The sequence below is a fragment of the Manis javanica genome, chromosome 12, assembly GCF_040802235.1.
Source record: "Manis javanica isolate MJ-LG chromosome 12, MJ_LKY, whole genome shotgun sequence".
NCBI lineage: Eukaryota > Metazoa > Chordata > Mammalia > Pholidota > Manidae > Manis > Manis javanica.
Window position 1 is genome coordinate 73404189 of NC_133167.1, and position 72089 is coordinate 73476277.

Genomic DNA, 72089 nt, shown 5'->3' on the forward strand with positions numbered 1-72089 from the left:
TTTGTTTGTGGTATATTAGGGTGATGCCAGCATTATCGAATGAGTTTGGAAGTATTCCTTCCTCTTCTACTTTTTGGAAAAGTTTAAGGGGGATGGGAATTAGATCTTCACTAAATGTTTGATAAAATTCAGAGGTGAAGCCATCTGGTTCAGGGATTTTGTTCTTAGGTAGTTTTTTGATTACCAGTTCAATTTTGTTTCTAGTAATTGGTCTGTTCAGATTTTCTGTTCTTTCTGGGATAGCCTTGGATGGTTGTATTTTTCTAGAAAGTTGTTCATTTCTTCTAGGTTATCCAGTTTGTTAGCATATAATTTTTCAAAGTGTTCTCTAATAATTCTTTGTATTTCTGTGATGTCCATAGTGATTTTTTCTTCTCATTTCTGCTTCTGTTTTCTGTGTGCAGACTCTCTTTTTTTCTTGATTAGTCTGGCTAGGGGTTTATCTACTTTGTTTATTTTCTCAAAGAACCAGCTCCTGCTTTCATTGATTCTTTGTGTTGTTTTATTCTTCTCGATTGTATTTATTCCTGCTCTCATCTTTATTATGTTCGTTCCTTCTTCTGCTGACTTTGGGCCTCATTTGTTCTTCTTTTTCTAGATTTGTTAACTGTGAGTTTAGACTGCTCATATGGGATTGTTGTTCTTTCCTCAGGTAGGCCTGTATTGCAATATACCTCCCTCTTAGCACCGGCTTGTCTGTGTCCCACAGATTTTGCGTTGTTGAATTATTGTTGTTATTTGTCTCCATATATTGCTTGATCTCTGTTTTTATTTGCACATTGATCCATTGGTTATTAGGAGCATGTTGTTAAGCCTCCATGTGATGGTAGGCTTTTTCATGTTATTTGCATAATGTATTTCTTGTTTCATACCCTTGTGGTGTGAGAAGCTGCATCATTTTCGGGAGCTCGTCCGGGATAACTTTGGAGGTGAGTATCACCATCCAAGCGTACCTTTTCTTTCACTGTCCTTATAGAAGGAAGCCGTCTAAGGCACACAACATCGGGCACTCGTCAGCCACTTAAATGGGACTAGCCCGGCTGCCGATCTCAAAGTCTCGAGTGACAGGTTCCCCTGCGTCTCCCTCAGTGGATCCCCCATCTCCCTTGGGAGCCAGGAAAGTCACCTGAGTTGAGGCCAGGATTCCCCGTCAGAGGCATCTCCTTGGATGTGAGGGACTGAGGAAGGCTGTGGGCAACTGAGAGAGCCTAGGCTCAGGCTACACTTCAGCAGCTTCACAAAGGTCCGCGTGTCTGGAATCAGACCCTGACAGCCCGACTGGGTATCCATGAGGAGTGTATTACTTTCTGTCTCCCTCTGACTTCCAGCCTGCTATTTCAGGGTGCCCTGCCTCTAATTGAGGCAGGGGGCATTCCTGACTCTCTTCTAATTTCATCAATTTTACGGAACCCGATGCCGACCACCACAAGGTAGGAGATGTATTCTTCACTTTTATTCTTGTCTAAATGCTGTTCTTTTTCTCTCAGAAAAATGTATCTGGGCACCCGTTAGCCACCTAAAAGACAATTATCGTCGGTTACCAGTCTTAACTCTCATATGAAAGGTTTCCTGGTGTCTGCTGCTCCTTGATCTCCCGCCTCTGGATGGATGGAAATGTTGGGGAGTGGCTGAGCTGATCTCCTACTTTCCTGTCCTAATCTGCAGACTGCGAGGGCAGACTGGACTGGTAGATAGTGGTCCTTGGACCTTGGCTCTGACTCATCGATCCAGTGAGCTAGGCTAGGCTGCTGCCTATGTGAGAGTCGCAGATGACTCCTGAAGTCTTTTTTCACAGATCAGATTTCTTACAGTGGTTGAATAGCACGATGATTCCCAGGCAGTGGCAGAAACTGGTGTTTGAAGAGGATAGACCCCCCTGCCCCCATAAATGTCTGTGGCAGCCTGTGAATTTTATCTCTGGCTTTGGAGAAAGTTCCCCTGCCCCTCATTCAAAGCAGTCCTCCTAGGACTAAGCCACTTTCTCCTGTATAATGTAAATGAAGTTTGTGAAATAGTCAAGCTGAAATCTTGAGTCCAACTAGTAAATGGGTCTATTCTATTGATCTCCCTTCCTTAGAGACAGCCATCCTGGGACTATGGCATTTCCTTACCTGCAGCCCCAGGGAAGCGAAACAGGCTTGTGACTCTGACCAAGGCTCTGGCAGCGAGAGGTCACAGGATCCCTGCACTTTTTGGACCGGCAGGGGGCACTCAAGGAATGATCCCGAGTGTACTTGCTAAAGCTTGTGCGGAGAAAACTAGAGTCTAGGTTAAAACTCCCAAAAGTTGTAAAGTAGGATCACACTGGTAAGGTCCCACTAAAAGTCCAGAGCTCTGTGGTGACTCTTACTTAGTGGGAAGGCAAGAGGGAAATCAAGGCAAGGAGCAGGCCACGGTGGTAAGGAGTGGTGAAATCCATTAGGCCTGGCAGAGGAGGTGATTGACTACTGTTACCCAGGCTCCAAGGTGAGGGGACCCCCTTCACAGAGAGAGAGGCTGACCAGGTGCTAGATGTGGGGCCCCACACAGGGAGCATCCTGGCTGGCCTGAGGGGTCGAGGCAGGTGCAGGCCCAATAGGTCTTTGTGCCTGTGCGCTGATGTCACCCCCGTGGCCCTGCCTGGTTTGCCCATCTCCAGAGAGCATGGGTAGTCACAGGTAAGGGAGCCACCTTTTGGGGACACCAGTTGCTGGTGTCGTTTAGTGGCCCTTGGACTTGCTGAGGTGGCAGCCAGTTAGCTTGCTGGGAAACTGCTCCCCTCTCTGCTGTCAAGGTGGAGGTGGTGCTTCACTGAATTTAGGCATTTAGAGGTGAGTGAGGTGTATTTGAAATGGAATAGTAGCCTTTAGAGCTCTGTTTATTTCTGTTTGTATGAAAAAGGTGCTGAGCCTAAAGACGTGAGTGAAGGTGGCAGGAATTCTAAGAATATTTATGTCCTTGCATTGATGTTCAGAGAAGTGATTCTGAAGTAATTTTTTACTCATGTATGAAGTTGTTGAGTAAGTCACATCAGTTGTGTCGAGATGAAGTGACGTAGTAGAAATAAAGACCCTACACCTTGGCCTGATACATAGGAGACACACCATTGGTGCTCCTTGCTCTCCTGTCCTAGTTTATTACCTTAACTACCTCTGTGGTTCAGAGTGGTCCCAACCACATTTCAAGCAAAATCTTTCTAAAACTGCATAGAAACACTTGGCAGGATATCCCCAGAGGCTAGTGGAAAAATTATTCTTTCTGATCACTGCTTGCCAGTTGTCTTCTCTATGCCATGTTCCTTTCCTATTTTTGCACTGCCTGTGATTGTAGACAGATAGGGGCGATGGTGTGCGTCTCTGCTAGATGAGCCTCTGGGGCTGTTTGGGGGCTGTGCTGCTGTGGTGATGGCAGTTTTTTACCTTAGACATAGCTTGTCCTCTGACGTATTCACACGGGGTTACTTCTCTTATGCAGTCAAAATTGTAGGAAACCCCTTAGTTTTTTATGTTCTCGGTTTTACTTGAGATCTAACCCTATTTCTTAGGCATGTTATATATTCCTTTTGCATTGTAAGCATAAGGCGGCAGATCATTTTTCATGTTCACCTACATCATTAGCTATAAAGAATTACATCAACATGTAAGTTTTATCAAATTGTGGAGCATACCAGTGTTGTAGCTTTGAATGATTCTGTGTAATCGCTTAAGAATCACTTACGTCTGGCACACAGTGTACCAACACCTACCATCATTTGCAGGAATGTTTGTCAGTTCTAATTTGATTTTTTTTCACTGTTTGCTCACTTTCACCTACGAGCTGATGTTTGAATATATTTTAGACACTTTGTGATTAGAAAATATCGAGATGAAACATAGAATCTCTTTATGGTCACACATTCTGTTCTCGTTATTGTAATCTGAGTATTTGACTTACAGAGACTCGATGTTGTTTCAATACTGCTGAAATATAGAAGTATTCTTGGAGTTTGTGAGCCTTCACACTAGACCATTTTATTTTATGTTCTTATAAGCAGTCTTTTAAATATGTTCTGCCATGAAGTGAAATACACACCATAGTACCTGAATCTCTACATGTATTTATGAAGACATTTTTTCAGAGGGACCCCAGGGCACAGCCATACCAGTGAAACAATGACTTAGAAAAGACCCTGCCAAATAAAATTATGTATAATAAGTAAATATGTACATGCATTCTCCATTAAATGTGAATACTGTAACATAGTTTGGAAATTATGTATATTCCCGGGTTAAATATTTCTCTGTGACATAAAAAGTATCTTTAAAAAACAAAGCAGTAGAACTTGTTGACAATCAAAATTAATAGTAATTTCTAGCAGATAGTTTGATGATAATAAGTGTTAAGCTATAAAAAGTGTTTTAGTACGTTTTTATTTTAAGATAGTTCTAGATTTACAGAAAATTTGAGTTACAGGGTTGGGTTTTCCAGTTTGCTCATATCACTTCCCCTCTTACTACCGTCATTATAGTTCATTGTTACAGTTACAAGCAGTGATGGCGTACTGTCACCATCCACCATCCATTCTTTCCCTCAGATTTCCATAGTTGGACCCTTTCTCGACGATCCAGTTCAGGATACCTCATTACATTCAGTGATCTCGTCTCCTTAGCGTGTTGTTGTTGTTTGTTTCTGAGACATTTTTTGCTTTGGATGATCTTTTCCATTTTCAAGATTCTTTGACATTAATATTGTAGAGTTTTCCCCAGTTGCATTTAACATGACATTTTCTTGTAATTACTTGGAGTTGTGTTTTATGGGGAGGAAGGTCACAGAGCGCAAGTACAGTGCACAGCACCTCATGTCAAGGGCAAGTGCTCCGAAGGAGAGTTGATATTGCTGATGTTGTCCCAGATGGCAGGATTTTTTTTTCTTTCTTAAAGCTGAGTGATATGCCACTGTGTGTGTGTGTGTGTTTCACTGTTTATCCATTCATGTATCTACGGACATTTAGGCTGCTTCTGTATATTGCCTGTTGTAAATAATGCTGCAGTGAACATAGAGATGCATATGTCTTTTCAAATTAGTGTTTTCACTTTCTTGGGGTAGATACATAAAGCCAAACTGCTGGGATATATGGGAGTTTTATTTTGAATTGTTTGAGGAGCCTCCATAGTGTTCTTCACATTGGATATGCCAATTCCCATTCCCAACAATCAGGGGCTTCTTTTTCTCCACATCCCTGTCTAGTTACTTTTTGTCTCCAATTTGAGCTTCCATTCTAACAGATTTGAATTGAGATCTCATTGTGGTTTTGATTTGCATTTCCCGAATGGTTAGTGATACTGAGATTTTTTCCATGTGTCAGTTGGCCATCTATATGTCTTCCTTGGAAAAATGCCTGTTTAGGTCCTCTGCCCATTTTTTTAATTGGATTGTCTTTTCAATAGTAGTTGGAGGAGTACTTTATATGTTTTGTATGTTAACCCCAAATTGAATATTTCATGGGCGAACATCTTCTATCATCCAGTACATTATTCTTCTGTATGGTTGATGGTGTCCTTCACAGTACAGAGCATTTTAGTTGGATGTAGTCCCATTTGTTTATTTTAGCTTTTATTGTCATCGACTCGGGAGAGAGATTAAAAAAAAATGTTGCTGAGAGCAGAGTCAAAGAGTTTGCTTCCCCTATATTCTTCTTGGAGTTTTGTGGGATCAGGTGTTACAGTTAAGTCTTAAATTCATTTTGAGTTTCTTTTTGGATGTGTTTTAGGAAAGTAGTCCTCCTTTTATGTAGCTGTCCAATATAACCCACACCATTTATTGAAGAGACTTTTACAAAACCATTATATATTCTTACCTCCTTTGTCATAGACTAACTGACCATGTAAGTGTGGATTTAATCTGGCTCTATATTTTGTTCCATTGATGTAAGGATCTGTTTTTGTGCCAGTACCATAATGTTTAGGGAATTTTTTTCTTCAGGATTATTACCTTCTTTATATTCTCTTTTTGTTGGTGAAGGGGATAACTTGGTACATTCTTCAAATTATAAAATAATTTAGTCACAAGAATGGAAATATAGCATAGGTAATGTAGCTCATAGCATTGTAATATCTTCTTGTGCTATGAGTACTTTGACAGAGATTGCATTGAATCTGTAGTTTGTTTTCCATAGTGTGGACGTTTTCACAATACTAATTCTTCCAATCCATGAGCGTGGTTTATCTTTCCACTTATTTTTGTACTTCTGTTTCTTTCATTGGTGCGTTATGGTTTTGAGCATATAGTTATTTTACTTCTGTGGTTAAATAGATTCCTAGATATTTTATTCTTTCTGCTGCATTTGTAAGTAGGAATGATTTTATAATTTCTTTTTCTTGCATTCATTCTTAGTGTATAGAAACACAACAGACTTTTGAATATTGATTTTCTATCCTGCACCTTGATTGAATTCATCTATTACTTCTAATAGATTTTTGATGAATGCTTTGGAGTTTTCTACATATAGCATGAAGCCATCTGCAGACAGTGACAGATTTACTACTTCCTTTCCAAATTGGATATCTTTTATTTTTCTTGGCTAATTGCTATGGGTAGGACTTTGAGTATAATGCTGAACAAAAGTGGCAAGAGAGGGCATCCTTGACTTGTTCCTGTTCTCAGAGAAAAGCCTTCAACTTTGCACTGTCGAGTATGATAGCTCTGGGTTTGTCATATATGTCTGTTTTTATGTTTAGGTGTGTTCTCTTTATACCCACTTTGTTTCAAATTTTGATCATAAATGGATGTTGAATTTTGTCAAAAGTTTTTCTGCATCTGTTGAGATGATCATATTTTCATCCTTCATTTTGTTACTGTGATGTGTCAAATTCATTAGTTGTGGATATTGAACTATCCTTGCATCCCCAGAGTAAATCCTACTTGATCATGACGCATGACCTTTTTATTGTATTGTTGAAATTCCCCTTTCTGGTCCCAGCCTATATGTGACCTCCTGGAAATGACTTCCTTTTGCCTGGTCCTCCTTCCCATCAGGAACTGCTACCTCAGTGCCCTGTTTAGTGACTTAATGAAACTGGTTACAATTGGATCTTTTCTTGTTTGTTTATCTTTTTTCTCACTTTGTTAACTTTGGTCTTCCTTGCATGCTGAAGACTGGGCTTGCGTGATTGTACTCCCAGGGCCTGGCACAGCAGTGAGCATAGCAGAAGTAATGAACATTATTTTGAATATTGTGATATAATGACTTATACAACATACATACTTGGTCATTCAGTAACCCAAATATATAATTGCTGGGTATATTTCTTCCTCTTACACACTTCCTGAAAACACTGCAGAGCCTTAAAGGAGAAGTGGGTGTCTTGTCATGTTAATGAGAGACTTTTGGACCCCATCTGATGGCAGAGGCCGGAGGTTGAATCAGCCAATGATAGAGTCAAACATGACTATACAGTGAAGCCCTCAGCAACATCAGGGAGATGAGTATGTCTCTCTGTCGGAGAGAGCTTCCACTCTGTGGAGCCAACAAGATTCCATGTGTAACAGAGCTAGTCCCGAAGCCACACCCCAGCCTGTCCCTGAGACCATTCGGGTATGTGTGAGAAAAGTGGCCAGGGGGAGGAGTAAAATGGCCCTGGGAGTCCTTGGTTCAGGAGCCCAATGCACTGTAAATCCAAAACCTCTTGGTGAAGTCTTAGCAGGGGCTAAGGTTAGATTGGGAGGATATGGAGATGCAGTGGCTGATGGTATTGAAGTGGAAGTTTGGATGTAAATTGGGTGTTTGAGCAGGTGTTGCTTGAGGTGGCTGCATCCCCTTTACGTGAAAATATTATTGGGGTTGATATTATGTGTGACTGGGTTTGGCTTCCCCTGCCTAATACAGTAAAACAGAAGGTATGTAACCCCATCCTCAGGCCTGTTTAATTGGTCATTCTAAAAGGGGAATGGCTGGAACTGTGCTTACCCACAGAGGCAGATAACTTGACAAACATATCACCGTTCTTAGGAGTGACATGCTGGAAGCTGGAGTGGTGGTATCCACAGATTTGCTGTACAGTAGTCCTGTGTGGCCTGTGCAAAGGTGGATGGGACATAGAAACTCTTCAAGCTCAGGTAATGTGGGTACTGCCCATAGTCCCAGCAGTTCCAGGCATGATATCAGCCATACAAAATGTATAGCAGGTTGAACGTGGCTGGTACTCCTGGATGGACCTTGCAAATGCTCTCTTCTCTGTCTCAATTCCTGAAAAGAGCCAAGCCCAGTTTGCCTTCAGGTGGGAAGGACCCCACTTTGCCTCTGCTGTGCTAGGCGGGGATCTGAGCTCCCTGGCTTATTGTCACTATGTGGTCAGGAAGGATTTGAACTCGGTGCAATGCTTGAGTGTAATAATACATGATGTTGGTGACATTATTAATACCAGAAACAGAGGAGCTGGCCAGGAATGATTTGAATGCAACAAGGACATATGTGACCAACCAGGGCTGGTTAATAAATCTAGTGAAGGTCCAAGGTCCTGCTCAGTGAAATTTGTAGGAATAATGCGGGCAGAAACCACCCGGGATATTCCACAAGTGTGACTATCAGTAAACTGCTGTCACTCTCCCACCAGGTCCAAACAAGAAGCCCTGCACTTTTTTGGTTTATTTCGATTTTGGAGGACTCGTATTCCACACCAGGAACTATTTGTAGCTCCTGTCTGTAAGACTCCATGAAAGAAAGCTGCATCTGAGTGGGGTCCTGAACAGAAGCGGGCCACATCAGAATTACACATGGCAGCTGTGCGCTTGACAGCATCCGGCCCTTGTGACCCCCACTCAGACATGATTTTGGAAGTGTCTGTCCCCCACACCCATGCAGACTGGAGCTTGTGGCAAAAAAAAGAAAATGAGCACCTCCCAGCTGTGACCCTTGGGATTTTGGACCAGAAAATTCCCCCATGCTGCTGCCTGGTACACACCACTTGAAAGAAAATTATTAACATACTTTTGGTAATTATTCAAGACTGCCTCAGTGACCGAAGTACATAAAATAATTTTGAAACCTGAGATACCCATAATGTGTTGGGTGATGTCAGAGAAACACCCTAATAGGGAAGGCAGAGCCCCGAAGAGTCCCCTAATCAAACGGATATGGTTCATACAGTGGCAGGCTGCCAGGGGGTTGCAAGGAGGCCTACACGAATCCCTGAGCAGGCAGCCTCATTTCCTCTGGGACCGATGCTGGAGCCCCTGGGGAGCTGCATGGACAGTGTCCTAGGAACAGCTCTCAGCTGAACAACAAAGAGCTGCTTGGTTACAGGTGACAGTTCCAGGAGGCATGGACAGTATCCTGGTTGGGGAGCTGCTGCAGTAATACCAGAGGATGACAAGACTGGCCTGGAGGAAGGAGAAACAAATGATTTCAGTGGGCTGAATTCCATGCCCTTTTCTGGGCAGTGACGGCAGAATGGAGCAGTGAGGAAAGCCCCTCATGCTGGGTTTCTTATGACCTGGTACTGTGGCCACTGGCCTGGCTGTGTGGTCAGGAAGATGGGAAATGTGAAACTGGACTATGAAAAGAATGCCCGTGTGGGCGACGGCCTTATGGATTTTGATTGCCCTGGGAATTTGAGGGGCACGTTAATGCAGGCCATGTTGGTTTGCATCAGAAGAAGCCTGTCGAGGAATGGGAGGTGATTCAAGCCACCAGGTGGGCCTGCTGGTGCTGCCCTTGGAGATGGCTTCCGGGGTCCATGGGAAACTGCAGCAGCGCACACACAGGCTGAGTCTACACATGCTCCTCTTGCACCCTGTGAGGCACAGAATGCCAGCAAAACCTGTTCTGACTGTCAGCTAAAGAACAGAGACTGCATTTGGCTGTGGGGAAAGTTCTCCAGTGGCCACGCCCTCCACATAGCTGGCCAGTGGGTTACATTGGATCAACACTAGTACCTCTTGGAGGCTGTACGTGGGTCGTTAGCAGAATAGACACTTCTTCTGGACTCCGCTTCGCATACCCAGTGGTACATGCAAATGCTGAAGATACCATTTAAGGTTTGGAACTGAAGACTCTGTACCAGTTAGGACAACCAAGTTACATCTCTGACCAGCGGACACCCTTTACAGACCATGGTGTTCCACGGAAGGCCAAGAAACATCCCATCAGACGGATGTACACGGTTACATGTCACTCTCAGAGCAATGGTTTAATAGAAAATTGGAGTGGGCTGTGGAAACATTGGCTGCCTAAAATGGGAGGTAAAGGTGCGAGGGGCTGGCTTACATGCCTTCGAGAGTGGGTGCTCACACTCAACATGAGGCGGGCAAGGGAGGGTAGATTCCTCTGCTTCTCCAGGGGATCTGGGAAAGGGGGTTTGGGAGAGGTTGCTAGGGCACTATTCCTTTCTTCCCCACATTATCACAACTGTGTTTTTTCCTAACCGATTCACTGGTTCCAGGAACACAGCTGCTTCTGAGGGTGCCAGAAGCAGTGAACTTTACCAAGCAAGAGAATGTAACCACACCCTTAAATCTTTATGCCATAATTCCTAAGCGCCTGCTGAGGTGAATGGTGCCTTGACCCCAGGTATCGAGGTCAGAGCTGACAGCACAGCTGTGCTTCCCAGTGGCCGGAAAAGCCCCCCAGCTCTGCTTGTGGGTAACCCTAACTTCCGTGGGTGGGTGGGGCTGAGGGGAGGCACTTGTGAGACTGGTATTGCTGCCAGCCATCTGGACCAGCACAGAAGCCAGACCTGATGTCCCCTCCACAGGCGGAAAAATCTGGGTAAAGATAAACGGCAAATGAAGAGAGGAAGAAATTACAGTTGTGGGTACAGGGATGAATAAGTCTGTTATGCCTTGAGAGAAATCCAACATTTTACTAATACCTCAATAGAACATCAGACCAAGAAAACTGTACCTGTCAGTCAAAACACACCAGATGTCCCGAAGGGTGAAGCTCTGTGTTTGCCAAGGCCACCACTGTGTTTGCAGCCTGGCAAGGTTGAATGGCAGCCTGCACACGGAGTTGCATCACTCTGGGAGAAACTCTTGTCATGAGATAACATTGACAAACTGAACCAATATAAAATGCTTATAAGGAGTTTATAGGTCATGTGAGTTATCACTGTAAATCTGCCCCAAACCCACACTGGCGTCTCCAAATGTCTGGCCTATTTGCACTGGTACTATTGTTCTATCTGTTGTATGAATGCTGTGCCACATGTAAGGGTTGCGACAGGCATGATCGCTTTGCTGTGAGGAATCCGTGTTTGAGACCAAGGAGCGCGCTGCACAAAAATGCCCTCCTATTACTCTGCTGTGTTCTGCACGTACTGCCATCTGCCCTGAATTCTTGCTTCCCTGGAATCATCCTCACCACTGCAACAACAGCGCAGAAGGTGTTTAGCTCCATCCTGCACCTGAGCTGAGAAGCAGGCGAGGAGGCAGAGGGAGCTGGCATTGCTGTGGGGCTGGGTAGCTGAGGACTGGTCCGGGGAGGGGGTGGCTCATCCTCTGAGGCCAGAAGGTGGGTCAGATTGAAAAGGAACAGCAGGGGCAGGGCCAGAGCCTGGAGGAGTCCCGTGTGACTGCTGCAGAGGGGGCTCGGGCAGTGACCACCTTCACCTGCACCTGTGCCTGCCAGCACACCTCTGGGCCCCATCATGTGGCCTGTCTGACAAGTTGTTTTCAGAGGCTTTAAAAGAAGGAAAGAAAATGCTGTTGTAATTCTCTTCCTGGTTTACTAAATAACCTGCATGTAAACCACAGAGCGTAATAACAAAGCAAACCCATTTCTCCCTCTCCCTGAATTGGGTGGGGACTTGGCCCAGCCCCACTGCTGTGTAGTTACTGCTTGTCTTACGGCTCCCCCGATGCTCCGTGGGAGAGATGGACTTCAGTCTAGGCTGTTCCCTCTCTCCTGCCTGGCTTCTGGGAGGGTGTGTGGCTGCCCTCCTGATCACAGCTGGGTTGGGCTGGGGCTTCTGGATACAGGGACAGGGATGTCTGTCCCCAGTCCTGGCCAGGACCCAGGCACAGCTCTCTTAACTTCACCTGCCAGGCCTGCACAGCCCTGAGGTGACCCAGCTTCCAGTTCCACTGACCAGCTTGAGGTTTCCGTATCATATATTCTTTTGCCCTCTACTTGCCTCCTGGAATAGCTCCACTTAAAACTTGAGGGTATCTGAAAATGCAGCGTTTAATCCATCCAGGTTATAGCAAAGGATCACTGGTATTTTGTGATTTTGTGTGTGTGTGTGTGTGTGTGTGTGTGTGAGAGAGAGAGAGAGAGAGAGAGAGAGAGAGAGGCGGGGGTGGCAGGGAGAGGGAGAGGAGAGCATAAGCTAGCAGGAGAGCTCTTTAACGGGTTTATCCAGTTTTCCAGGCATAATTTGTCAAAGATCCTATCCTTTCCCCATTCCTATTTACACTTGGTTCCTTAGTAGTTGATTGTATATGTTTATTTCTGGGCTCTCTCTCTTCTGTTCCGTTGAGTTACATGTACATCATTATGCCAGTACCATACTGATTTAATTACTGTAACTTGTAATATAGTTTGCAGTCAGGAAGTGTGATTCCCACCATTTTGTTCTTTCTCAAGATTGGTTAGCTTTTTGTTGTTCCATATGAATCTAAGGTTTGTAAAAAATATTTTTGTAAAATAATCATTGTGGTATTTATGGGGACAACATTACATCTGCTGATCACTGTAGGTCAGATGCCCCAAAGCACAAGTCACAAACATAATCAAACAAGAGGGGCTGCATAAAACTTAAAAGCTCTGTACTGCAAAAGAATTAATCAAATGGAAAGGCAACCTACAGATTGGGGGAAATTCTTGAAAATCGTGTATCTGATAAGGGGTTAATATTCAGAATATGTAGGTAATTTCTACAACTCAGGAGGGAAAAGAATTGGAACTTACGTAGATACTTCTTTAAAGACAGAGAAATGGGAAAGATTCACATGAAGAGGTGTTCAACATTACTAATAATCAGAGAAATGTAAATCAAAATCAAAATATAATTACTCCTCATTTAGAATGGCTATTATAAAAAGAAGTGTTGGCAAGGATGTAGAAAAATCGGAATCCTTATACATCCTTGGGCTATGTCTGCATCTGTCTGTGTCTCAACAATTGATGTGGGAGATTCTTCCTCTGTCAGTAATTATTTGTAAATCCTGATTGCTGTGTGGGGTTCCATGGGGTGCAGAGAGCACTGTGTATAACCATTCCCTGTGCATGAGCATTTGGTTAGTTTCTCGAACAGTGATTTTGACTCAGGTTGTTGGGACCAAACAGGTGCACAATATTGGGGATATTTGTATGCAGGGACCACCGTAGGTGTGTATACAGCCTTAGTAGATCCTGGCTGTTTTCCAAAGAGGTTCTACCAATTTAAATTCTCACTAGCCCTACATGAATGATCTGATTGTTCTAGAACCTGGGGAGAATGTATTCCTGGTATTTTTTAATTCATCTCATCTGATATCTGTCCTAAAACAGCTGATTGCAACTTTTATTAGCGTTTCCCTGAAATTAAACAGGGTAAAGCTTTTAAAAAAAAATTTAGTTATTTGCTTATCCTCTTTTATCTAATGTCTTTTCTACCTTTGGCCGTATTTTTTAGTGGGCTTTCTGTACTTTGTTTTATTGGATGGTATATTTACATAATTTGGCTTGATGTCCTTTACCAGATGCAGGTAATCTGAGTCTCTCCCACCCAGGCTTTCCACTGCTCTATCTCACTGGTGAATTTTGATAAAAGCCAGCTCATAATATATCTTAATATGATCCAGGTTGTCATTTTCTTCTCTCTGTGTTTCTCTGAATGAGAAGGAAAATTTTTTTCTCCTCATTGTGAAATGAAAGAGCTCTGCTGTGTTCCAAATTAAGGCTATGGTTTGTGTTTATGTTAGAACTTAAGTTAAGAAATTAAATTAAGAAGTGATTGATTCCAGCAAAGGCTGGATTCCTGAATGGCAAGACAGTTGAAGAACAAGTATCTCAACAAAAGTGCAGTGTGAACAATATTGGAGATGTCAGGACAGAGTGGAAGGAGAAGTGGGATATGATTGAAAGAGGAGCAGAGGGAATGAGGGGTAAGGAATTGATACCACAGGTGAAAATACACAGCACACTCCCCACTGATGAAGGACAGCAATCCACAGATGCAGTTTACATTCAATAAGCACAATATTTACACTCTAAACCATAGGGGGTTACAGTATGATCGAAAAACCAGAAATACATACAGACTGTAGGGAAATCAGAGTTGAAATAAGCAAGAAAAAGGCTGATAGGTGATGTCTAAACATATATACACATGCCAAATAGATATTAACACAGCACCATTTTTAAAATGCTAAAAGAAATTTTCATGTCAAACCAGAATTCTACACCCATCAGCAGTATCAACCACAAAGATGTTCTAAGAAAAAGTTAAAGTGAGACACTTCATAGTTGGCAGCCTTGAATTAGAAGAACTACTAGAGGGAGTTCTCAAGTTCAAAGGAAAGTAATCCCAAGTTGAAAACCGACAATGCAGGGATAAATGAAGAAGAAAGGACCAGGCAATTTATGAACAGAGGTGAATTTTCATCTATGAGTTCTAGAATGAACTCTTGTGGAGATTAAACTATGTAGAATTAAAATGCATGATAACAGTAATAAAATTCAGGAAGGTTAGGAGAATTGAAAGTGTTCTAAGGTATTAGTTAGCATTTGGGAAAATGGTAAAGTAATTTTATTAGACTGTCTTCATTTTTTTAAGTTTATTATTTTTATTTTGGTATCATTAATGTACAATATTTGAACAACAACATGGTTACTAGACTCCCCCTGTCACCAAGTCCCCACCACATACCCCATGACAGTCACTGTCAATCCGCGTAGTAAGATGCCATAGAATCATTACTTGTCTTCTCTGTGTTATACTGCCTTTCCCATGTACCCACCTTCCAACCCGCTACATTATCTGTGCTAATCATAATGCCCTTTTCCCCCTTATCTCTTCCCACCCATCCTCCCCTCCCACCCATCCTCCCCACTCCCTTTCCCTTTGGTAACTGTTAGTCCATTCTTGGGTTCTGTGAGTCTGCTGCTGTTTTGGTCCTTCAGTTTTAGCTTTGTTCTTATATTCCACAGATGAGTGAAATCATTTCACACTGTCTTTCTCTGCCTGGCTTATTTCACTGCCCATAATACCCTCTAGCTCCATCCATGTGGTTGCAAATGTTTGGATTTGTATGATATAATTTTTCATAGTATTTTATAAGAATTATTTGTATCTCTGTGTTGTCTGTAGTGATTTTTCCGTTCTTATTTTTGATTCTATTTATGTGTGTGTACTCCTTTTCCTGATAAGTCTGACTAGGGACTTATCTATTTTGTTCATTTTCTCAAAGAACCAGCTCCTGCTTTCACTGATTCTATTATTTTATTCTTGTCCGTTTCATTTACTTCTGCTCCAATTTTTATTATGTCCCTCCTTCTGCTGACTTTGGGCCTCACTTGTTTTTCTTTTTCTCTTTTTTTAGTTTCATTAATATGGGTTTAGACTGTTCATATGGGATTGTTGTTCTTTCCTAAGGTAGGCCTGTATTGCAATATACTTTCCTGTTAGCATCGCCTTCGCTGCGTCCCACAAATATTGCAGTGTTGAATTATTGTTGTCATTTGTCTCCCTATATTGCTTGATCTCTCTTTTTATTTGGTGTTTGATCCCTTGGTTATTTAGGAGCATGTTATTAAGTCTCCATGTGATGATAGGCTTTTTCATTTTCTTTGTGTATTTTATTTCTAGTTTCATAGCTTTGTGGTCTGAGAAGCTGGTTGGTACAATTTCCATCTTTTTAAATTTACTGAGGCTCTTTTTGTGGCCTAGTGTATGATCTGTTCTTGAAAATGTTCCATGTGCAGTTGAGAAGAATGTGTGTCCTGCTGCTTTAGGGTAGAGAGCTCTGTAGGTGTCTGTAGGCCCATCTGTTCTAATGTGTTGTTCAGTGCCTCTGTGTCCGTATTTTCTGTCTGGTTGATCTGTCCTTTTCGAGTGGGTGGAGTGTTGACATCTACTAGAATGAATGCATTGCATTCTATTTCCCCTTTTAATTCTGTTAGTATTTGTTTCACATATATGTAGGTGCTCCTGTGTTGGGTGCATAGATATTCATAATGGTTATATCCTCTTGTTGGATTGACCCCTTTATCATTATGTAATGTCCGTCTTTGTCTCTTGTGACTTTCTTTGCTTTAAAATCTATTTTGTTTGATACAAGTACTGCAACACCTCCTTTTTTTCTCCCTATTAGTTGCGTGAAATATCTTTTTCCATCCCTTAACTTTTAGTCTGTGTATGTCTTTGGGTTTGAAGTGAATCTCTTGTAGGCAGCATATAATTGGGTCTTGTTTTTTTATCCATTCAGTGACTCCCATGTCTTTTGATTGTGCATTCAGACCATTTACATTAAGGTTGATTTATTGGTATGTATGTACTTATTGCCATTGCAGTCTTTAGATGTGTGGTTACCAAAGGTTCAAGGGTAATAACTTCCTTATTAACTAAGAGTCTAACTTAACTCACTTAGTATGCTATTCCCAACAGAATCTAAAGGGTTTTTTTTCCTCTTCTCCATTCTTTATATATTAGGTATTATATTCTGAACTCTTTGTCTGTCTCTTTTTATTACCTCTGGTGACAGTTATTTAATCTTGGGAACACTTCCATCTATAGCAATCCCTCCATAATATACTGTACAGATGTTTTGTGAGAGGTAAATTCTCTCAGCTTTTGCTTATCTGGAAAGTGTTTAATCCTGCCTTCAAATTTAAATGATAATCTTGGCAGTTAACGTATTCTTGGTTCGAGGCCCTTCTGCTGAGAAGTCTGATGGTAGCCTTTGGTTTTTCCTTTGTATGTGATCCAATTTCTCTCTCTGGCTGCTTTTAATATTCTGTCTTTATCCTTAGTCTTTGCCATTTTAATTATTATATGTCTTGGTGTTGTCCTCTTTGGGTCCCTTGTGTTGGGAGATCTGTGAACTACCATTGCCTGAGAAACCATCCTCTCCATATTGAGGATGTTTTCAGCAATTACTTCTTCAAAGACACTTTCTGTCCCTTATTCTCTCTCCTTCCTCTTCTGGTACCCCTATAACACGAATATTGTTGTGTTTGGATTGGTCCCATATTTCTCTCAGTATTCTTTCATTCCTAGAGATCCATTTTCCTCTCTGTTCATCACCTTCTTTGTATTCCTCTTCCCTAACTCCTATTTCATTTATCATCTCTTCCACTGTAGGTAACCTGATTTTAATACCTTCTGATGTTATGTTCAGCAATTGGATCTCTGTCCTAAATTTGTTCCTGAGTTCTTGAATATTTTTCTGTACCTACATGAGCATGTTTATGATTTTTATTTTGTAATCTCTTTCAGGAAGACTTATTAATTCAGTGTCACTTGATCCTTTCTCTGGCATTGACATTTGGCTTTGTTCCAGGTTCCTTTGACATTTCATATTAGTATGTGGCGTCCTCTAATGCCCTGCAGCTGCTCATCTGCTGGAGTGATGTCGAGCATCAAAGGGGAGTGGTGCTGGTGCCTGGGGGGAGGAAAGGGCAGGTTCCACTTTCCTGGCTGCTGTGCCTTGCTCAACTACCAGAATCAGTGGCCGAACACACAGGTGTGAAGCCTCTATGCTTTGTGTTTGTAGATACTGTAGGTGGGGCTTCCCTCTGACTGGCCTGCTGGTTTGCAAGACAGGTGCAGGCTAGCTGGGAGGAAGACACAGCAGGCTGCATGTCACAGTGGGGGGCCTTGGAGCTGCATCCAGTAGGATGTAGCAGTGAAGATCGTTTAAGTTCCCAACCTGCTGGGCAGAGTGCACCTGCACAATTTTGTCTACCTGTCCTTTGTCCTGAGCAGGAAGCTCTGTGCAATCCTTGCCGCTTTAGCAGCCCTCTCGCTTTTAGGAAATCTTTCAGACTGCCCATCCAGATCAGCCGGATATGAATCCCTGTTTTCCACAAGCAGCTGGACTCTCCATCTCTCCATATATTCCACCTGTCTTAGCTTTCCAACCCCGCTAATCACCAGAGCACCATGCAATGTAGGTTCGTGCTCCCAGACCAGATCTCCAGGGTGATCTCCAGCAGTCCCAGGCCTCCACTCCATCCCTGGTCTGTGTCTCTTCCTCCTGCTGATGGGCTGGGGTGGGGGAAGGGTTGCGTCCCGCCGCATCATAGCTTTGGTACATTACTCTGTTCCGTGAGGGCTGCTCTTATTCTCCAGATGTATTCAGTCTGGTGTGGCCATCTTTCCTGGTACTCTTTCATAATGAGTTATATTAATTATATTTTTGTATCAGATGTGGTTTTAGGAGGAGGTCTCTGTCTTGCCTGTCACACCGCCATGTTTAATCCCTAGCTAGGCAATTTTTCAGGGATGAGGGGAGGAAGTTGCCCAGGGGGCTCCCCTGGGAGCATGCACTGGAAACCTGCAGTGGCCAGCCACCCCTGCATCCTCAGATGCCTCCGCTGGGCACCTAGGTGGCGGTGGTTCCATGCAGCACTGTACTGTGTCCGTATCCGTCCCCGTCCCGAGAAAGGCTGGGCCCGGTGAGGATAGCCCCCGCCTCTTCCTGGAACCCTGTGGCTACAACTCTGTGGCCGACAACACCCAGGCAGCAGGTGGCATCAACAGAGCGGGAGGCCACCTGCAGAAAGGGGAACATCCTCCACATGGAGGGGCAGCTTGCCTCTGTCCAGCAGGCCCCAAGCAGAGGGGTTGACACATTACGAAGGTGGCCACATTGGCTGCAGCTACGTACTGGTCCTTGAGGATGCAGCGCAGCGTGGGGAGCTGCCCATGTCTGCCGACAGATTAGGTGCCACAGCACCTATCCCAACAGAGGCTCAGGATGAGCAGGGGAGGAAGGGGAGCAGGAAGCACACTAGGGTCCTGGGGCGCAGGGTGCCGCCTGCCCGAAGGGGAAGGTCTTGTCCACATGCAGCCAGGATACCAGCAGGGCCACGGGCCCGATGACAGCAGCTACAGGGCCACACAGGTGAACAGAAGAGGCAGGTTATCCCGGGTTCCCCCCATTATCCTGCTTCCACCCCGTCCGCATTGTCCTCTGTCCTCTGGTCCCTGTGCGGAGGGTCCTGTCAGTCACCGGTACCTGGGGTGTCCCTGTCATGGGAAAGCTCATGGGCATCACCTACTCACAAAGGAGGTGGCTGGGTCCCAGAGGGGGAGGGGAACCACCCTTCAGTCTGATACAACTTGTGGACAGTGAACCCTGGGGTCCCCATTCCCCACCCATCTTTAGTACACCCCCACACCCAACACAGCCCGCAGCTTCCCTGAGGCTGAGCAGCTGCCCACCCCTTGGTGATCATGCCAGCCCAGAAACTCACCTGGCCCTGGTCAGTAAGTTTAAACGTGCGACCTGAAGAACTACAGTCCCTTTCCCCCGGGCTCCTGGCCTGGGGGCTCCAGCTGGCAGGACAGGGAATAGCTGCAGGACAGAGGGCCACCTGTGAGCCCCTGGAGCCACACGTCAGGGGGCCCTTCTCCCAGAGCCTGCTGGCAGCTGCAGCCCACACCTGACTCCTGCCGGCCTCACCTCTGCTCCTCATGCAGGGGCTCCCCAGCGTGGAGAAAGGATATGAAGCTCTCCTCAGGCTCCAGGTCATACAGCACAGCCAGCTCCCTCTGCATCATGATCTCACTTTGGATGATAGCGACCTGGGGCAGAGCAAGGACAGGGTACAGAGAAGGAGGGGTGTGAGGAGTGGGGCCCTAGGATGGTCCCTGATCTTTGCTCACGGGAACCCGCCTTCCTTCCGATATCATCCAGCCCTGCCAGTTCCCACTGTTGTGTCTCCAGCTCCTCCTCCAGGAAGGGGGCCTTGATGCCACACCCCATCCCCCACCTGACAAAGCCTTGAGTGTCCTCAGCTCTACATGTCTTAACTCTCTCAAGACACGTTTGACGCAGGGGATGGGCTGGACAGAGTCCTGCCCAGGGGGTCTTGACGGTAGGAAGAAACCTACTTTTCAGAAAAGTGCATCAGAAACAGCCCCCTGATCTCAGAACAAGGCCAGAACATCCCCACCCTTTCTTAAGTTGAGGCCTCAGGTGGAAAGGCACTGCCAGCACCCTGATGTGCTTTCTGCCCTGAAGGAGTAACATCCCTCCCCCTGGGCAGGTCCTGAGGGGGAGGCCAGTCCTGCTCAGAAGCTGGCTCCTGTAGCCCTCAGCCCCACCTGCCCTGGGGCCAGGACCGGGGCATAAGTGGGTCCTTCTGGCACTCCTCTCCAAGAAGCGCAGCTACTGGGGTGGAGGGGAGACTCTCAGGAATTGGGGGCCAGCCTGGTGCTGGAAGGTCCGGGCTCACTGGGGGCTCTCTCCTCTGTAAAGCTCACCATCCTGCCCCCCTGTGCCCCTCTGGGCTCACTCACGTCCTCATGGTGTTCCAGGAGTTTGTCTACAGGCACATCGTCCGGAAACATTCCGAGGAAGGGGACCATGTCCTGTGCCACCAGGGTGGGGAAGTGATGAGTCCCCGCCTGCCTCAGGATCGCCCACAGCACCTCCCCTGAACCCCACACCTGCTGCCCCCAGCTCCCTTGGACCACCCTGTGCTGTGTTCCTCTCCTCCCTTCGCTCTGTGCTCCTCTTTCCAGGGCTTGCTTTTGGCCAGTCTCAGGACCTGTGGTCCCTGCACCTGTCCTCCATCTTCTCCCTGTACCCAGCTGCTCTCGCCCTCCTCCTGGTCACCCCAGTGCTGGCAGCTCAGGGCTCGTGGCACCAGGAGCAGGTGGAGCGTCACCCCCACTGCCCCGACCCTATCCGCGCCACTCTCAACTTCCTCTTCCTCTCCTGGGGTCCCATCCCACGCGGCCTCCCACAGCCAGACCTTGCTTGATGGATGCCTTGCTTGAGTCCCCTGGCCCCTGTGCTGTCCCCACCTCCACCAGGTTCTCAGCCTAGAGCAACCCCAGCTCCAGCACACACAAACCCATTGGTGTCCTTGGGCTGTGGCCCACCGCCCTGAGAGGGTCAGGGGAGATTCCTCTACCTCCCGGGGTGCCGTGAGGTCTCACTGTCATCTGGCTATCAACACGGCTCCCCTCACATGACCAGGTGGGGTGGGCAGAAAGTTGAAGCCCATCTTGTGCTGCCTTGACCCTGCTCACCAGGGAGGCCCATACCCCAGGGTGAGAACAACCCTCCATGTCCAGATGAGGAGCCCGAGGCCACAGACGGGGCAGTGACAGGCTGAGGGTATTCAGGGGAGAGGCTGAGCTTGCTCAGTGACAGGCCTCACCCCTGCTGCCGACCCCATGCCAGCGCCAGTCCCATCTGGGGTCTGTCCTCTGGGTCCTCACTGGATGCCCGGCCCCCAGTCAAGTGAAGCCAGGGAGGGAGACAGACAAGGCCCTCAGCGGCCTGGGCGAATCTACTTCCCCCATCAGCTTCCCCCTCTCACCCCGCAAACCTCGAGTCTGCCCCAAGGCTGGGCCACAGCGCGTCAGAGGTCTTGCCCCACGGACTGCCTCCCTTGCAGACCTCTAGCCTCCACTTACCTCGAAGAGCTGCTTCCTATGAACCCACTTGTCCTCCATTTGCAGGTTTTCATATAAAATCAAGCTGGTGCTAAGGGGGGAGGGGACAGGAGGAGGGAGACATGTGGCCAGCAGGTGGAGAGTTTGGGGGTAGACCCCTTTTCCTGTAGATCCTAGAAGGTCCACTAGCCTGCATGAGGCTTTCCACCACGGCCCTGAGCCCTGGGGAATCCATGGCCTGCGGAGGGCACTCCCATGTTTCCGCCCTGGGCCTCCATTTCCCAGTTCTCCCAGGGCCGAATCTGCTTTGGGCCAGGTCGCTGTCCCTGTGGCAGAGACCACCTGCTGCAGAGCACATGCTCAAAATCTCCAATTAGCTTCAACCCACACCTGACATTGTAGGGAACTGATTCCTGCAGGGGAACCCGTGGCCTAACCCACAGGGGCTCAAGAGCCCGCCATCCCTGTCCTTAGGCTCTGCCGCCTCCCAGGGAAGTCCCAGCGGACTGAAGAGACACTGCCAGATGTAGGTGTGTCCCTGTCCACTCAGGTGCCCTGGTCCCAAGGACAGGACTACCCACCAGGCAATATGTCCCCAGGTGCTTTCCAGGCAACATACAGCAGGACTCTGCAGGGCCGAGAGAATGGCATGGAGGGCAGCATAGTTCTTGAGGGGCCGACACTCCTGGGAGGGAAGACAGAGCTGAGAGTGTGGCCTGCTTCTCTGCTCTGTCCCCCTATGAACTCCTGTTCTTGACACAGAAACCCAGAGAGCCCAGCACACCTGGTACCTGGTGAGCATCCCTCTTTGGTAGAGGATTGTAGCTCAATACAAGGAAGGGGCCGGGGGTGGCTGTCCCACCCCTGGGGCCTGCGAGTCCAGGTGCGCACTCCCCTGGCAGGAGGGGCCCAGGGACCGTGCAGGGCAGACTGCAGCACCCATCCTGAGAGCTGGCCAAGGAGAGGAGCAGGTCCCAAGATGGCAGGATGGACCCAGGGGGCCGTCCCATGACATACCATGGCCACCTGGATCCAGAACTCCATGACTCGGGCCCTGTCCTGGGCCATCATGCTCGGGGTCCCGAGGCAGGTGGTGGTGACCAACTTAAGCAAGGTGTCAAATTCCCCGAGGAACCCATGCATGGTGGGAGCCAGGCGCTCAGTGTCCATCCTGACATACAGCCCCTGGGGATCACAAGGGAGGGTCATGCAGCCTTGCCCCTGGTGCCCCTGTGCCCAGGCAGAGTCACCGGTCAGAGCTGGAGCCCAGGCAGCTGAGGATATGCTGTGAGCCTTGTGGCCATCCGGGATTCAGACCCCGTCCACTGAGGTGCCCAGGACCGAATGCACAGGACCCCACAGTGGTGGGGAACAGAGGGGCTCTGCTTGTAGGTAACCTCACTCACCTCCTCCCTGCCACACAAGGCAGCTCACTCTACCCATCCTGGGGCATCTGCCTCCCATTCTGCTATCCCGTGGATCCCACTACCCACTCAGTCACAGTTTCTCCTGAAATAAGTCCACCCAGGGCCTTTGTTGGTGTCTGTGTCTCCCACACAGTCAGGTACATGGCAGGGGCTTCTGACGTGTGGAGGCTGTGGAGGCCTGTCGGGCCAATGATGACCCAAGAACCTAAGGCCCTGGCATCATCTCCCTGAGCACCTCTCCCCTCCTCCCCTTCCCCTCCAAGCCCGTCCAGGCCCTGCCCACTTTCCCTCCGCTCTACCTCATTGATCTGCAAGGATCCCTAAGTGCCAGCTCTACTGTCCTGTGCGTCAGTGAAGGTTTGGGGTGTGAGGAGAATCAGGGCACATGGTGAGTCCGTGGGGAAGCTGGGATGTGGGCCCAGATCACAGGAGTCCACGTCAGGGATGGCAGATCTGGGGCAGCCCATGACACAGGGAAGGCCCACCCCTGACCCCCAGAGCCCGCTCCGCTCACCGCAAAGACAAGGGTCAGCTGCTCGGCCACCAGGCAGGGGCAAAATGTCAGGATGGCTGGCTCCTCCTTGCTCGTCACATTCTGTGTGCTCACACCGGGGTGGGCAGGCTCCAGTCCTGGCTCTGGCTCTGCTAGGCCTGGTGCCATTCCTGCAGGTGTCACGGGCCCCGGGCCCAAGGGCTCATGGGGCTTCAGCTCAGGGCCTGGCACCAGGGCTGAGGCCACTGCTGGGACATCCCCTGGGTCTGCAGGGACTGAAGCAGGTGACGCCGGCTGTAGCTCCAACACAGGGGGCTCAGGGAGCTCCTGAATTGGCTCTAGATGTAGCTGGTATGAGAGATACCGGTTGTGCCATTTCTGCTTCTTGCGACCTAGTGCTGGAGGGGGACACAGAGACAGGGTCACCCCGGGGCTGATTCCCCATGCCTTACCAAGGACAGAAAAGACCTCACGTCCTTGAAGTGAACCCCAGTCCAGGAAGCCTACCCTAGACGGTCCCCCTGGCTGCAGCTCCTCACCTTCCAGCTTTGCTTCCAATTGCCTCAGGTTCTCCTTCTGGGCCAAGTGGTGGAGGATTTGGCCCCTCAGGGTGGATGAAGTCTGGCTTCCATGGAGGACACTGGGCACACGCTTGGGCTTCCAGGCGTGGTGCCTAGCCCGTCCCGTCCTTGGGCTTGGGGATGACCTTGGGGTGGCAGAGTGAGAAGCCTGTTCTTTCCAGCCACACTGCCCTCCCGTCACACCCTTGTGTGGGCCTGGCCGCTTTGCATTCCCCTGCCTGTCCAGGCATCTTCCCCTCGCCCTTCCTGACCCTGTTTGTCTGTCCTGGGACCCCATCCTCTCCCTTACTCCCAGATAGGATGTCCCCAGTCATCAGCCCTCTGTTTGGACCCCACCCACCACCAAACATGGGTTTCCTGCTGGGTTCTGCTGTGCGCTCGCTGCCCCTAGCCCCAAACTCCGCCTCCCCCCATTCTGTAAGATGGGCAGCACACCCTCTGGGCCCAGTGAGAACTCATATTATCTGATCCTCCTCAGGCCCCTCGTCATGCCCCCTGTTCCTTGAAGAGGCTGTGAGGGCATCGCCCGTGATGCTCCCTGGCCGTGTCCTGCGGATGACGCCTGAAGTGACTGCCCGACTCCACCCGGGATGGGGTCTTAGTATTGTGTCTGCTTCCTTCACTCACTTATGCTGCACAAAGTCTCTGTTGCCCCCAGAGGTCCATCATGTGACCTCAGTGAGTACAAGGACCGGGCCCAGCCTCAGGGATCGCATTCCTCTGTTCCAAAGGCTGCTTTCCATGTGCTTTTCCAAATTGAGGCCCCTGTCACGTTTTTCATCGGGTACAGAGAAGTAATATCCCCAAGGTGGCCCAGCATGGACGGCAGGCCTTTCTGTAGCACCCAGTGCCAGGGGAGCCCCTGTAAGGCTCCTCCCATATTCCCCATGGGCACCCTAACGGGATGATCCCCAGCAACCCTGCCTATCACAGGAGCACACTGTGGCTCATACACATGTGGGGACACTCAAGACACACAGCGGGCTGTGGGCAGAGACCCGACTGTGTCAAGGTGAGGGTGGATGCTTACCTGGGGAGCCGCTGGCTCTTGTCTGGCTGGTCAGCGTCCATTGCAGGGAGTAGGGATGAAGAATCGTTCAGGCTGAGAGATGCACCTGAAGATGACCTTCTTGCCCTGAACCGTCCCTGCTTCTCCTTCGCACCTCCCAACTGGTGAGCATCCTCGGGAGGGAGTGTGGACTCAGGAGTGCTCCGGCTGATGTTTCTAGCTGCCTCCACTCGTAAGGTGCACTTTCTCCCCTTCCTCATCACGCCTGTCCGGGGAGCCCTGTGCTGGGGAACCTTAGTCCCATGGGTTGTTGACTCATGTTCAGGCTGAGGGGGCAGCGAGGATATAGTCAGTGGGAAAACCAGGAACCACCAGGACGAGGGAGGTTTGCAACTCCCCTGAGCACCTTCAGCCCCCTGGGGTGCGAGCAAGGAGAGGGACGGGGTGCCCCCAGGGAATGAGGTTCCAGGCCCCCTGGAGTGGGACTGTCGGCCACTCTCGTGGGGAAGCCCTGGGAAGGCCCTGGCAGGTTGCCAGGTATGGAACGGGTGGGTCCTGGGTGTAGACAACCTGCCCCAGGTCCAGGAGCTGGTGAATCTATCCACCAGGTCCTGCACGCTCTCCAGAGTGGAGCTGTGCAAAGCCAGATCCTAGTAGCTGAGTAGGAGGCACCCAGGGCTTCCTGGACCTCCCCGCAGGGGGCAGTGTGGACCCCAAACCCTGCCCCCAAGATCAGGCACATAGGGCCATCTGCATAGACATCCAGTCCCTCTGGGAAGGAGAGGACACCCCCCGGGCTCAGGATCACCATGTGGGTGGAAGTACTTGGTCCCAATACTCACCTCCACATCCTGAATGATGAGACCAGAGCTGTAACACTCATCGTGCCAGGGGACCACCACCTCACAACATGCTACCACCCAGAAATGGTCCCCCTCCTCCCCAGCCTTCAGTCCTACCCATGACCCACACCCACCACGCACACACAGCAGGGTCCAGCGGGAGGGTCAGCCCGAGATGGGTCACCCTTGTGGTCTGGCCCTGCTGTGGCCCGCTCTGGGCCGCCGTGTATTACCTCGGGCCTCCTCAGGCAACACAGACAGAGGCGTTGGAGGTGGTCTCTGAGCCAACGCCCACAGCGAGCAGGAAGACTGTCCCTCTCCGCTTCCGTGACTCTCACACCCTCAGAAGGCTCCACACAACAAGACCACATGTTGCTCTGTCGAGCGTCTCTGGTCAAGTGAGCAGGACTGGGGTCTGCGACCAGAAACTCGGCGCCGGGTCACAATTCAGGTTCTACTGGGTGTGTCGTCAGTGACATCACTTCCTGAAGGGTCCATTTCTTGGGCCCCTCCCTGCATTCAGACACACTCCCAGGCCCCTCTGGGCTGCTGACTGCCCACCCTCCTGTCCCTTCCCATGCGTGACTACACACATCCCCACCAGAGCCCTCCCCTCAGCCGTGTCACCAAGGTCCCAGCTCTGAGGAGACAAGAGGTAAGCTCAGCCATCTTTTTCTCACCAGTTCCCTGTCCTGCTGAGGCCATGGCACCTCCCAGGAGCTGCCCAACGTCCCAACCTGCACAGGCAGGGTCATGTTAGACATTCCTCCCTAGGGACGTCCTCAGGGATATATGGATGACACCTCCAGCTCCTGGGGGCTGGTGTCATGTGTGTCTGATGCAGAGACTCAGAGATGGAAGAGTGCCAACCAGGCTTGGCACGGAGCATGGAAGAGCATGCAACTCAGGCCCAGGTTTGGGCCTTGTGATCTTGGGCAAGTCACACCCCCTCTAGGCCATTTTCAGGTGTGCAGCTTGAAGGAGCAGCAATGAGATTAGATCCAGGTGGTGTCATCTACTGGCATCCACCTTCCAAAGGTCCAGGCTGCTCTCAGACTAGGTCCTTTTCAGACCAGTCAGTGAATGGATCAGAGTAGCACACTGGAAATGAAGTCTATGCTGCCTCTGAAATCGGAGGTGGTCCACCAGGCTGCTGAACTCGTGTGTGTGTGTGAGGAGGGGCCAGATACAGGGCTTATTCTTCACCTTGGAAGGTAGAGATTGGCGTGGCCACATGATAGACTTGTAGAAACTTCTCTAAGGCGAAATGCCCCTGAATTTTTGTTGGGTTTATTTCCCGCCTCTGACATGTGTCTGTGCTATCAGTATGCCTACATGAGTTGTACTTCTTGATCACTGGGTCCAATCAGCATAATACCATCAATGGGATGGGCCAGTGTGATGTCTTCTGGAAGGAAAAGGAGATGAAGGTACCTTCTGACTAAATGACAACCTGAGTCTGGAGATTTGATATACCTCTGAGATAGTTTTCTCTCCTTTCCGGCTGAAAGCTAACTCTCTGCTGGTCTTTACTCACAGGAAGAAAACAAAGGGCATTTTCCTGATGAGTAGTTACACAGTGGGTGCTTGGGGATCAAGTGATGAAGCCCCTTGTGCAGCAGTAACTGCAATTTGAGACACTGTTTACATTGACAATCACGCCACTGTCATCTCCAAGATTCAAGCGTTTTCTGAATAGGCCAAATGAGTGACTTCAATAAGGGTATGTGGAAATGACCACCCCTACATCTTTCAAATCCTTGGTGGTGACACCAGTTTCTGTAACCTCTCCTGGAAGTCATTAGTGCTTTCAATGTATACTTTAGAGGGAGTCCTAGAGGCTTGTACTTGACCTGCCACACAGCATGACTTCCTTGCCGGTACAGGTACAGTCCCCTGTGGCTACCAAGGAGGAAGCCGGGAGCTCTGTGTCCCTGACAGCTCAGCCCTGTGGGCTGTGACACTGGACACTGCGGGAACTTTCTCGGGTTGTGGGCATGCTGCTTCTGATACCAAACCAGGTCCTGTCCTTGAGGTCAAATTACAAAACACAATGACAAGGTTTTGGGGGAAGGAAAGAATAGTTTATTGACTTGCTAGCAAATGAGGGAGTGAAAGGCTCCTGCCTTAAAGAACCACCATCCTCCTGACACGAGCGGTCAGGGCTTTTCGAGGGGAAATGGTGGGAGAGAGGCTTGGGTGTAGACATGATTTAAAATGGCAGTGACAGTTAAAACCACTACTTCATTTAAAATGTGATAATCCACTTCTATTTTCCAAGACGTCCTTCAAAACAGGCATGTTTTAAGTACACATTACATACATAGGCGTGTTCGTCACTCCACCCAGAAAATAATTGCCCCATTTTTTGAAACTTGAAGCCTTTTTATTCTAAGTTACACATTTCCATATTTGTTAGAAGCTTAGACATGGAAAAGTATTTCTTCATTGCAAAGAAAATCCATTACATTTTAGCAAACGTCCGGACTGAATGATGGAAATGCAGGTGACCTGGAAATACAAGGACATCTCAAGGGGACAGAAGCTCCTTAGTGCCAGCTGATGCTGGCCATGAGAAATACCCTCCCACAATCCCCAGATTTAATTATATCATGTGAAATCTCCCAGTTTTTAAATACATCTCAATTTTCAGAAAGTATTGAATCAAATCATGTACTTCTTCTGGCTAGGTATGCAAAGGCTGACAATTTGCCTTTTCTGATTTGTAAAATCAAGTTATGCCCATTCAGTGAAGGCATGGCATTGACCCTGAAGCACAGGGTGGTTGAGTTATAGTAGAAGCAGCAGGTGCCAGGAGACATCCTGCTCTCCCAGCTTTTATTTTCCAGGAGCTGCAGCTCTTTGAGAATGCTACGCCAAGGGGAAGGTGGGGGTATTAGGAGAGGCACGTGGCCTTTGATGATCAGAAGGGATTTCTAAACTCTCAAAGAGGAAGAGAGGTCTGGCATTCCATGAATAGTAAGGACCAGCAGCCTATGAACCCACGGCATCCTGGCAAAGTGGCCAGCATCTCACTGGGAGGGAGGATGGGTGCAGTAGACTTTGCATAGGGCTTTTTGTGAGGCTGGACCTTAGGTTTATGGTTCCAACTCCAAAATACAGAACTTAGTACTTTAAGGGGCTCTGTATGCATAGAAAACAGAACCCTGTGATTCTCAGGTGAACTGAACACTGGCAAAGATCTTATATAGTCTGCACAACAGTTCTAGGCCTTTTCATGACCCATTGCAGGAAAGCATTTTCCACGACCTTTCATGAGTCAGCCCTTCATATCCAAAAGGAGTCCTGGGCACACAGTTTCACAGAAGTAAAAACAGATATGGATTTGATTTCATTTAATGAACACGAAGAAATGCACCCACATTTGCAGAATAAATTTTATACAAATTCTAATGCATGCATAAAGTAAAATTCAGTGGCAGAGCACTGAGGTTTGGGCATCCAGCAGATCTATATTTAAATCCAAATTAAATCCAAATGATTACATGTACCTTCATCTCTCTGAGCTTCATTTATAAAAGATGGATGAAAATGGTACCTACCTCATAAATAGTATTGAGAATTAAATGAGATAACACATTAACATACTTAGTGTGGTGTCTGGAACACAGTGATTATGAAATAAATACCAGATGGATGAAAATGGTACCTACCTCATCAATAATATTGAGAATTAAATGAGATAACATATTAACACACTTAATGTGGTGTCTGGAACACAGTGATTATTAAATAAATACCAATCATAATTAGGATTCCAGATACCTTCACGGATATCTTTGCAACAGAGCCAGGCGAGCCTCTGGTCTGGGGCAAGGTAGGCATTTGAGCAGGCCTTGAACGGAGCAGGATGTAGACAGAGGAGGTAGGAAGAGAGATGCGCTTCAAAGGAACCATGGGTTGTTTTGCTGGGGCCGGTGAGAGCTCTGGCTCTCACATGGCGCTGAGGACACCCACACCCCGAACTATGGTTCATAAGACACTTGGAGCCCTAATTTGTATTCTAGTCATATAATTTAAGACTGGGAAGACCACAAATGTTTTAGGGCATGAGCTGAACGCCTATAGTGGATAACTGGGAAGGATGGGGGCCGTTTAAGCAGCAGAAAACTGGAATTTAGGAAAGGGAACTGCAAGGGAATCTAAGAGTGTAGTCTTTGAATAGTGGTGAATTTTTACCAGTTGATTTATAAGGAAGATGCTTTGCTCTTGAAAATTCTGAAACATGTTTGCTGTACTTTACTTGGTAATGCTGGAGTCACTGGCTAGCTTTGCTGATAAACCTCCTGGAAGCTCTAACTCAATAACATTCATGATTCAGTCCTTCATACTCCAGAAGAGTCCCATGCGCACAAACCTAGAGAAGTGAAAAACAGGTAGCAGTGTAGCTGGGCAGCAGGACTGGGAACTGAGGTACAGTATTTATGACAACAATTCCTGGCAAACCATAATAAATCCATGTAGTTTTCTCCCCTGGACCCCAGTCTCGCCACTTTCCTTTTCTGTGCTAGCAACTCATGCTCTGCAACAATGTTAATAAATTAATATTTCGGTGCTAATGACTTGAGGAAATTACATAATATACTATGCTCTGATTTCTCTATCTTTACAGAAAAGATAAAAGATATGGCATGACATAGGTCTTTATGAGGATTAAATGTAAAAATGCATACAAATGCCTAGTATAAAGTTGGCTTATAATAGTAGACCAAAGTTTATTCTGTTAGCATTCTATTTTACTCCAAAAGTGTCTGATTATTTTTTTCTAGGACCAAGACTGAAGCATTTCCTTTGGAAAGCTCTGCTCATTCCAAAGATAATGTTTTCTTCAGCTACACGTAATCTGACTGGCCATAGGACTACTATTCATGCAACAGCCTGTGCTTTGTTTATTTGTGCATTTTCCAGTCCAGATTTTAGGACAGTGTGATGACCATTTCTGGATCCCTTTGAGTTTGCATTTATTAAATTTCTAGAAAGGGGCAGATGCAGGGTTTAAGACTTGGTTGCTGCATTATACAAAGTTATCAAAAAGTAATCTTAATCTCTCACAGTGTTTCTGTTCTGTTTGGTAGCAAGAATGGGATTTCAAGTCATGTTGGCAAGGATGTGGAAATCACATGAAAATTTGATATCTGCAAATGTGTGCATTTTCCTTAATAATACTCAACTTAATCCTCAGCGATCCATTTATTCATTCATTCATTCATTCCCTCTGTGTTTATTTTCTAAGAAATATTTATTCAGCATCTACTCTGTGCTATGCAGGGGCTAGGCAGGGGGTGCAGGTGTGCAAGGTAAATATGGTCAGCTGCACCCTGTACTCTCAGAACACCTAGTCTAGCAAGGAAGACAGGGACAAAAATACAGATTCTTATAAATGTTATGGAGGGAAAATACTTGATTCATTTTCTGGCTAAAAGGAAGGCATTTCAGGCAAGTTTCCTAAAGAAAGTGGTATTTAATTTGAGACTAGCATGACACACTGGAGCTCGGCAAGGAAGAGGGGATTGAGTGTTCCCTGCAGCTCACTTATTGAGGTGTGGATGAAAAACGATTTATTTTCGTTGGTGTTAAATGTTTTAATATGCTACATGATTCCCGACTTATTTCCTCTTCTCTTTCCTCCATTTCTTCATGTGGCCTGGCAGTTTTGGGATCCTATGTGGCAGTAACTGTCCCAGTTAGTGCCCTCTCCCCATACTTACCCCCTTTGCAATGTGCTTTTTGTAGCTCGTTATCAAGAGAAAGGCCTATTTCCTGCCCCTTGAACCTGGGTTGGCCTTGTGTCTTGCACTGACCAATAGAATGAGATGCAAGTGACTTTGGGCCAATTCTGAGCCCCAGACTCAAGAGGCCGTGAGGGCTGGCTCTTCTCCAACCCTTGGGAGGGTGTGCATCATGTAAACCAACTTGAGCTAGCCAGTTGGCGAATGAGATGTGGAAGAAAGCCAACAGCCCTCAGCCAGCCAACCCCCAAACATATAAGAAAGCGCAGCATGACATAGCAGGATCAACTAGTTAGCCCACAGCTGACTACAGATAGACGAGTGAGCTCAGCCCAAGACCAGAAGCACCACCAGCTGATCCATAGATTCGTGAACAAAAGTAAAATGAGCGTCATTTTAAGTCACTGAGTTGGGGCGTCATGTGAAATAAGTAACTGAGAAGTACCCTGGTCTATTTGAATTTTGCTGGCTTTCCCTCAAATAGAAATGCCTTGTTATTATGACCTTATGAGTAGAGCATGCTCACTCAGAAACGAACAGTCAAAACAAAACCGGAACATCCACCCTCCCGTCTTTTGCCTCACCATCTCACTTTTCAAAGCATCACTTTTAACAGTCATGGTTGCGTCATTTAGGGCCTGTGTATTGCTAAGCACCATGAGGTCTCTTATATTTATTTTTACTATGCAACAGGAACAAGAAGTCACTCTGGAAGAGTTCAGGCCTCTACTGTAGTTGGGGCTTCGCTGTAGAAGACTGACTAACTTCCTGCTCGGCTCCACATCAGCCCCAGGCAGCTGGGGGCTTCAGTGTCTGTGACCCTCCAGGCTGTCATTCTGTACCGTCAGCTCAGGCAGCAGAAGAGTTTTCCACATCTGCTCTCCTTCCCAGTCATAATTGGGTGCTTGCTTATTTCCTCAGGGAACACTGGCCAGATCCCAGATGCTAGGTTCTGCTTAGCATTTTACACACTAGAGTTGGACTCTCCCTTTCTGAATTCTAGTAGTGAACACATAACAGAATTCTCATTTGGACAGTCCTTAGAGAGTGATGCAAGCCATATCCCCAGTAGCCCCACTTTTATGTGTCTGTGGAAAACTAACTTGTGCCTGCTAGAATTTGCATTCATCAGAGAAATAGTTTTGTTTGTATTCCTCCTGATACTGGTGATACAGCTTGGAGAAACAACCAGAAAAGGAGAACTTGGAATGAGTTAACCATTTTAAATAACCAAAGTCTATCTTTATAGAGTTTGAATGTAAATAAACAGGGTATAAAATGTGGAAGGCTAATTTAAAAACTGATAGTAGGCCATGACTGTCACGTTCCAAGGCAAAAAACTGGACTATGGAAGCAGAATTTGTAAAAAGGAAGTGATCAAAATGAATTTTTCGGTCCTTAACTGAACTCTCATCTTTAGTCTCAGAAAATGGTTACAAGCTAAGAGGCTAGACACCAGGTATTAGACTTTGTGATAGAGTTTGTACATGTGTGTGTGTGTATGTGTGTGTTTGATGAACCTCCATCCAGACAGAGGAGGGATGAGAAGTGAGAAGCGTCTCCCCCAGTGGAAAATAGAGTGAGAGACGTTAGTGGGACCTGGAAATCTTATTATTTTAATCATCGGAGGCATATAGTAAAAAAACGTATCAGCAGTTAGGTAAATGACCTATGAGCACAGAGCAGAAAGTTGCTTGGCAAGTTACTCCAGCCACTGATGATGGGTTAAAGATGTGGGCCAAGTGTGCCTCCTATGGGCCCAATTAGGCCATGGAGAGCAACCCTGGAGGTGGCTACGTCATGTGACTGTCCAGAGCGACAAGGACTCATGGTGCAAGGTCAGCGTGCACTACAGGATGCCCAGTAGACAAACAGTAAGGAGATCTGCAGGTGGAGATCACGGGAGGCTTTCAGGGTCACGTGAAAGCAGCCCTAGAGTGAGAGGTGTTCACCTCTCTTTCTGTCTCTGCTAAATACCTGCTATAGCCAGAGAGCGAGATGCGAGTACATGCTAGTGCTGGTCAAGACCTTTCCCGTTCCCTCTCCCCTGCCGTTCATCCTACCTCTGCCCCTGTGGGGGCAAACACAGGAGGGACCTAACGGGCAGCCATCTCCTCTGTGTGCTAATTAGCAGGGCTAAATAGGCCAGGAGAGAAGTCTTTTCTTGAAATAAAGTTCCAATTGCAGTTAATGCAAGGAGCCAGGCATTTAAATTACTTCCAAAAGACATTGTGGGACTTCAAGAAACTGAAGGATTTTTAATTATCAAAATGCAAAGGAAAAGCTCTGGAACATGGCATAGGGTTCATCCAAAGGGCAAGAAAGAACTGCCCACCCCACCACCAGGTAGTTGAAACTGTTTGTGGGGAGCAAAGAATGACTGTTTTCTGGTTGTTTCTAAGGTGTTCCATGTTCAGACTGTGTGTAAGGTCTTCCATGTTCAAATTAACAGCTAAATGAACAAGTTTAAGGAAAATAGGACCTTATATAATTACAAAATTTGCTGTAATATTATTGCAAATTATATTTACCCTGAATTATGAAATTTAAGTTTATCCCCTTTGTGGATCATCTTTGAGCCATTGAAAATTATGTGACCAAATTGAAGCTCATGAGAAATTAAATATATTACATAGACTTTTGATAAATAGCAGATTCTAGTGGATTTCACGTTCCTGATCCGTACTGCTGCATTTTCCCCATGATTTAATTAGGTTGGGGTTCCCTATTCCCACCTCCATGATCATGAATTCATTCATTTATTCAGCCATTCATTTATCCACTTCTTTTATTTTTTTCAATATAAAGTACTAAACATTGAGCACGTGTCAATGGGTGTGGCAGCTACTAATCACAAAGGTTAAAAATGTATTTACAATCTGTGACAAAAGCCCTGAACCAAGAAAAGTGACACCATACTATAGTCCCTGTGGACTCTGTTACATGACTTCCTGACAGCATGGGAACTGAGATGCCACGTGAATTAGGAGAAAGAGTGATTAAAGGAGAGGAGCAGGAGGTCAGTGACCCTGTGACGCTAGCATGTGTGTGGAAGAGTGGCTGTGAAGAGGAGAGCAGGGTAGCATGGCTAGTGGGGAATGCTAGTGCCTGGCAAGGGCTGGCCGAGCTGGCCACATTGGTGATGCGGATCTGACCTAAAAAATGACAGGAAACCATTTATGGATTTTAAACTCAGGGTTTGTGTGAAGTGATTTACAAAGTCAAGTAATGTATTGTCATCTTAAACCAAGGGAAGCAGAATTACAAAGATAAATATGTGGCCCCAAATAACCCACCTCATAAATCCAACGTAGAAATGTTTTCTCTGTTCTCCATCCCATGAAATGTCTGTTTCTGTAACTAATGGAGAGATACTTATAACTGATTGTTTTGATATAGCTAAAAATTAATTCTAGGGAATCTGAGTGCTCAGTTGTCTTTTCCCCTAAAAAATAGCACTGATGGTGTCTCCCTTCAAGGAGCTTCTGTACCTCTGATGGGGATGTTTTTTTACAGCAAGAAGGCATTTTTGCCCCCTGATTCAGTAAGACAGAACACTAGACTGTGTTTCTGTAGTACACGGGACTTTTTTTGAAACTGCTTATTTTTCTTTTCCTATTTTGTTTTCCCTATCAAGATTGTTTGTTAAAGTTACAGGAGCAGTTGAGAATCAAGGGATTTGGTGACATTAACTGATATATATGTGTGTTTAAAGCCATGTATGGGTTTTAAGTTTGAGTCTTATTTGGTTTAGTTTGCAAAGTCTGATAACTTATTTCATATGCTATATATAACTATATGTGTGACACATGTACACTCACACACACACACACACACACACACACACAGTCCCTTAAACTTAATTTCTTCTAAACATGGGCATAGCACCTGAGATTATATGATTATATCCTATACTACTCCATAAAACTGTTGGAAAAATACAACTGGTTAGTAATTTCATTCTTGTTGAAGAAATTCTAAATATCCAACTACTCTCTGAGTCTCTTGGGGAAAACTTATTAACCAGGAATAAGCAGTTCAGAAATGTAGAAGGTGACTTCATCTTACTTATTCCTCAATAGATTAATCCTGGTTAAGAACCATGATCACAATGCGCAGGCTCAAAATCTGCAGTAGTGTCAGCTCCTTGTGTCTTTCATGGCAGGGAACCTGGCCCCACCCTGTGCCCTCTGTGCCAGGAGTTCTCCCTGACATTGGTCCTAGTTGGCAGCTGTTGACTTTCTTTGGAAAGGCCCTGCAGGTACGATGCACCAACAGTATTCACAAAGAATGCCTGTCTCAGTGAAAAGCCATAAAAGACATTATAAAGAAGAACGATCAGACTTCATGCTGGATATTTACAGGGACACGTTCTGGAATCTTTGTAAACCGAGGAGGATCTATGTCAAATAATATTTGCACTGCCATCTACTGTCCCACACAGGCACTGCAATTTCCTCTTTTTTTAAACATTAAAATCAACAGAAGTCTGTTCTGTATTTTGGAAACTTGGGGGGAAAGTTTTCTTTTTTTAAGAGAAATGTATAAATACCTCATCTTACGCTGGCTTCATTCTTTAAAATGTGGTTTAAAACAATTCATTCAATAAGCACTTCATGTATCCTTGCCAGGGATCGATTAATTATGTTACTCAGGAGAAATACAGTGTGGAATGAGATAGACAGGAGCATACAGGTTAGTATAGGAGGAAAGGGGAGGAAGGGGGAAGGAATAAGTACACCAGAGAGAGTGGAGTGGCATGATTAAGCTCCTAGAATGAAAGAAGAGGTGTGGAACTTTCAGAGAACTCAATGCGCTATGGTGGGGGCAAGACTGGAGATGACCTGATTATGTCAGCTGAGCCATGTGTCCCACTGTGAGGAAGCAGTTTAGATTCTATGATATTATAAGAAGAGGAGATGAAAGATCAGATTCACCTTTTAATAGTAAAACCAACTAACATTTCTTGAGCTCTTATTACATGCACATCACTGAGGTGAAATCTACATTTATTATCTTATTTTATTCTTACAATAATTTTATGAGTGAGGCCAAAGGGTTAGAATGATGGACTGGATGGACCTGAGTCACGTGGCCACTTCTGCAGCTGGAGTTCAGGCAGCCCCTGCATCAGAACCATAAAAACTGAGATTATTGATGATATTATTTCGAAAGAAAATTCAAACTACTGTGTCAGGAAAAAAAAAGAGTCAATGGATTCTGGACAGATGAAAATGACAGGTGACCATTATCCCCCAGCCCAATAAATTTAATTTTTTAAAATATAGTTTTGCTGTGTTTTAACCATTTATTACCAAAACTTTTGCCAACAATTTCATAAAATTGTAGCAAATAGCAAACTTGAGTTGTGTATAATCCTACCAACATTGTTACAGAAAATGCACACAAAGCAGGCCAGAAAGGAGTTTTAAAAGTAGTGTGACCTTTTTCAACTAGTTCATGATAAATCAAAAATATTTTTGAAGTCATGGCAATTATCCCAACAGATTTCATTTGTGAATATTAAAAAATCAATGAATGAATCCTGGCGTTTGCTTCTAATTATAAGTGTTGAAAAAATGGCCTTAGAATGTGGATGTCTTCTCTCAGGTCTCATGGGCAGGCGATAGCTTTTCTTGGACATCGCTATGGAGATTTTTCTAGGGCAGCAATTTAAAATTGGTGGTTCCCAAATCTCCTGGCGTTTCAAAGTTTTTCCCACATTTCGTGGTATTTTCTTTGGTTTCAAGTTTTGTGTTTTAAATCACACTGGCAAATCGGTGGCAACATAGTCTGGCAAACATAGTCTGAAAGAACTAATATATACAAATTCTTAGATCAGAAATATGCTGTGAAACAGCTAGTTAAAAATGGACAATTTTACTGGGAACATCAATCCACCGTTATCAAAATCTAGAAAAAGTTTTCAAATGTCATTCAAGAAGATACAGGCAAATCTATTACTTTAACATGTTTGCAAACACCAGTATTAAGCCACTCATCCACATGGAAAGATTTTTGTCTCCGAAGGATGGGACTGCCAATATTTTTAAAAGTTATTTCTATTTTTAAACATACCCCCAAGTGAAGTTGTGTCAGTTAGTGATGTTATAACTGTTATCACTTAGGCACTTAAAAACAAAATAATTTCTATGGCTGATATCAGGTAAGATTTTCAGATAACAATGGCTTAGACTCTACAATTTTAAATTCACCATCATGGAGATTGCAGGGTTTTTGTTTCACCCAAAATGAAAACAATTAATTGAAATATAAGCAATCATATTTTATTAAACCCATGACATTTTTGTATGTAAAATGGTTCAGTACCAACATCCCAGGTGACAGCACATGAGCAACATGCAGATACATACCAAGGTTCTTGGCTGTTCACTCTAGTAGTAAATGTTTGCTTCAGGTGACAGTATGAAACCACAGTAAGTTTGTATATTAACATTATTTTAATTTAAATATATATAAAACTTTTTGCAAAATCTGAGTGCCCATTACTATTGTTGGTCTAAAGTCATAGAGTTTATTTTGCATTTAACTTTATTTCTGTATCTTGTGTAGAAGGAGGAGTGAAAGAGAAACCAGGCCTGCTTTTAAAAACATTGTATTGTTGAAAATATCAAATACATACAAAAGTAAAGAAAAAAGTGTTATGATCTTTTAGGGACTCCATCAACCAAGTCCAAAAGTTTTCAAGTCATAGCTACCTACCCCGGCACTAGGGTGTTTTAAGCAAACTCTATTATATAACTGCATCCATGAGTTTTTAACATATATCTGTATATATATATGTATGTATATGTATATATGTAAATATAAACTACAATGCTATTATTACATCTGAAATTTAATAGTAATTTCTTAATATCATTAAATACATAGTCTCAACTTAAATTTTCTTGATAATGTTACAGATGCTTTCTATGGTTCATTGTTTGATTTAGGATCTAAATAAAGTTCACCCATTGCATTTCTTTGAATTCCCTCTTAAATACATTTTATTCTGTAGTTTATCCCCTTGATTTTTTTCAGTTTATTTGCTGAAAATACTAATTTTTCCTAAAAATCTTACCTGGAGTTTGCTTTTCTGCATTCATGTAGTATCATTTAACATTCTTTTTGCCATTTCTATGTTTTATAACCTGACACTTAAATGATAAAGTATTGATAAGACTCAGATTCAATTGTTCTTAAGTAAGATTTTTATGGAATATTCACTGCTACTAGTTTGAACATGGTTTCTTCAACATTTCAGTCGATAGAATTTAAACATGAATTTTTAAGAAAAAATATATCACATATTCATATTGATATTTCCAGTTCAAATTTAGGATAGCAGAGTTTGTAACTTAGTATCTTTGACTTTATATTTGTATCCAATGATGCTAAAAAGCCAGGTTTCTAATGACTTTAGCATATTTATCTCCATTATCTGAACCAAAAAGAGTTAAAGATTTTTCAGTAGCTCTTTTATCCTTAGTATATATCACTCTAAATCTGTACAATCCAAGCATTGCCTTTCAAGGCATCCTGAAAGAATTCCTCTGTGTGATTATGCCACCAGCGTGGTATGTAGTAGGTTCATTTGTTTCATTTCATTTTGAGGTTTTAGGGAATGTTTTTGCTTTTACATAAATATGTAAAATGTTGACAATTTTCCTGTTACGGGTTGAATTTTGTCCCCTCCAAAAGAAGAACTAACCCCTAGTGCCTTAGAATGTGACCTTACTTGGAAACAGAGTTGTTGCAGACGTAATTAGTTAAGTAGGATGATGTTATACTGGGGCAGGATGGGCCCTTAATCCAAAAGGACTCCTGTCCTTAGAAGGAGAGGAGAGAGACACACAGGGAAATGATGGCCAGGTGACATCAGAGGCTGAAATTGCTGGTGAGCACCTGAAGCTAGAAGAGGCAGAGGATTCTCCCCTAGTTTTCAGAGAAGTCTGGTTTCTATCGCTATGCCCTTCTTCCTTTCATCTTCCTCTACTTAAAAGTTACTATTCTAAAAATACCTTTAAGTTTATTCTTGATTTTTACTATGGAAGGTAATACTTTTATACCTCTTCCTCTATTGGATAAATGGTCATACACTATATATAATTTCTCCCTCTTCCTTTTTGTTAACAACATATCCTTGAGATCATTTCACACAGTCTATTAATATATGGCTTCACTTTTCTTTACACACAGTACTCCATTGTCTGTATGTACCACAGTTTCAGTCAGCTATGGATGGGCATTAGGGTTGTTTCCAGTTTTTGTTATTACAAATAGTGCTGCAAGAAAACCTCGTGTATATATTGATTTTTGCTTTTTGTTTGTGCCAACACATATATTTAGCCCAGGACATACTGGGGTAACATCTGAGATGGCAGATTGCTGTGGCATGTGAGAAATAAATACATAATTTTTCTAGGTTGCTAAATTGCCTCCAAAGAATAGTAACATTTTTCATTCCCCCAAAAATGTGTGAGAGAGACTATTTCCTACAGTCATTCCACCAGCATATGTGGTCAAAATTTTATCCTTGACTCAATTTGTTTGAGAAAAAATGGCCTCACTGTATAGTTTTAATTTATAAAGTTATAAGTGTAAGCAATATTAGGCATCTTTTTATATCTTTAATCACTCCTGCAACTTTGACTTCATGAAAGCTACACTTATTAGAAATACATGCACTTACCTTACTACCCTGATGGACAGTGACTGCATTGGGGTATGGGTGGGGACTTGATAATATGGTTAATGTAGTAACCACATCACTTTTTCATGTGAAACCGTCGTAAGAGTGTATATCAATAATATCTTAATAAAAAATAAAAAAAGAAATACATGCAATTAGAAAATGGGAATTTCAAAAAAATGTAAATTTAATATTGTATTATAGTGATTTAAGTAATTTTCACAAATTACTTATTTTTTTGTTTTGGGAAAAGAGCTGGTTCTACCTACTGTGCGTTATTACATTGGGCTTATGGAAATAATTTTCTACTTGATAAAGTCCAAGGCATGACTTTATTTTCCTCTGATTCTTTTTGTATTTGTTGTAAGCCTACAAACTTATAACTACAATGCAGAAAACAGGTTAAAACAACATAAGATGACCTTACCAGAGATGTTTAAAGCAGCCAGCCCCATTTGTCCTTAGTAAATAAAAATGAATTTATGGAAACCTCAATGAAAATGTAGAAAATCTATTTTAAAAAGATGACTTTTTCACAATAATCATGAAATGATTGTTTTCCTGAAAATGGATGCAATCAGTAACAAATGAATCACAGATGTGCTGTAAAAGAAGATACTACAATTTTAAAATTTATCTTTGCTTATAAAATAGAATTTGTGTCAAGGTTTGTGTTTCACTGTCTAAATATCCATGGAGAATGACTAGCCAGCAGACATCAGTGTACTAAAGTTCATGTAACTTATATACTTCATAAACTTGAAATATCTAAATTAGTATGCATTCTTTAAGAAGCTTCATTAAAATTTTAAATTAATTTTCTTTTTGCTTACTTCCTTCAAAGTTTTGGCTTTTATGAAATTGGTGTTAAAGTCAGTCTTTTAAGAATGCCCAGAAAGTTTAAAATAAGATATTATTTTCCTTAACACAAAGTAGAGCTCATTAAAATTATCCCAGAGGACATACCCTTAAAATAATCTATCAAAACATCTAAATAATTAAAAACATAACTAGGTAGTTTAATTCTAAGTGTATGTGGAGCATACAGGCAAATTATTTATTGCCTTTCTCTTCCCCACTCCTCAACTATATGAGCTGGTTTTAGGGAAAAGTTTTGAGACAACCATATTCCTTTCCCTGAGTGCTGGGGTGGGTCTTCACCGCATGATTTTAGCCCACATAATGTCGGATGATCTTATCTGGCATCCCTCTGCTTCTCCCACTCTTTCTGGTTCTCTTCTCCAACCTGCAAATGTAAAATCCTGCTCCTGAAATTATCACCAAGGGGTTAAAATCATAAGGGGTGAAGCATTAGGCATCATTTTACATTGTTAAAAGGACAGAGAAGTGAAAAATAATCCCTTAATGTTTTTTAATTACTTGGGTATTTTTTTCATTTAGGGAATAAAAATCTCACTTATTATATATTATAAGTAATCTGATTTCACTTATATTTGCAGTCTAAGAAAACAAACAGAGACCCACAAATATGGCCAACAGATTACTGGTTATCATAGGGAAATGTGTGACATAGATGAAGGGGAGAAAGAGGTACAAACTGCGAATTGTAAAGTCAGTCAGTCATAGGAATCCAAGTACGACACAGTAATATTGTAGTATCTTGGTAGGGTAATAGAGTAACTACACTTAGTATGGCAAGCATCTAGTAATGTATATAATTATCAAGTCACTATGTTGCATATCTGAAACAATATGATATTGTATATCACCTTTGTTCCAGTACAAATATTATAAATATTCAAATAAACCCAAGCCACCTGCTTTAAACTGTAGTATTAGTTCACCATAGGTTAAATAAGAGAAACATAGTCTGCTATTCCATATTGAATGTCTAACCAATTCATTGTAGCCCAAATTCTATTGATAATGGGAACATTTTTAGCAGTTGATTTTGACAGACTTGATAATGTAAAAGTTTTTTCTAGAATACACATTACAAAATGGTTAAATGGGTTAAAGAGGAAAGGCATGCAAAAATAAGGGTTCTATCTTACCCAAATATTCCTAAAAAATTATTCTTCTGGAAGCCAAAAAAGCTGTAGAGACCCCTAAGGCATATTCAGCATGGAGTTAATGAAACTGAAGAAGTGTCCATGTGGTCATACATTTCTGTAAGAATTTTTCACATTTTTTTTGTGTGTGTGCAATTAGTTAGAACCTTATGTTAAGGGGATGAAGTAGTCATGCCTGCTAAAGGGAAAGAAGTCATGTGATTCCATTTGATTTGGATTAGGCGGAATATTGTATGTGTTTGTTCCTTTCATATATTAGTGGAGTTAATGCTGGCAGTCCAAAAACAGAAAAGGCTTCTGGGAAAATCCCTACAGCATCTGTGCTAGCTCATCTGGGGACATGAAGGTGAGAGCCACACATCATCTTACAACACGAGTATGTCCTATGGTACCCAGCCCTGGAAGTATGTGAGTGATGGAGAAGAAGCAAGGTTGGTCGGGAATGAGTGAGTCAGAGCCGCTACATTAAAGGTACACGTCTCTTCCTCCTTCTCCACTGGAAAACAATAATGTGAAATCATTGGCATATTAAGAAACTAGTTCATCTTGTATCTGATTCTGTACTTGTGATTTTAGATTCTTTATCTTAAAGAAGTTTCCCCAAAAGTGGATAATCTTCTAAACCCACAAAACCTGGATCTATCCCTCAACAGAGTGCATGAACTTTCCCTTTTAGGGAACTACATGGCCAGCTGACATGGGAGAGGATGTGTGAGTCAGAGAACAAATCCACTGTTTCCTGACACCACATATTAGAGTACTGCTAGAGTCTGGACATATCACCACCTTCCCACAGACCTCTTGGTGTTGCTAAGGCATTTCATTAGCAGAATTCCCTCTTTCCAGGTGGTAGATTTCTAACCTGTGCAGGATCTCTGTTGCAGTGGAAATTTGCTGTGGGCAAACAATACGTTCTCATTCAAACGTGAGAGAATGATAACTTGGGGAATTTTCCAGAACGTACTGAACTACTAAGAACTAAAATCTATTCACAATATACTAGTGAAGTGCTTTCCTGTCTTTAGATCAGTCTTTTGGGATAATGCTGCCTTTTCTTTGCTAGAAGGCAAAGTTCTGACATAACTAAGAATATGCTCTTTCTTAAGCTAGAAAGCCCTCTGAATCCTGAGGTCAGAACTCTGGTACCTAAACAGATGGTCTGCCATTTTCCTTATTCATTTCAAAATGTTAACATCTCAGGAGAGCAAATATAGTAGCTGGTCTTGGTTGAAGAATTAAAGGAGTATGCATGCTTAGCATATCTTTACATGGTTGTTAGACATATTTTCATAGACACTAGTCAGAGTAAATTATCATGGATTGACTTTATAAGAGATCATTTCTGACTGGCATTCTGGAACTGGGAAGAGTTTGTTCATCTGAAATGGATTATTATTTCCTCATAGAAGAAAAAATAAATTTATCGATATTTGGTCTGACCCTTTGGGTGAATAATTTCTTGCTTGTACACTAAGGGCAGTAGCAAACATTTTCTGAAATCAAGTTTGTTAAGAGTTTATTTAGACTGTTGTATAATAAAATGAGTATCTATCTGATTTTCCTTTAAAAAAAAAGGCAGTAACCAATTAGCAAGAAAAAATAGCTTGTGCCTCCATCACCATACTGAATGCAGACAGCATCTGATCATGTCACCATTTCCATATACGGTTATCTTTCCAGCTGATGGGAGGTCTCACTTCCCTAATAAGCCGTCTCCCACAACAGAGGCCATTAGTCTAGCCATAAGCAAAGTGAAAAAAAGAAACAAGGAAATCCTTTCTGAGTTCAGCTGAACATTGCCATTTTCTATATTGTTTTTGCTACTCTTTGAATGCCCTCTTCAAGTTTGAATATCCTCTTGTCATTATTGCAAATTCAGGTATTGCCTGAGTCCTTTTTTTTTTTTTTTTTTTTTTTTTTTGCTTGACAAATCTAGGACACAACCAGAAAACCTCTTTTTGTTATAAAAGATTTTAAAGTTGTTTCCTATTCATTTATTATTGTCCAGACCTACAATTTGAAGACCTTTTAAAAAACACAAAATTAAGTCCATCAGTAACATCCTGAAGCACTTTATGAATGTCTGCTTTTAACTTGTGTGCTGAAAACACTGACTAGTAATACAATAAATCAATTTCAAATCTGCTGTTATACCTGCAATTTTACCCACAGTAATTTTTTTGAAGAACACTTAACAGAAATAGGTTATATCAACAGTGATTACACTTACGTAGTTTTTACAATGTACTTTTTACATCAATAACATATCCTGCCTAGTATATCTTTCCCTTAATAGTTCATACAAGGCTATTGCATTCTTAAAACAGAATCTACCAAATACCATAAGCTGAGATATTATTTTTAACTTTCAGCCAACTGTACAGCAAACCTCCCATACTGTGTAAATGTTCTAATACTCATTTGTTCAAATCTTTAGCAATGGTTTCTATGAATCTTCAAACACTAATTAACAACCAAAGAAATTTTTCATTATTTTACTTTCTGCTTATCTCAATCATTTTTTTTTTTGAGAGGGCATCTCTCATATTTATTGATCAAATGGTTGTTAACAACAATAAAATTCAGTATAGGGGGGTCAACGCTCAATGTACAGTCATTAATCCATCTCAAGCCTAATTCTCGTCAGTCTCCAATCTTCTGAAGCATAACGAACAAGTTCTTACATGGTGAACAAATTCTTACATAGTGAATAAATTCTTACATGGTGAACAGTACAAGGGCAGTCATCACAGAAACTTTCGGTTTTGATCATGCAATATGACCTATAAACCATCAGGCCAAATATGAATATTCGTTTGATTTTTGTACTTGATTTATATGTTGATCCCACATTTCTCCTATTATTATTATTATTTTTATTTTTAATAAAATGCTGAAGTGGTAGGTAGATGCAAGATAAAGGTAGAAAACATAGTTTAGTGCTGTAAGAAGGCAAATGTAGATGATCAGATGATCAGGTGTGTGCCTGTGGACTAAGTATTAATCCAGGCTAGACAAGGGCAGCAAGACATCCACGGATGCAGAAGATTTCTCTCAAAGCAGGGGGGGTGAGGTTCTGAGCCTCACCTCTGTTGATCCCCAAATTCTCACCTGATGGCCCCCCTGCGACTGTGCCTGCTTAGGTTGTTCTCCCTTGAGGAATCTTACCCGTCTCTGGCTAACCAGTCATCTTCCGGGGCCATACAGGGAAATATAAAGTTGGTAAGTGAGAGAGAAGCCATATTGTTTGCAAAGGTTAGCTTTTTACTTCTTTGCAGATTTATGCCCTGTGGTTTCTATGCCCAGCACTTGTCTCGAGGTATCTTTACCACCTGGAGGAATTATGATACTCGGTAAATTCGATATGAGGCACGAATTCTATTTAAGGTTTGTAATTAGGAAGGAAGAAGAAAAGCTATAGATGTAGCATATGAAGGAAACTTGGGAGGATTGATTATTTCTTTGACATATCTTCTTGTATAGTACCTTAAGTATGTATAGGTTTTAAACTACTAACTAATTTGCACACACATATTAACATAATAGGAATACGGTGACATAAACAAAGCAAATCTATAATTACCAGCCATCTCCAGTGAAGCCAAGAAAACCATTTAGGCACCCTAGGCATTTGTGAAAATTTATCTATGATATGATGGATATTGTCCAACTGTACTTGAACCATCAGACAAATTAAAGCAGCCCATTTCTGGGATCTGTTCACATCCCATATGTTCTTTTAACCATAGATAGTCTATAGTCATGAGATTTTGGGGTGCTACAACTTGCACCCCTCCCAACTCCTGGTTGAGTTCCAACAGTACAGATCCGGTCAAATTCGTTGTCTCACTGTATGCACATGCCAGCCTAGACATCTCCCTCCTCCTTCTTATGGCAAGTCCAGGAGACGGTGGGCTGGATGCAGCCACAACCGCAGCATCGTCCGGATCCCTGTGGAGGCTTTTTGATGATCATCCCCCGGCACAAGTCCTCCAGAGAGTGCTGATGCCGGAAGCTCCTCCTCATATCGTATCTTAGTTCATTTTCTGGGTATCCAAGCTAGGCCTTGATCTTCTGCGTAGAAACAAACAGACCCTTTGCCCACACTTTGACATGCCCTCTATACCACTGTGCGGAACTCATTGGAGGTCAGCACACAGTAACTGCTTTTTTTTTTTTTTTTAATTAAGAGAAAGGAATATTATCAGAAAAGAGTACCTCCATAGCTGATCATCTGACACCCTTTAAGTGATCAACATTAAGGATATTTAAAGCATGCGTTGATCTTTGATTTACCAATAGTTTTATCCTGTTAAGGAGTAATCCCCCTTTTCTTTCTTTCTTTCTTTTTTTTTTTAAATTTTTAATCTACACTTACCTGAAGAATACTATGTTTACTATGCTCTCCCCTATATCAGGTCCCCCCTAACAACCACATTACGGTTACTGTCCATCAGCTTAGCAAAATGTGGTAGATTCACTACTTTTCCTCTCTGTTTTGTGCAGCCCACCCTCCCCTTTCTCCCTCCCCCCCATGCATGCTAATCTTAATACCCCCCTTCTTCTCCCCCAACCTTATCCCTCCCTGCTCACCCATCCTCCCCAGTTCCTTTCCCTTTGGTACCTGTTAGTCCATTTTTGGGTTCTGTAATTCTGCTGCTGTTTTGTTCCTTCAGTTTTTCCTTTGTTCCTATACTCCTCAGATGAGTGAAATCATTTGGTATTTCTCTTTCTCCGCTTGGCTTATTTCACTGAGCATAATACTCTCCAGCTCCATCCATGTTGCTGCAAATGGTTGGATTTTTCCACTTCTTATGGCTGAGTAGTATTCCATTGTGTATATGTACCACATCTTCTTTATCCATTCATCTACAGATGGACATTTAGGTTGCTTCCAATTCTTGGCTATTGTAAATAGTGCCGCAATAAACATAGGAGTGCATCTGTCTTTCTCAAACTTGATTGCTGCGTTCTTAGGGTAAATTCCTAGGAGTGGAATTCCTGGGTCAAATGGTAGGTCTGTTTTGAGCATTTTGATGCACCTCCATACTGCTTTCCACAATGGTTGAACTAATTTACATTCCCACCAGCAGTGTAGGAGGGTTCCCCGTTCTCCACAGCCTCGCCAACATTTGTTGTTGTTTGTCTTTTGGATGGCAGCTATCCTTACTGGTGTGAGGTGATACCTCATTGTAGTTTTAATTTGCATTTCTCTGATAATTAGCGATGTGGAGCATCTTTTCATGTGTCTCTTGGCCATCTGTATTTCTTTTTTGGAGAACTGTCTGTTCAGTTCCTCTGCCCATTTTTTAATTGGGTTATTTGTTTTTTGTTTGTTGAGGCGTGTGAGCTCTTTATATATTCTGGACGTCAAGCCTTTATCGGATCTGTCATTTTCAAATATATTCTCCCATACTGTAGGGTTCCTTTTTGTTCTATTGATGGTGTCTTTCGCTGTACAGAAGCTTTTCAGCTTAATGTAGTCCCACTTGCTCATTTTTGCTGTTGTTTTCCTTGCCCGGGGAGATATGTTCAAGAAGAGATCACTCATGTTTATGTCTAAGAGGTTTTTGCCTATGTTTTTTTCCAAGAGTTTAATGGTTTCGTGACTTACATTCAGGTCTTTGATCCATTTTGAGTTTACCTTTGTATATGGGGTTAGACAATGTTCCAGTTTCATTCTCCTACATGTAGCTGTCCAGTTTTGCCAGCACCATCTGTTGAAGAGACTGTCATTTTGCCATTGTATGTCCATGGCTCCTTTATCAAATATTAATTGACCATATATGTTTGGGTTAATTTCTGGGGTCTCTAATCTGTTCCACTGGTCTGTGGCTCTGTTCTTGTGCCAGTACCAAATTGTCTTGATTACTATGGCTTTGTAGTAGAGCTTGAAGTTGGGGAGTGAGATTCCCCCTACTTTATTCTTCTTTTTCAGGATTGCTTTGGCTATTCAGGGTCTTTGGTGTTTCCATATGAATTTTTGAATTATTTGTTCCAATTCATTGAAGAATGTTGCTGGTAATTTGAGAGGGATTGCATCAAATTTGTATATTGCTTTTGGCAGGATGGCCATTTTGACGATATTAATTCTTCCTAGCCATGAGCATGGGATGAGTTTCCATTTATAAGTGTCCCCTTTAATTTCTCTTAAGAGTGACTTGTAGTTTTCAGAGTATAAGTCTTTCACTTCTTTGGTTAGGTTTATTCCTAGGTATTTTATTCTTTTTGATGCAATGGTGAATGGAATTGTTTTCCTGATTTCTCTTTCTATTGATTCGTTGTTAGTGTATAGGAAAACTACAGATTTCTGTGTGTTAATTTTGTGTCCTGCAACTTTGCTGTATTCCGATAGCAGTTCTAGTAGTTTTGGAGTGGAGTCTTTAGGGTTTTTTATGTACAGTATCATATCATCTGCAAATAGTGACAGTTTAACTTCTTCTTTACCAATATGAATTCCTTGTATTTCTTTGTTTTGTCTGATTGCCGTGGCTAGGACCTCCAGTACTATGTTAAATAACAGTGGGGAGAGTGGGCATCCCTGTCTGGTTCCCGATCTCAGTGGAAATGCTTTCAGCTTCTCGCTGTTCAGTATAATGCTGGCTGTGGGTTTATCATATATGGCCTTTATTATGTTGAGGTACTTGCCCTCTATTCCCATTTTGCTGAGAGTTTTTATCATGAATGGATGTTGAATTTTGTCAAATGCTTTTTCAGCATCTATGGAGATGATCATGTGGTTTTTGTCTTTCTTTTTGTTTATGTGGTGGATGATGTTGATGGATTTTCGAATGTTGTACCATCCTTGCATCCCTGGGATGAACCCCACTTGGTCATGGTGTGTGATCCTTTTGATATACTGTTGAATTCTGTTTGCTAATATTTTATTGAGTATTTTTGCATCTACATTCATCAGGGATATTGGTCTGTAATTTTCTTTTTTGGTGGGGTCTTTTCCTGGTTTTGGTATTAGGGTGATGTTGGCCTCATAGAATGAGTTTGGGAGTATTCCCTCTTCTTCTATTTTGTGGAACACTTTAAGGAGAATGGGTATTATGTCTTCTCTGTGTGTCTGATAAAATTCCGAGGTAAATCCGTCTGGCCCCGGGGTTTTGTTCTTCGGTAGTTTTTTGATTACTGTTTCAATTTCTTTGCTTGTAATTGGTTTGTTTAACTTTTGTGTTTCTTCCTTGGTCAGTCTTGGGAGGTTGTATTTTTCTAGGAAGTTGTCCATTTCTTCTAGGTTTTCCAGCTTGTTGGCATATAGGTTTTCATAGTAGTGTTTAATAATTCTTTGTATTTCTGTGTAGTCTGTCGTGATTTTTCCATTCTCATTTCTGATTATGTTGATTTGTGTTGACTCTCTTTTTCTCTTAATAAGTTGGGCTAGAGGCTTATCTATTTTGTTTATTTTCCCAAAGAACCAGCTCTTGGTTTCGTTCATTTTTGCTATTGTTTTATTCTTCTCAATTTTGTTTATTTCTTCTCTGATCTTTATTTTGTCCCTCCTTCTGCTGACTTTAGGCCTCCTTTGTTCTTCTTTTTCAAGTTTTAATAATTGTGATGTTAGACTATTCATTTGGGATTGTTCTTCCTTCTTCAAGTGTGCCTGGATTGCTATATACTTTCCTCTTAAGACTACTTTCGCTGCATCCCACAGAAGTTGGGGCTTAGTGTTGTTGTTGTCATTTGTTTCTATATATTCCTTGATCTCTATTTTGATTTGTTCATTGATCCATTGATTATTTAGTAGCATGTTGTTAAGCCTCCATGTGTTTGTGAGCCTTTTTGTTTTCTTTGTAGAATTTATTTCTACTTTCATACCTTTGTGGTCTGAAAAATTGGTTGGTAGAATTTCAATATTTTGGAATTTACTGAGGCTCTTTTTGTGAGCTAGTATGTGGTCTATTCTGGAGAATGTTCCATGTGCACTTGAGAGGAATGTATATCCTGTTGCTTTTGGATGTAGAGTTCTATAGATGTCTATTAGGTCCATCTGTTCTAGTGTGTTGTTCAGTGCCTGTGTGTCTTTACTTATTTTCTGCCCGGTGGATCTATCCTTGGGGGTGAGTGGTGTGTTGAAGTCTCCTACAATGAATGCATTGCAGTCTATTTCCGTCTTTAGTTCTGTTAGTATTTGCTTCACATATGCTGGTGCTCCTGTATTGGGTGCATATATATTTAGAATGGTTATATCCTCTTGTTGGACTGAGCCCTTTATCATTATGTAGTATCCTTCTTTATCTCTTGTTACTTTCTTTGTTTTGAAGTCTATTTTGTCTGATATTAGTACTGCAACCCCTGCTTTCTTCTCACTGTTGTTTGCCTGAAATATGTTTTTCCTTCCCTTGACTTTTAGTCTATGCTTATCTTTGGGTTTAAGGTGAGTTTCTTGTAAGCAGCATATAGATGGGTCTTGCTTTTTTATCCATTCTATTACTCTATGTCTTTTGATTGGTGCATTAAGTCCATTTACATTTAGGGTGACTATTGAGAGATATGTACTTATTGCCATTGCAGGCTTTAGATTCGTGGTTACCAAAGGTTCAAGGTTAGCTTCTTTAGTATCTTACTGCCTAACTTAGCTTGCTTATTGAGCTGTTATATACACTGTCTGGAGATTCTTTTCTTCACTCCCTTCTTATTCCTCCTCCTCCATTCTTCATATGTTGTGTGTTTTGTTCTGTGCTCTTTTTAGGGGTGCTCCCATCTAGAGCAGTCCCTGTAGGATGCCCTGTAGAGGTGGTTTGTGGGAAGCAAATTCCCTCAGCTTTTGCTTGTCTGGGAATTGTTTAATCCCACCATCATATTTAAATGATAGTCGTGCTGGATATAGTATCCTTGGTTCAAGGCCCTTCTGTTTCATTGCATTAAGTATATCATGCCATTCTCTTCTGGCCTGTAGGGTTTCTGTTGAGAAGTCTGATGTTAGCCTGATTGGTTTTCCTTTATAGGTGACCTTTTTCTCTCTAGCTGCCTTTAAAACTCTTTCCTTGTCCTTGATCCTTGCCATTTTCATTACTATGTGTCTTGGTGTTGTCCTCCTTGGATCCTTTCTGTTGGGGGTTCTGTGTATTTCCGTGGTCTGTTTGATTATTTCCTCCCCCAGTTTGGGGAAGTTTTCAGCAATTATTTCTTCAAAGACACTTTCTATCCCTTTTCCTCTTTCTTCTTCTTCTGGTACCCCTATAATACGAATATTATTCCTTTTGTATTGGTCACATAGTTCTCTTAGTGTTGTTTCATTCCTGGAGATCCTTTTATCTCTGTCTATGTCAGCTTCTATAGGTTCCTGCTCTCTGGCTTCTATTCCTTCAATGGCCTCTTGCATCTTATCCATTCTGCTTATAAATCCTTCCAGGGATTGTTTTACTTCTGTGATCTCCTTCCTGACATCTGTGATCTCCTTCCGGACTTCATCCCACTGCTCTTGCATTTTTCTCTGCATCTCATCCCACTGTCTTGCATTTTTCTCTGCATTTCATCCCATTGCTCTTGCATTTTTCTCTGCATCTCTGTCAGCATGTTCATGATTTTTATTTTGAATTCTTTTTCAGGAGGACTAGTTAGGTCTGTCTCCTTCTCAGGATTGTCTCTGTGATCTTTGTCTGCCTGTAGTTTTGCCTTTTCATGGTGATAGAGATAGTTTGCAGAGCTGGTACAAGTGACCGCTGGAAGAGCCTCCCTTCTTGTTGGTTTGTAGCCTTTTCCTGGGAGAATAGCGACCTCTAGTGGCTTGTGCTGGGCAGCTGTGCGCAGACAGGGCTTCTGCTTCCTGCCCAGTTGCTTTGGGGTTTATCTCTGCTGTTGCTGTGGGCTTGGCCTGGCTGGGGCTGTTCCTCCAAAATGGTGGAGCCCCGTTGGAGGGGAAGTGGCCAGGGGGCTATTTATCTCCGTAAGGGGCCTCTGTGCTCCCTGCTGCCCAGGGGGTTAGAGTGCCCAGAGATCCCCAGATTCCCTGCCTCTGGTCTAAGTGACCTGTCCTGCCCCTTTAAGACTTCCAAAAAGCACTCTCCAAACCAAAACAACAACAGCAACAATGAGAGAGGGAACAGAAAGAAAAAAAAAAGGAAAAAGCACGCGATTTTTTTTTTTTTTTTTTCCTGAGGTGCCGGTCCCAGGCACCCGCTCACTGGTCCTGCTGCCCTGTCTCCCTAGCATCAGGGTCCCTGTCCTTTCAAGGCTTCCAAAAAGCACCCACCCTCCGGTCCCGCAGGGAAGGAACGCTCAGTATTCTTTGTTCTCAGGCACCGGTCCCAGGCACCCGCTCACCAGTCCCGCCGCCCTGCCTCCCTAGCACCGGGGTCCCTGTCCCTTTTAGGCTTCCAAAAAGCACTCGCGGATAAGAGAAAAAAAAAAGGGGGAAAATGCGCGATTTCCTCTGTCCTCAAGTGCCGGACCCAGGCACCCGCTCACCAGTCCCGCCACCCTGCCTCCCTAGCACCGGGGTCCCTGTCCCTTTAAGGCTTCCAAAAAGCGCTCGCCAAAAAGAGAAAAAAAAAGGGGAAGAACGCGCGATTTCCTCCGTCCTCAGGCGCCGGTCTCAGGCACCCGCCTGCCGGTCCCGCAGGGAGATACGCGGGATATTCTTTGTCCTCAGGCGCCGGTCCCAGTCACCTGCTCACCGGTCCCGCCACCCTGCCTCCCTAGCAACGGGGGCCCGTCCCTTTAAGGCTTCCAAAAAGCACTCGCCAAAAAAAAAAAAAACCGCTACGGTTTCTTTCCACCCGCCGGGAGCCGGGGGAGGGGCGCTCGGGTCCCGCCGGGCCAGGGCTTGTATCTTACCCCCTTCGCAAGGCGCTGGGTTCTTGCAGGTGTGGATGTGGTCTGGATGTTGTCCTGTGTCCTGTGGTCTCCCTTTCACCAGGCGCTGGGCTCTCGCACGTGTCGATGTAGTCAGGCTGTTGTCCTGTGTCTTCTGGTCTCTCTTTTAGGATTAGTTGTATTTGTTGTATTTTCAAAAATATATATGTTTTTAGGAGGAGATTCCCACTGTCCTACTCACGCCGCCATGTTGGCTCCGCCTCTCGCCTGAGTCCTTTCTTGCCGGCACCAGGCAAGCAGTGGATCTGATGAAGGCAAGGCTCTAGGTTGCAGAGAAAACAAGAACAAATAAGCCTGCCTTGGCTTAGTGTAAGTGAGTGAAACCTACAACCCTCTGTGTTAGCACTATGTCAGAGATCAGAGTACCACCCAGGAAATGTCATGTGTAGCACTAATGGAATTATTTAGAAATTTGGAGTCTTTTCTTTGCCATAGCATTGCACGTAGGGGCATAGCACTCATGGTTCCAAAGAAATAAGAGTGTCTGATTTCTTGAATCCATAAGAGACTGCCTAGCAGTCTGTACATTTTCCATGAAATGTGTTAGGCCTGAGAGTGTTACAGCCTAATCTCAATCCAGCTCTGGATTCCTTACTAACATGGCATCTGAACTAAAATATCAAATATAAAAATAGCATTTGCTAAAAATACCACAGAATGTGATGTATTTGAGAAGAATTTGTTTGACTTTTGTGACTTGTTATACTTTATGTAACAGATAAGTGTACACTTTTCAGATCCATCACAGGTAATTTAGTTCAGGCTAAAATAGACAAGTCTCTTCTTGCAATTTGAATATGAACTGCTATTGAAACTGTGACTACCAAAAAAAATGTTGAATTCCTAAAACAAATTGAATAGCCATTTTAAGTACTGTACAACCCAGAAGGTTGTTTCTAAAAATAAGGTCTCACTGAATTCCCTGGAATACTGATTATCAAAGATCCCACTTTTAAGAAACTGCGAAGCTATTACCCAAAAGCTGCACGATTTTATATTCCCACCGACAGTGCACAAGAGTTCCGATTACTCTATATCCTCATCAACACTTATTATTTTGTTTTGTTGATATAGCCATCTTCATGGGTGTGATGTCGTATGTCACTGTAGTTTTGATTTCTATTTCTCTAATGACCAGTGATTTAGAGCATCTTTTTAGATGTTTATTGGTCATTTGCATATCTTCTTTGGAGAAACATCTATGCAAGTCCTTTGCCCATTTTTTACTGCTTGTTTTGACTGAGAAACTTAAGTTTCTAAAATCCATTTAAAGTGGTGGCAAATCCACCTGAATGGAAGTTGGGTGTTTTATCCTTGCTGCACCTTGAATAAGTTACTTAACTTCTGTCATCATCTTCTTCTCTTTTCTCAGAAGCTTGGTTTTCCAATATGCAATTAGTAGGCAGTTACACCAAACTTTATGAAATCTAAAACAACACACATGAAAGGCTTAATTTTTTTGTACATGGCTTCAAAATTTAGACCTTATAACAGGAAGAAAGTATTTAAAAGCCTATGCCTCATTTTCAGCGAATGCAGTTGTGACTTTCACTCTATTTGAGCGTTGGTTCCCAAAGTAGTTTTTTGCTTAGACGAACCTTTCTTCTCCAGGGCAGAGTCATTTAATAACTTTTTTTAGCATCTGCCTCCTCATTTCCAACAGTGACTCCACACTTTTATTATTTTATCCCATTTATTATGGATAGTAATTTTCTGAAGTGTGCCCTTTCCCCGTGTTCAGTTTGAAATTGTGCAAACCTGCCACGTCTATGTCCCATTGTTAATATTACAAAACAAAGCCCTAAAATTAACAACAGAATACTTTGTATATGGGATTGAAATCACTTTCTGTATGTCACTTTCTGCTTAAAACTGACACAAATAAAAGTATTCACAAATGAAATGAAGGATTTTAGCGGCTTTATGATGGTTCATGAATATGAATTCTGCCCTTTCATTGTTATCACAGATACTGGTGTTTTGGGTCAAATATACAACTTGTTCTTGCATAATCATCCCATATTTGAAGCTTATGTTTTGCATAAAGGAGTTGATTAAGTTTTACGGAATTTTGTAAAGTTTAGTTCTGCATCAGCTGAGCATGACTTAAAGAAGCAAATCTGTCAACAGCATTATAGGAGGTTAAAACACTGCAATTTACATTAAAAAGCCACAAAGGGAACTTATGTGTCAAAGGGTCTATAATGCGTGGCAAAAAGAAATAAAGATAATCTAATATACACATTTTTGTGCCTCATTTCCCTCAGCAGTAAAAGGGAATAAAAATGTTAACTAACCATTACTAGTGCTTTCTATGCACCAGGCATGACTCTCAGTGTTTTACATGCATTACTCCATATAACCCTCCCCGAAGCCAGTGACTATTTTATAATTTACCCAAGTTCACAGCCTTGTCTCTCTCTACTGCCTCTTCTTAAATGTACAACATCCTGTCTGCTCCTGGAGTTTAGTTCACACAGGCCACATCCTGGGGACTGTTTCTGTCAAAAGGCCTGTTTGGATCAAGTTATTCTCATTGCTACATCTAGGCACATGGAATCATATACCCTCTGGCCTAAGACCTTGAAATGTAGTGAGGGTGTCTCAGTTCCATGTGCTACTAAGGACAATAAGGACGGTTAAGAGGATAGTCCTGAAAGCAGTGCCATGGACTTTAACTTATTTGAGAAGGAGAATGGATTGCAGGAGAATATCAGAGGGGCCAAAGTAGGGAGCCCACCATAGCTGAATTATTTCAGATATAAAGAGATTATTGTGAGATTAAGGAAAAAAAAGGTTAAGTCTGTATGATTACCAACAAAGAATCATGACATACCAACAAACCTGAAGCAAAAGAAAGAGTTCAAGAAAAAGAAAAATCAAAGTTAAGTACAAGTTCTTGAGTCTAGGGTCCCAGAAAAGCAGTTTTGGAGAAGGGAGACAGTTTGGAAGAGCCAAGTGTGCTATTGGCAGATATGGTATACATACACCATAAATGAAATGAAAGTGGTCACTTTATATAAACCAGAATATTTGATTAATCAAAGTATCCCATTCCCCAATATACTAAATAGCAAGCCAAAACAAAACAAACATGATTCAGTTTTCAGGAACAAATTCTTGATACTGCCAGTTTTCTGAAAAAATATATATAGTGCTTCCAAGATAAGAAATTATTTTAACTTTGTAAAATGTAAATACACCATGGCTGTGTAGTTTTAAACTAGTTTGAATTAGTTTCTATTAAATTCCACCATACCATTTCCAACATGATACAAAATGTGGGGTTTCTGAGATTGGAGCCTCTGAATTGCCATTTTCTTAATACCTTCCCCAGCAAAGATAATTTCACAAGGAGGCACTCCAGGCTAGACAAGGGCAGCAAGACATCCACGGATGCAGAAGATTTCTCTCAAAGCAGGGGGAGTGAGGTTCTGAGCCTCACCTCTGTTGATCCCCAAATTCTCACCTGATGGCCCCCCTGCGACTGTGCCTGTCTTAGGTTGTACCTCCCTTGAGGAATCTTACCCGTCTCTGGCTAACCAGTCATCTTCCGGGGCCATACAGGGAAATGTAAAGTTGGTAAGTGAGAGAGAAGCCATATTGTTTGCAAAGGTTAGCTTTTTACTTCTTTGCAGATTTATGCCCTGTGGCTTCTATGCCCAGCACTTGTCTCGAGGTATCTTTACCACCTGGAGGAATTATGATACTCGGTAAATTCTATATGAGGCACGAATTCTATTTAAGGGTTGTAATTAGGAAGGAAGAAGAAAAGCTATAGAAGAAGAAAAGCCTACATCTTTTAAAAAGAATCAGAAGACATATTTTTAGAGGACAAAGCAAGATACACTCAATAGGAACTCTGATACACTTTAGAACACAAGTTAGATCAGTATCTAGTAAAACTGAAGATGCACCTACTTACTCTGTGACTAGATTAGTTCAGTCTTAGGCAAAAATACTAGAGATTTTTCTTGCACATAAACACTAGGTATAAAAATATCAATAGCCTATTTCTTTGTAATGCAAAGAAAGAAACAATTCAAATGATCATATTTGGATGATTAGATCAATAAACTGTATTACAGTCACACAAAGGGATCCTATGGAGCTTCAAAAATTGATAAACAAGAGCTGTATGCATTAACATCAGTGAATCTTGAGGAAACAAGATAACTTAGAATACATGTAGCATTATGCCATTTATATGCAGATGAAGCCAGACAAAATTTTAAAACCTATGGTTTTAGTATAGTATACTATAAAAATAGTAAAAATAAAAGGAAATATAAAGAAAAGCAAAGACATACTTGAATTTAAGACAGTGAGGAAAGAGAAGTATAATTTGGAAGAACATACATACAGCTTCAAGAATATTGATGATGTTCTATTTCTTAAGATTTTTTTTTACCACTCTTTAAAATGGACATTTATGCATTACCTATATTTTTGTATGCATGCTTTCTATCCTGCTAAAATATTTTTATTAAAAACAAGTTACATATTCTGAAATTCCTAAGTAAAGGCACAGAACTTAGAATAGCTAAAATAATTTTGAAAAACAACAAAGTAGGAGAAATCACTCCCCAGATGTTAACATTTACTTAAGTATGTAATAAGGAGAGTGGGGTATTGGACATCTGTAGGCCAAAGAAAATGAGCCTTAGTCTAAATTCCACATCATACAAAATATTAACTCAAAATGAATCATGCACTTCAATGTAAAACATAAAATATAAAACTTAAAAAAAGCATAGGAGAAAATATTCCTTATCTAATTGCTAGACAGAATCCTATGACACCAAAAACATGCATGACCTATAAAAACAAGAACTGAAAAACTGTATTTCATCAAAATTTAAAACTTTTGCTCTGTAAGAGTCCCTGTAAAAAGGATAAAAAGACAAATTTCAGACTGGGAATCATTTTGCAGTTCACTTATCCAACACCAACAAGGGACTTGTATCTAGAATATATGAAGAACTCGCAAAACTCAACAGTTAAAACAAAAAAATCTAATTAGAAAATGGGTAAGACATAAAGAGACATTCCCACTGCATTAGTACCACTGCATTAGTACCACTGCCATAAAGAAATATTGCAGATGGGGTATGACTTGAACAACAGAAAGTTATTTCCTCAGAGCTCCGGGGCCGAGCAGTCCCAGATCACAAAGTTAGCAGGCTTGGTTTCTTCTGAAGCCTCTCTCTTTGGCTCGCAGATGGCGGCTTTCTCACTGTCCTCACGTGATCTTTTCATTGTGTGCTCGCATCTCTGTGTGTGCCCAAATTTCCCTTCTTATAAGGACACCAGTCTGAGTGGATTAGGGCCCACCCTAGAGGCTTTGTTTTCCCTTAATCATGTCTGTAAAGGCCCTATACAACAGTCACATTCTGAGGTGCTGGGGGCTAGGACTCAATATGTGAATTAGGAGGGGACATACTTCAGTCCATAAATAACGTATACAGATGGCAAATAAGCACATGAACAGAATTTCAACATCATTAGTTATTGGGTAAGTGCAAATGGAAATCATGATATACCACTGCACACGTATCAGAATGGCTAAAGTGAAAAGTAATAACACTAAATGATGGACAGTATCCAGAGAAACTGAATCTCTCATACATTGTTGATGGGGTTGTAAAATAACACGGCAGCTCCTGAAAACAGTGTATTAGTAACTTACCAAGTTAAACACAAACTTGCCAAGTGACATGTCAAAACCACACCTAGTTGCTTATTCAGGAGAAATGAAATCTTAGTCAATGCAAAGATTTGTACGTGAAAGTTCACAGCAGTCTTATTCACAATAGCCAAAACCTTGAAGCAATCCAAATGCCCATTTATTGGTGAATGGATAAATAAATAATGGTATAACTATAATAGAGAATACAAATTATCAATGGAAAAGAATATTAACAGCAATGTAAGGACATGGATGATCCTCAAAAACTGTGCAAAGTGAAAGTCAAACACAAAAGACTATATAATATATAATTGCATTCATATGAAGTTTTAAAAAGACAAAACTATAGGGACAGAAAGACCAGTGATTGCCTGGGCCAGTAATCAGGGAGGAAGGGCACTAAAAAGATTCTAGGGTATTAGAACTGTTTAATGATGGTAGTGGTAATTTTTACGTGACTGAATATATTCTAGGCTGAATTGCATCCCCCTACAAGTGCATTGGTTGAAGTCCTAACCTTCAGTTATCTCCAAATATGACCACATTTGGACCCTGCATCTTCAAAAGAGGTAACAATTTACATGAGGCCATTGGGATCTGCCCTAAATCCAATATAACTGGTGTCCTTAGAAGAGGAAATTTGGACCTAGACACAACAGAGCAAAGACAGCATGAAGATACAATGGGAAGATGGCCATGTACAAACCAAGGAGATGAACAGAATCTTCCCTTGGGGCCTTAGAAGGACCCAGCTCTGCCAACACCCGGGTCTTGGGCTTCCAGCCTCCAGAGCTGCGAGACAATAAGTTTCTGTTGTTTAAGTCACCCAGTCTGTGGTGCTTTGTATGACAGCCCTAAAAAACTAACAAGCATACAATTACTAAAATTCATTAAACTGCAACTTTAAAGTGGGTAGTCTATTATATGTAAAGTATACCAAATAAAGCTCGGGGTCGGGGGGAAAGTCCCACAAACATTAAAAATTATAATAAGCAAATTGTATTTCTGAAGGCTTTGGTTTTATTTGTTCCTTCATGCATATATGACTCAACTCCTCACACTGAACTACCCTGAAAGCAGTGACCACTGTTTTCTATCTGTCTCAAGGAGGAAATAAATAATGTGAAGAAATAATGCTGAAGAACAAGGCGAGAGCCAGATTTGGCTGGGAATCACTCAGCAAGGCCTTCTGTTCTGTAGGCTCCAAGTACTGTCAATTTCATGACCCAAATCAATGTAAGGGAACTGATAAACATTGACTTCATTGTGATAAGTGAGGTAGTTTGTTTGCTAAAACTGAAAAAACAGGAGATATAATGAGCAAGCTCTTTATGATAAGCCTTTCCATAGCCTGGAACTTTAAAATGAGCCAATTTCTAATACATGTTAGGCAATGTCATTTTAAATTAAATTGTTACTCTTTGTGCCTACCTTTCAGTGAAAAAAGACACTGATTCCTAATGCATAGTTTTTATGAGAGAAGCAAAGCAATTCCAAGAAAGTCCTCGGGAGCTTTCTCGAAACAACACACTAAACGCACAAAACAAAACACTAATCAATCAACTTCTATAAGGATTTGCTATTTTATTTGCTCTTCTTAGAGATTTACTGGTAATTGCACTCTTTCTTTTAGGAAAAAAAAAAGTTCGTGTCATTTTTATTTCATGGTAGATAGAGAGTTGAAAAACAGATCATTGATTTTGTACAATATATCCTAGCAATGCCCTACATTTAAACAATGAGATGGCCCAACAGCACATGACCTTTGTAGCTGGAAGTTCAGATGAGGGTAAATGTAAGCAATTCTCCTTCTAGACTTATAAAGATGCAATGAGCAGCACTGCAGGCAGGATGGGGGAATCACAATAACTGGGTTGCATTCCTTTGTTTTATTATTTTACTCTTTTGAAAACAACAAAAGACCTTTCGGGGATTCTAACCCATCTAGCATCCATCAAACCAATGGGGACAAATCACCCCAGTAAACGGAAGAAGGATAACATTTTGTGTAAATCACAATGAGAAATTTCTTAAGTGCCTACAGCATTACATAGATATTGATGAGAAATAACCAAGAAACTGGGAGAAACCTAGAAAACCTCGCTCCGAAAATCACAGAATCAGAAGCCTGGGAAGCTTATCTTGGCCTCGAAGTTCAGTGGATCAGAGAGAGACTGGACTGCCCAGAAAGAAGAGAGAAAAGCCTAGAAGCCACAAGTTTCAGGTTAGAGTTTTTAAAGCTCAGTTTATGGATCTAACTTTATGTCCAAAACTACCCAGGCATTTTATGAAACGCAAAATCAGAAATGATAAAGGTTTTCCTTTCTGTGTCACTTTAATTTTATGATTTTTATAATTTACGGGTAAGCAAAAACAAATCAATAGGATGATTTCTTTTTCTGTCAGGCAAGATGTGATCTTGAGAAAACTTCCCATATGCCAGACAGATTGTTGGAATTAATTACAGACATAGTAGTTTGAAGCAGCAAATCCCTGTATGCCTTTCACCTCCTTCGTCGATGAGAACAGTTATCATCTTTACCTATAGGAATTAATAAGGAACAGAATTAAAATTATTCTTTGGAGAATGCCACTATTATTACACCAATGGATCCCAAAGAGTTTCTAAGGAATTGCAAGGTGTGGTGAAAATTTTCTTGGACCTATAGCGAAAAAAAAAGGATTTGTCACAAATATATTAAATTTATCTCAGCCTGCATGACCTCTAGATATTGACTCACCACATAGAAGTGCCCATAAAACAATTTTGAAGAGGTTCAGTGCCTCAGAAGAAAAATAAATGGACATCTTTTATATCATTTGGACCTTTATCAAAGAAAATTGAGATATTGTTCCTCTAACATTGTTTACATTGTCATCTTTAGGTCAGAATGCAATTAATGTGTGAAAGTGGAAAAAAGAGTGAATGAATTAGGGAGAAAGACAAATTTTGGTGACTAAAATATAGAAGAGGGGCCTGACATTTTCATCTGATCGAAGTGTTCCTTTTTTTCTGCTGACTTTTCTGTCCTTCAGAACATGAAATTTCAACATTAACAACTTTATCTATTTTCTCAGTTAACCTACTGAAGATAAAATAGGTTTCCTTTAAAGAGTGTCTCATGTGGCGGGGGAAGCAAGTGTGCAGGACAGTTTTGTCCCCCTGCCCTTTCTGTTGAGCAGTGAGCACTGTATAATCCTTGCCCCTTTAGTGCCCCTTTCGCTGTTGGGAAGTCTTTCAAAGTGCCCACCTTTTTTTGTCCTTGGGAGCCAGTTGTGCATACTTGTTCTGCACAAGCAGCTGGAATCTCAGTCTCTTAAGACTATTCTGCCTGTCTTTGCTTTACAGTCCCACTAATCTTCAGAGCTCCATGTAATGTGGGTTTGTGCTCTCAGAGCAGATCTCCAGGACTGGGTGTTCAGCAGTCCTGGGCTTCCACCCCCTCTCTGCTCCGTTTCTCTTCCTCCCACCTGGGGTGGGGAAAAGGCTTGGCTCCTGCCCAATCATGGCTTTACTAGTTTACCCTTTTCTGTTTTCCCCCAGTGTAGGCAGTCTGTTCTGCCATCTTCTGGTTGCTTCTTCAGGATTTGTTGTATTTGCTATATTTTTGTGTTATATGTGATTTTGGGAGAAGGTTTCTCCCTAATTTCTCATGCTGCCATCTTTTTTCCCTCCACCTACCTCCATTCTTTATTCGTTTATCTCCTTCTTAACTTCTTGGAGTCTGGGTTCTACCCAGCACACCTTATACAGCTTCCTTCCTGCACATTGCTTTCTTTTTAAGATCTTGTATGACCTCCTACTTGAAACAAATTCAGGAGATCTGTTTTTATCTTCATTTGTGTACACCTCCTGACAATTCTGGTTACTATTGACTTTCTAATCCTTGAAACTCTTCACCTAGTCATTTATGTAATACATGTATTATTTTCTTTTGCTAATTTTTTTCCTTACATTTGATCCTCTTTCCTTTGTAGATATTTCCAAATACTTCACTGTGGGATCTTCCCTAAATAGTTTCACCTTCTCCGAATGTTTTGCTTCAATTATTGAGAGAAATAAGCCCAGGAGAAAGAGCAAGTAGATAAAATTGTCCTGGCACACTAAGTCCCTCAGGATGGCAACTCTCAGGATCTTCAGATGCTCTATCCTCCTGGCTGCCAACTCAGCTCGGAGGCCTCCACTTAGCCTGGTACTTCTTCCTCCTTGGCAAATGCTGGTCCTGCACACCTGCTGCCCCCACCATCGCTCAAGGTCAAACAGAGGGTGGCCCCACCTATGGCAGCTACAGGGGCGTAGCACAGAGGATCCATCCTGCACATTTGGCCACAGGACCTGGCAGTGGAGGCAGGCACTACAGCCAGGCAGCAGGAAAGAACTCTTTCCTCACAGCAGATACAGCTGCCACTCAGCTGCAACCCCTGCTATTGCTGCAGGTGCACGCAGCTCCAGAGAGGAGAGATTTTGGGCATTACAGGGCGCCACCTACACTGAGTTTTTATTCCATAGGAATCAGTAAAAATATGAAATGGCAAAAGATTTTGTACAAACAAAAACACAGAAGATGCCAGAAAGAGGGCTTAGTGAAACTGAGTTCACCCATCTTCTTTATACAGATTTCAAAATAAAAATCATAAACATGCTCACATAGTTACAGAAAAATATTCAAGATCTCAAGGAGGACATCAAGAGAGAACCTTTGAAAAAGAGTATCTGAAATGAAACATACAATGGAAGAATTTAAATGTAGATTAGATAAGGCAGAGGATATGGTAAATGAAATAGAAATTGCAGAACAGAAAATGAAGCTGAGGCACAGAGAGAAAAAATGATCTATAGGAATGAAAGTATAATAGGAGAACTGCGTGACCAATCCAAACAGAACAATATTTGCATTTGCATTATAGGGGTACCAGAAGAAGAAGAAGTGAGAAAAAGGGATAGAAGGTCTCTCTGAGGAAATAATTGCTAAAAACTTCCCCAATCTGAGGAAAGAAATAATTACTGAGGTCATGGAAGTGCACAGCTCTCTAATATACGGGACCCTAGGAAGACAACACCAAGACATATAATAATTAAATTGTCAAAGATAAAGGACAAGGACAGAGTATTAAAAGCAGCTAGAGACAGAAAAAAGATCACTTATCAAGGAAACCCCATCAGGCTATCAGCACACTTCTTAGCAGAAAGCTTACAGGAAGAATAGAGTGGCATGATATATTTAATGCAATGAAACAGAAGGGCCTCCAATAAACAGTACTCCAGCTGACAAGATTATCATTTAAATTTGAAGCAGGGATTAAACAATTCTCAGAAAAGCAAAAGTAGAAGGAATTTTCCTCCCACAAACCATCTCTACAGTGTATTGTAAAGGGACTGCTATAGATGGAAGTGCTCCTAAGGCTAAATAGCTGTCATCAGAGAAAATAACAGCACAGTTAAGGAAGTAGACCAATTAATTACTAAGCAAATGCAAAATTAAATAACTACTCACAAAGTTTGTCAGGGGATACACAAATTGTATAGGATATGACACCTAATGTATAAAGAGTGGAGGAGAAAGAACAAGAAGGGAGGAAAAAAAAGAACCTTTAGATTGTGTTTGAAATAGTGTAATAAGTGAGTTAAGTTAGACTGTTAGATAGTAAGTAATCTGTCCTTGAACCTTTGGTAACCGCAAATCTAGCAATAAGTACATATCTATCGGTAATCACCCTAAATGTAAATGGATTGAATGCACCAATTAAAAGACATAGAGTTATTGAATGGATAAAAAAACATCTATATGCTGCGTTCAGGAGACTCACTTTAAACCCAGAGTCATACACAAACTTAAAGTGAAGGGATGGAAAAAAATATTTCATGCAAATAATAGGGAGAAAAAAGCAGGAGTTGCAGTACTTGTATCAGGCAAAATAGACTTCAAAAGAAAGAAAGTCACAAAAGAGAAAGGAGGACATTAGATAATGATAAAGAGGTCAGTCCAACCAGAGGATATAACCATTATAAATATCTATACACCCAACGTAGGAGCACCCACATATGTGAAACAAATACTAATGGAATTAAAGGGGAAATAGAATGCAATGCATTCATTTTAGGAGACTTCAACACATCACTCACTCCAAAGGACAGAAAATAAGTAGAGACAGAGGCACTGAACAACACATTAGAACAGATGGACCTAACAGACATCTACAGAACACTCCACCCAGAAGCAGTAGGATACACATTCTTCTCAAGTGCACATGGAACATTTTCAAGAATAGATCACATATTAGCCCACAAAAAGAGTCTCAATAAATTCAAAAAGATTGAAATTGTGCCAACCAGCTTCTCAGACCACAAAGGTATAAAACTAGAAATAAATCATGCAAAGAAAATAAAAAAGCCCACAAACACATGGAGGCTTAAAACAGAGATCAAGCAAACATGGAGACAAATGAAAACAACAGCTCAACACTCAAAACCTGTCATATGCAGTGAAGGCAGTTCTAAGAGCAAAGTGTATTTCAGTATAGGCTTACCTCAAGAAAGAACAATCCCAAATAAACAGTCTAAACTCACAATTAATGAAACTAGAAAAAGAACAACAAATGAGGCCTAAGTCAGTAGAAGGATGGACATAACAAAGATCAGAGAAGAAATAAACAAAATTGAAAAGAATAAAACACTAGAAAGAATCACTGAAACCAGAAGCTGGTTCTTCAAGAAATAAACAAAATAGGTAAACCCCTAGCCAGACTTATCAAGAAAAACGAAGAGAGTGTGCACACATAAAGAGACTCAGAAATGAGAAAGAAAAAATCACTATGGACACCACAGAAATACAAAGAATTATTAAAGAATATTATGAAAAATTACATGCAAACAAATTGGGTAACCTAGAAGAAAGGGATAACCTTCTGAGAAAATACAGCTTCCAAGACTGACCCAGGAAGAAACAGAAAATCTAAACAGATCAATTACCAGCAATGAAATTGAACTGGTAATCAAAACACTACCTAAGGATAACAGCCTTGGTCCAGAGGCCTCACAGCTGAATTTTATCGAACATTTAGTGAAGACCTAATACCCATTCTCCTTAAACTTTTCCAAAAAGTCAAAGAGGAGGGAATACTTCCAAACTCATTCTATGAGAGCAGCAACACTCTAATACCAAAACCAGGCTAAGACACCACAAGAAAAGAAAACTATGGACCAATATCCCTGATAAACACAGATGCAAAAATACTCAACAAAATATTAGCAAATCAAATTCCAAAATCTATCAAAAAGATCATATATCATGCCAAGTGGGGTTTATTCCAGGGATGCAAGGACAGTACAATATTCAAAAATCCATCAACATCATACACCACATCAACAGAAAGGACAAAAATCACATGATCATTTCAATAGATGCTGAAAAAGCATTTGACAAAATTCAACATCCATTCATGATAAAAACTCTCAACAAAATGGGTATAGAGAGCAAGTACCTCAACATAATAAAGGCTATAAATGACATAACCACAGCCAACATCACACTTAACAGTGGTAAGCTAAAAGCTTTTCCTCTAAAATCAGGAACAAGACAAGGATGCCCACTCTCACCTCTTCAACATAGTATGGAGGTCCTATCCACAGCAATCAGAAAACACAAAGAAATAAAAGGTATCCAGATTGGTAAGGAAGAAGTTCAAGTGTCACTGTTTGCAGATCGCATGATGTTGTACATTAAAAACCCTAAGGAATCCACCCAAAAACTAGTAGAATTCAGCAAACTTGCAGGATGAATACACTGAAATCTGTTGCAGTCCTATATACTAAGGATGAACTAGCAGAAAGAGAAAGCAGGAAAAAAACTCCATATACAATTGCATCAAAAAGAATTAAATACCTAGGAATAAACCTAGCCTAGATGAAAGACCTATACCCTAAAACTACAAGACACTTATGACAGGAATTAAAGGAGACAACAATAAATGAAATACATCATGTGCTCATGGATAGGAAGAATTAATATCGTCAAAATGGCCATTCTGCCTAGAGCAATCTACAGATTCAATGCAATCCCTATCAAAATACCAACAACATTCTTCAATGAACTAGAACAAATAGTTCTAAAATTCATATGGAACCACAAAAGACCCCAAATAGCCAAAGCAATCCTGAGAAGGAAGAACAGTGCTGGGGGGATTACATTCCCTAACTTCAAGCTCTACTACAAAGCCACAGTGATCACAACATTTTGGTATTGGCACAAGAACAAACCCATAGGTCAATGCAACAGAATAGGGAGGTCAGATATAAACCCACACATTAATGGCCAATTAATATATGACAAAGGAGCCCTGCATGTACAATGGGGAAATGACAGCCTAGTCAACAACTGGTGTTGGCAAAACTGGACAGCTACATGTAAGAGAATGAAACTGGATCACTGTCTAACTTCATACAAAAAAGTTAACTCAAAATGGATAAAAAACCTGAATCTAGTCATGAAACTATAAAATTTTTAGAAGAAAACATAGGCAAAAATATCTTGAATATAAACATGAGCAAATTTTTCCTGAACATATATCCTTGGGAAAGGTAAACAAAAGCAAAAATTGACAACTGGGACTACATCAAACTAAAAAGCTTCTGTACAGCAAAGGACACCATCACCAGAACAAAAATTCACCCTACAGTATGGAAGAATATGTTTGTAAATGACCTATCCAATAAGGGGTTAATATCCAAAATATATAAACATCTCACATGCTTAACACCCAAAATGCAAGTAACCTGATTAAAAAAATGGGTGGAATATCTGAACAGACACTTCTCCAAAGAAGAAATTCAGATGGCCAACAGGCACATGAAAAGATGTTCCACATAGGCAATCATCTGGGAAATGCAAATTAAAACCACAATGACATATCACCTCACACCAGTTAGGATGGCCAACATCTAAAAGAGAAGAAACAACAAATGCTGGCGAGGTTGTGGAGAAAGGGGAACCCTCCTACACTGTTGGTGGAAATGTAAATTAGTTCAAGCATTGTGGAAAGCAGTATGGAGGTTCCTCAAAATGCTCAAAATAGGAATACCATTTGACCCAGGAATTCCACTCCTAGGAATTTACCCTAAGAATGCAGAAGCCCAGTTTCAAAAAGACATATACACCCCTATGTTTATTGCAGCAGTATTTACAATAGCCAAGAAATGGAAGCAACCTAAGTGTCCATCAGTAGATGAATGGATAAAGAACATGTGGTACATATACACAATGGTATATTATTCAGCCATAAGAAGAATACAAATCCTACCATTTGCAACAACCAGGATGAAGCTAGAGAGTATTATGCTCAGTGAAATATGCCAGGCAGAGAAAGACAAGTACCAGATGATTTCACTCATTTGTGGAATATAACAACAAAGCAACACTGAAGGAATAAAACAGCTGCAGACTCACAGAACCCAAGAATGGACTAACAGTTACCAAAGGGGAGGCATTGGGGAGGGCAGGTGGGGAGGAAGGGAGAAAGGGATTGAGGGGTATTATGATTGGTACACATGGTGTGAGGGGGATCCTGGGGAAGACAGTGTAGCACAGAGAAGGCAATTAGTGACACTGTGGCATCTTACTACACTGATGGGCAGTGACTGCAGTGGGGTATGGGGGGAACATGATAATACACATGAATGTAGTAACCACATTGTGTTTTCATGTGAAACCTTCCTAAGAGTGTATATCAATAATACCTTAATAAAATAAAATAAAATAACTACTCTTTGCTTGTACCTGCTCATGAATTCTTTCTGGATCAGAGTCAAGAATCCTCTCCTGGATTGAGGTTCATCAGTCTCACAGGGAGAGTTCCCTGGCTTGGATTTCCTGACAACAGAATGACTTCATAGCCTTATTTTTTTAAAAAAAAGAAAGAAAGAAAGAAATGCAGTCTTACGCCATCGGATACACAAAAATTAATTTGAGAAGAATCACAGACCTGAACATTGTGAGAATTGTAAAGCTTATAGAAGAAACATGGCAAATATCTTTGAAACCTTGGAGTAAGCAAAAACTTCATAATCCACAAAAAGTATAGTCATAAAGGAAAAGCCGACTTCATTAAAATTAAGAATTTTAACCACCCTACTTATAAAATGGGTAAAAATGTTGAGATATTTTACAAAAGAGGATAATCAGATTGGCTGTTTAGCACACAGTTGTTCAATAGAATTAGTCATCAATAAAATGCAGATTAAAACCATAATAGATACCACTACACACCCACTAGAATTCTGATTTTAAAAATACTCATGGTGGGGCTGTAGAACAAATGCACCTCACACATTTGTAAGAGTAAAACTGACAGACCATTTTTGACACTTGGCAATCTCTTATAAAATTGAACACATATCTATCCTCAAGATAAACTGTGCAAGGATAGTAGTAGCCACTTGAGAGTTTAGCTGAACTAACTCCATAATATTGCTGCCTTGGCATCCATTTGGTATGGCCAGCAGCCTGTAGGGAACTTGAACTAACACACACCCACACCCACCCCTCAGGACACATGTCCTACATAATAGATCACAAGGTCACAAGTAAATGTCAGTTCTTGGTATGACTCTATCAAAGACTTGTCCTAAACACTGTCCCCTGATATCCAGGGCATCCCTTAGATAATACAACAGCTCCCCACTGCTCCTGTGAAGCTTATCAAATTCCCACTCTTTCTGGTTTAAGTTGACAAATCCAGCCTTAGCCTGGGAACCCTAAAGCATGCATCCCTGGGATCCTAACAAAGGCATGTCCATCAGGTCCTGCCATGCTCTCTCTACCTGCACCTGCATCCTACCTTGACATCCCTATGTGCCCCCCACCACCGGGCACATTACTCTGGTACCTCTGAGTAATAAACCACTATTTCACTTTCCCTTGTAGTTTTTTATTAAACCCTGGCTTGCCATGTGATACCCTGAGCCTTTATTTAACAAATGTTAATTTAACAAAGTCACACCACCACTGTATTCACAAGGGCTAAAAACTGAAGCAACCTAGAATGAAAACGTCCAATGCCAGGAAAATTAACAAATTGTGCCATATTCATGTATGCCACATATATCGCTAAAATATTTCTAGGCAATAAAAAGGATTGAATCACTAAAATACACAATGTGAATGACTCTCTAAATGCTATGTACAGCAAAAGAAGCCAGACACAACAGGGAAGGCAGTATAGCAACCACAATATTGTTCATGTAAGTGTATATTAATACCAAACATATATATATAAATAAATAACAAAAACAAACAAACAAAAAGAAACCAGACACAAAATAATGCATGTCATATGATTTCATTTACATGACATTTTAGAATTGGTAAACCTGACCTATGCTGATGGAAATCGGAAAAATGATTCCCAAGGGAAGGATGAGGGAGAGATTGACTTGAAAAAAGGCACAGGGGATCCTCAGTGGTGGTGGTAATGTTCTATAGCTTGACTGTTGTTGTTTTAGATGTGTGTATGCATTTGCCAAAATCCATCAAATAGTACACCTATATTTTGTGCACTTCAAAGTACATAAACTAAATATCAATAAAATTAAGAAAAATATCACTTCTCTCAATTCTGGATTTAGCTCAGAATTTCTAATCTCAGTATATTTACCTAAAATATGAATCTGAAATCTGACAGTGAGAGTGAGAATGTAATTTCAACCATAATTGTTGTGTTATACAGTTGCCGCTTGAACAGCTGTATAGGTGGTAAGGGGCACCAAAACCCCTATGCCATCCAAAACCCATGTATAACTTTTGACTCCAAAAACCTACCTATGAATAATCTGCTGTGGACCAGAAAGCCTTGCTAACATAAACAGTTCATTGACACATTTTTTACATTACGTATATACATATTACATCCTGTATTCTTACAGTAAAGTAAGCTAGAGAAAAGAAGACGTTTTTTCAAAAGTTGGCAAATTTCTAAAAACTTTTCCTGTATTTACTGAAAAATACACATGTATAATTGAACATGTGCAGTTCAAACCTGCATTTTTCAAGGGTCAAAACTATATGTAGTTTTAACAATAGTCACAGGGTCTTAATATTAATAGTATCGTCTTCTTTGTTAATAAGAATCCAATGTAAAGGACTCGTAAGATGCATCCCAAGTCACCTTGGGTTTGTTCTCACTTTTAGGGTCCCACTGATCCCATGGTATGACAGCTTCGAGTCAGAGCTATCTTCTCCGTAACAAACTGATTTCTTCTCTATTATTTGACATCTGTGATTTTTAATTTCAAATTTAATGATAGTTGCTTCATTATTGGGACCCACTCCATGCTCACCAAATCTTTCTTACACTCATAACCAACAAATACATCTTCTGTGTTTCATCACCATTTACATTAACAGGTGATAGAACTTTTGAGTTAAAATGAAAAATGTTGCTTTTAGCCAACAATGTAGATTTTGTTCCCTGAATGGAAAGAAAAAAAAAAAGACTGTAGATTTTACTCATTCACTGTAGCTTTCTCTGGTGACTCAAAAGCTGTTTGTGTTGGGACAGTATAAACAGTGACATGCAAAACCAGATGCACTGTCAAACTTTCACATCAAACAGTATAAAGCCCTACATGGCTTTGGGCCAGAGAACCCTCCATAGGGTTCTCTAGCCAATTCTTCTAGAAAGTCCTGCTGTCTTGGGGTCCTGCGCCCACCATCATATTCATTTTGTAGTTTGCAAGGTCTGTGCCTTATTCTTTCCATTGGGAGGTACCTGCAAGCTGAGGATACACTTTCTAATTCCACTTGCATTTCTTTTCTAATGCCCTGGGGTCTGGTGGTCCAGTGGAACCAGTCACTGAAAATGTGTCATATGTAGATACATAAAAATCTACACAAAACCTTCCTCAGATTTGTCAGGTTTCCTTCACAATGCATTTATACTTAAAATGAAGTTTTAGAAATAAATTTTGCTCGACAAATAAAGAATGGGATTCTCACTTAATTTCCAGTTGAAGAGTTGAGTCCTGAAATTATGGAAGATCATAGCTAGGGGATGTTACACACACTACTGAACTCTTGAATGTAATGTGGAGGAAGCTAAATTTTTACATTTCATTCAAGCAGCTCTCTACACAGCTTACAGGAGTGATCCAATAACAAGTATCTATGTTGGCCAGCTTAAGATAAATGCTTAGGAAAAACAAAAAAGTATCCTCCATGGACCAATTGAAACTCTGCTATTC

General features: G+C 42.2%; 1 long non-coding RNA gene across 5 annotated transcripts; it reads left to right on the top strand.

The window, feature by feature from the left end:
* The first annotated feature begins 26386 nt into the window (after window positions 1-26386).
* LOC140844773 (uncharacterized) lies at window positions 26387-60204 on the top strand. 5 transcript variants are annotated; one of them, XR_012123267.1, is made up of 4 exons: window positions 26387-26519; window positions 27404-27587; window positions 42602-42813; window positions 59329-60204. It is a non-coding gene; the product is annotated as an uncharacterized lncRNA (long non-coding RNA). The 5 variants fall into 5 exon arrangements; XR_012123268.1 differs by lacking the exon at window positions 42602-42813; XR_012123264.1 differs by lacking the exon at window positions 59329-60204 and having other exon boundaries at window positions 42602-43096.
* The last annotated feature ends 11885 nt before the right edge of the window (window positions 60205-72089 follow it).